This window comes from Nicotiana sylvestris, chromosome 12, assembly GCF_000393655.2.
Source record: "Nicotiana sylvestris chromosome 12, ASM39365v2, whole genome shotgun sequence".
Taxonomy (NCBI): domain Eukaryota; kingdom Viridiplantae; phylum Streptophyta; class Magnoliopsida; order Solanales; family Solanaceae; genus Nicotiana; species Nicotiana sylvestris.
In genome coordinates this window covers 127396497-127468585 of record NC_091068.1, presented here as the reverse complement: position 1 = coordinate 127468585, position 72089 = coordinate 127396497, and the positions used below count along the sequence as shown (strand labels likewise).

General features: G+C 36.9%; 3 protein-coding genes across 4 annotated transcripts in view; 2 read left to right on the top strand and 1 right to left on the bottom strand.

The window, feature by feature from the left end:
• Positions 1–2036, top strand: part of LOC104221932 (uncharacterized) — a 12697-nt gene extending 10661 nt beyond the window's left edge. The window contains exon 5 of the mRNA XM_009773091.2: positions 1704–2036. Coding sequence (XP_009771393.1) covers positions 1704–1874 — 171 coding nt within the window. The 3' untranslated portion in view covers positions 1875–2036. The remainder of the gene's footprint in view (positions 1–1703) is intronic.
• A 35218-nt stretch (positions 2037–37254) lies between these two features.
• LOC104242510 (S-adenosylmethionine synthase 2) lies at positions 37255–39777 on the top strand. The gene is made up of 2 exons (XM_009797578.2): positions 37255–37430; positions 38294–39777. Exon 2 carries the CDS (start codon positions 38300–38302, stop codon positions 39470–39472), a length of 1173 nt encoding a protein of 390 aa, XP_009795880.1. The 5' UTR covers positions 37255–37430; positions 38294–38299; the 3' UTR covers positions 39473–39777.
• Positions 39778–41991: 2214 nt separating this feature from the next.
• On the bottom strand, positions 41992–58409 carry LOC104242509 (uncharacterized). 2 transcript variants are annotated; one of them, XM_009797576.2, is made up of 17 exons: positions 58138–58409; positions 57672–57798; positions 55739–55784; positions 55229–55395; positions 54989–55106; positions 54803–54885; positions 53313–53372; positions 52851–53087; positions 47401–47497; positions 46798–46848; positions 46549–46629; positions 45727–45798; positions 44838–44900; positions 43671–43823; positions 42807–42864; positions 42636–42688; positions 41992–42549 (listed from the first exon to the last, which is right to left on the bottom strand). In XM_009797576.2, the coding sequence occupies exons 2-17, from the start codon at positions 57770–57772 to the stop codon at positions 42472–42474; spliced, it is 1518 nt and encodes a 505-aa protein (XP_009795878.1). In that variant the 5' UTR covers positions 57773–57798; positions 58138–58409; the 3' UTR covers positions 41992–42471. The 2 variants fall into 2 exon arrangements, with proteins under 2 accessions (XP_009795878.1, XP_070020966.1); XM_070164865.1 differs by having other exon boundaries at positions 52851–53030.
• Positions 58410–72089: the final 13680 nt, after the last annotated feature.

Sequence of the window (72089 nt, the reverse complement as noted above, 5' to 3'; positions counted from 1 at the left end):
TAAATGAGGTTATTCGCGACAAGGTGGGTGTGACCCCTATTGAGGACAAGATGCGGGAAGCGCGGCTTAAGTGGTTTGGTCATGTGAGGAAGAGGAGCACAGACTCCCCGGTGAGGAGGTGTGAGAGATTGACATTGGAGGGCCTACAGAGAGGTAGAGGTAAGCCAAAGAAAAGGTGGGAGAGGTGGTTAGGCAAGACATGGCTCAGCTTAAGCTGATCGAGGACATGACCCTTGATAGGAAGGTATGGAGGTCGAGGATTAGGGTAGTAGAGTAGGTAGTCTAAAGGGTTCATAACAGTAGTATTGCACGCAATCTTGCTTTTTGTTGGTAGTAGGTTTTTATGACTTATCGTTGTTTTCTTTCATTGTTGATCACATTACTGTCTTGTTATTTTTATTCTACTTTTATATGACTTTTTGGTACTGTCCCTTTTGTCTATATTTTTACTAATGTGGTGCTTATACTTTCCTGAGCCGAGGATCTACTGGAAATAACCTCTCTATCCTCACAAGGTAGGGGTAAGGTCTACGTACACACTACCCTCCCCAGACCCCACGGTGTGGGATAATACTATGTTGTTGTTGTAATAGAACTTAGTCGTCATTCTTTTCTTATCTGGTTGACTTGTGAATACATTTTCTAGTGGAGAACTCTTTCTAATAGGAAAGAAAAATGAAAAGGAGTGCAGTGTTCTAATTATACTTGTAAATTGCAGCTGTAGTGTTATTCCTTACTTAATGAGGTCACTTGCTTTGTTTACTTAAATAATAGCCAAGAATGTTTTAGTGAGTTGGATTTTGTTGGGTGGCATAATTCCGAGAAACTAATAAGAGTATATCCAGATATAGAAAATTCAATTGGGGATCATATCTAAAGTTTCTTCTGGTATAACTCCTGAGGAAGTCCACATAAGATATCAAACAGCCCTCCCCCTCCCCCCGACACACACACCCCTACAACAAAGAAAAAAGAAGCTACTGTTGAAGCTAGTGAGATCGACCTAGGCTAAGGGGTGTTAATTGACATCCCTTCGCCGGAAAATTATACTGTGTAGCTAGGTCAAAAATTGATTTTTATGTATATATACTATATGTTGAATCCCATAGCTTCTTCATATATTTACTTCTTTATATTTTGACAACCCTTAGTGAAATTTCTGGTTCCGCCATTGGCTATGACCTATTATGAAAGCATTAATATTGGTCAACTTATCAAGCCAGGTAATTCATGAACATAAACAAGGAATCCTGGGACTTATTTAAGACATTTTCTTAAACTAATCACAAGACTCACCATCACCCTGCATTAAACAAACATTAAGGTACCAAAAATAAGCGTAGTTACTGTGTCATCGCTTCTTAGCTATATGTTTGAAACAAAGAAGTCCTAGGAAGGTGTTCTTGCAATTTCTTGATATTTCTTGTTCTTTTGGTAGTTGGATTATGCCGCTTTGATTACCCATTTAAGTTGTCTGTTGACATCTAGTCACTTTCGCGCTGGTTGCCTCTTTGGTTGTTCAATATGGAATTTCATATCGAGTCTTTGTGCTAGTACTCAAACTTTCATAAAACTGCTCTTTGCTGATTTGTCAAAACATGTTCTTTTAACCGCTAAATGTTCAATTAGGCGTCACTGTTCTCTTTATTAGGGAATTCATCACTTATTATTACGGCTTGAGAAATTACCTTTTCATGCTACAGATTGTCTCTGCGGAGAAAGCCAGGAAGGGTGATTTGCAGGAAAAGCTAACCATGACTGTCGCAGTGCCGCTACTTTGGGGGGTTCCTCCTGCATCTGAAACAATCCGCCTTGCAGTTCGAAATGGTGGAGGCATTGTAGATAAAGTTTACTGGCGATGGGACTTCCTGTAGATAAATATGTGAGCTCCCTGGCCTTTGTGTATTTGTAAATATAATTCTTCTTTGTACAAAATTGGAGAATGTAGCTTAACCTGTAAACACTGGATGTTAAAAATAGTCCATCCATTATTCCGAATTGTAAATTACCTGTCTATAAAAATTTAAGTTGAATTACTTTGGAAATCTGTCATGTTCATAAATTTGAAGCTAAAGATCCTTCAGGTTGTAGGGCAACTGTTAAGTTCCAGCTTTCTATATATTTAAGTTGAACTAATACTACCTGTTCACAAATCACATATTTCCGTCACCTCCTGCTAAATAGAAAATTAAAAAGTTTTGTCCAGTACATTGTAATGATTCTTTTTGTATAGACAAAATGTGGCAATTATATAACTGTACAAATAGGTGCTACTTGATAAACGGTATTAAGAAAAACTCAACAATAAATATTCTTTTTGTCTTTTCGAGTGATAACTAGTTAGGTGTGTTACACCTTTTGCAAATTAGAGAAGACATTCTTAATCCTTAGAGAACCATTTCCCCAGAGATTTAAGGCACATGATGTTCTTTTAAATAAACTGATGACATAAACCCATTACATGTATCTGTTATAGTATTATAATATGCAGAAGCTGACAAAAATGGGTTAAGAGGTCAATGCATTCTTCTTTACTAAATGAGTAACTAAATTATACAGCATAGGCAAAGATCAAAATGTTTTGGATGTTTTTGGACTGCTTCCCTATGAGGATTCCCTTTACACTTGCTTCTAATCTGACATGAATTTCCACTTTTTTTACAAAGATCTGAGTTTCCACCTTCTATAATTATGTCTTTTCTACCTCCCATTTGATTACTTTTATGGCAGATGAATCATATAATGGAATCAGAATTATTCACAAAAGTCTAACAAAATTTTCTTTTTTGGGTTTTGGTAGTATTAATTAGTGTTACAATTGAAAATTAACCGGCTTTGTAATTTTTTTTTTTGTCATTATCTAAGCACCCGTCTTAATCAGCGGCGTCCATCTAGTTTGCACTAACAACTCGTGGCATGACTCACTCCTTTTTTTTCTTTATAAAGAAAAAGATATGCGGTCATCCATGCTTTGCATGAAATATGCATTTTGGATTTGGAGCATCTCAATCATTGAACAATTAAATGGTTTAAACAAGAGACGATCGTGATGTTACTATCAACATTCACTAGAAAATGTTATGACAAGCACGTAACAAGATGTATATAATAATCACACAGTATAGACAATAAAAAAAGATTAGCACAAAATTTATGAGGTTCAATTACAATACCCAGAACTCTCAATTCCTGTTTCTTTGTATTTTTTTACATCTCAAATTCCAAGCCATCTACTATCAATATAATTACACAAACCTCATAAAATATTCACTTGGCGCGCAAGCTTTTTTGACTGATCTGTAATTGAGCTTATTAAAAGATATACAAAATTCAAACCCCACATTAACAGAAAATATCAAGACAATGACTTCGCTCGAATTGAAGTTATATGCATTAACAGTGGTAATTTATATTTTGACAATCACATGACCTATAAAATAATTACATGTAAATCTCTATTATAACAACAAACCCAGTATATACATTCCCATAAGTGGATTTGGGGAGGGTAGTGCATACACAAACCTTAAATCTTTATAATAAGTGTTACGAAATAATTGGTAACTTACTTATTATAATAGATTAAACTATAGTAATGGTGTAAAAAATTGATGTATAGAACTCAAATTCAAATGGTTGCAGCTGTACTAATACATCAATTACCAAAAAGAATGCACAAACTAAAGTTTTTAACTACAAATTCATATCTGTCCGGTTTTCATCATGAAAGAAGTTGTTATAGATGCTAGTAGTGCTAATTAGCTGACTAATATGTCTCCTCCAAACTACACTCTAATTGATTTTCCTCATCATAACTACCCTTTCCACTTGGCTTTCCTTCAGCATAACTATTAGTAGTACTACCATTTGTAGTTATTCTATTTCTCATCTACCCCATTATATATATAAGTAACTGATAATAGGCTATAATTACGTATTTTAGTCGATTATTACACTCTAATTTACTGTACTTTAGTTGAGTTTGCGCTTTAATCGCTAGTGTTTTGCACTAATTGTGTGTTTTATGCCTTGTAGGTGTGATTCCGAGCTATATAGATGTTATGTAATGAATTTAAGTGGTTTGGAGCTTTGAAGTCTGAGTAATAGCTCAAGGAATTAAGCCGGGATCGCGTTCAGGGATCAACGGATGATAAAACAACAAAACGAAAACTCGAAGATGCATATTGCGTACTGTCTAGTAAAATAGACATACTTTTTACTCAGAACTCTATTTGAGCTCCACAATATATGGTTGGAAAGCTAACTCAAAGGGCTACAACTTTCATGTTTTACGATTTTCCAAATTCCAAACGGAACAGGGTCAAAAATCGCGACCGCGGCAGAACCGCGGCAGAGGGCAGTCGCGGACAATTGAAGAATCTGAGAGGGTGTTTGGCCGCGGTTCCGGCGCGACCGCGGTGGAACCGCGGCAGGATGCGTAAATTTTAGGGACCAAAGTGTAAAACACGGGATTTTAAGCCCTAAACCGTATATTAAACCAAGGAAGCCGGCCAAGAAAAGGAAAGAACATATTTTTGACATAGGTTTGACCTAAGGAGGCAGAGACACAATATGAGCAAGGCTTGGGAATTCTTCTACAAGTTTTTTCTTTCCTCTTCCTATTTTTCATTGTTGGTTATGACTTTTAGTAATGTAGTTTTACATACTATTATGAATAGCTAATTTGTTATCTAGAGTTTTGATAGAACCTTTTGTAGGATAAATTCTTGTTATGTTTTTATATAATTGAGCCATAGTTTTTCTCTATTTGTTCAACTACGTTTATATTCTGGTTGATTGAAGAGCTCTCAATTAGCTGTGCCTATTTAGTATGCATAACTCGGGAGAGAGTGCATATTTAGGTAATTGTTGAACAACACCACTCCCAGAGTATATGAGGGATCAATAACCGAGGGTTTAAAGGCGGGATTAGGGATAACGAAGCCTTGGGTGCGATCTGAAGTGAGCTGTATCAAAAGCCAGCTAGCGTAGCTCGGGAGAGTGCGTCTAGTAAATTGTCGTGATTACTCGGGAGAGATTTACGGTAATAAGAGTGCTCATGATCGGTAGAGAATACTTAGGCGAAATTATAGAAGACATAGCGGGAAGGATTCCGACAATTGGGGAAATCATAACTCTAGACCTCCTTAATCTTGTCTCTAACTCTTAGTATCTTTAGTTGTTAATTTATTATTTTAATTTGTTAATCAATTAGTTAAACACAAGAATCTAAATATCTATAAGTTAGGAACTGTTCAAGTTTGTCTTCTTGGTGATAGTGAACAGCTGTAGCTAAGCCTTAGTTCTCTGTGGGATTCGACTCCGGACTTGTAAACCAGATTATATTTGCAACGACCGCATTGTCCTTTTTATATGCATAGTTGGGCGTGATCAAATTTTGGCGCCGTTGTCGTGGAACTAACGGTGTAGCTGTAGGTGTACATATTGCTAGGTTTCAAGTTTGAACTTTTATTTTTATTTTTTTTTGTATTTGATTTTTTTTTGTTTTACTTGTTGATTTAAAAAAAAACATGGCATCATGGAAATATGAAAGTTTTGATGTTGGTAATTCTACTTTTAATCCTCCTTATGCATATTGTGATGAAAACCACCCTTGGCAAAATTATCAAAGTATTCCCGAGAGCGAGTTATGTGCACCAACTCAATCTTATGTGTGGAATATGTGTGATATGTGTGGTGGTCAAGATGGTCACTTTCATGGTTGTGCTTATATTTCTTATCTTCCCTCAACCCCTTATTATGATGATTCTATGTTTTCTTGTGAGGATAATAGGAACAAAGAACCTCGGGAAGCTGACCTAAAGAAGATCGAAGATATGTTAAAGTGTCTTATAGAACAACAAAGTAAAATACTGCTGCAGATAGAAAGGCAAGATGAAACTATTTACAACTTAGAGGCTCAAAGTGAGTCAATTAGTTGAAGCTTTTAATGCTCAATATGTCAATATTATGGATAGTAGCCAGGAGCAGTTTGCATTAGAGACGGAAATTGAGGTGCCAATGGAGGGGTCCAAAGTAGAACCCCAACACTCTAACCATCTAGAATTTGAGGATGCCGATGTTGAAGAAATAATACTAGAGTCAACCAGGGACGTTGAAGATACAAATTTAGTTGACTCTAGTGTTTTGGGTGTTGAGGAGGTCGAAAATCTTGAAGTTCATGTATTAGAACATGTTGGACCTCATTCCAAACACTTCTCTACATTATGTTCGGACGGTGAAATGGGAATGGATCTTTACGAGCATAAAAAGGAGTCCAAGGAAGAGTAGATGGGCCTTATATTTTGAAATTCTCAAGGCCGTCTAGGCAAGGTGACACTCCTCGGTCGAGAGCCAAAAAGTGCATAAGACTCTATCTAATTTTTGGCTCGCAAGAATGTGTACCGCCCCAAGAGCATAATTATAAGCTTGAAGCAAAACTTGGGGTGCGATTCATAAGTTCGAAGTGGAGGCAGAAAGTGATTCACGTCGTACCGCGACGTTAAATCAAACGTTTGTTGGGAGGCAACCCAGCTTTACTGCTTTCTTTTATTTTTTGTATTAATTTTTTTTTAATTGTATTATTTTTGTAGTGTCAATTTTTTATTTTCTAGGAGCATGGAAAGCAAAGGTATTGGAAGGATGCAACAACAAACCAAATGGTTGGAACTAAGTGTGAGATACCCGCACAAAGGACCAAGCTTGGGAGAAGTCTGAGTACCCCATGAGCTGTTAATGCTTCGGCCTTTGGCCTACCAGGGAGTTTCTTTTACCCTCTTATTAGTATGGTGTGCATTGGGGACAATGCACAATTTTAAGTGTGGGGTGAGGAGATTGTCTGGGTGACTTTCTATGCTATTTTAGTTGTGTTAGTTTAATTGAATAATTTTTTTTTTAAATAGAAAAGATTGGACTTTTCCCGACGATGGATCTATTAGACAATTTTCTTGAGGGATTTAAGTCTAAAGAAAAAGTACAAAAAGATTTTCTTTTGTTAGGTAGTGTAATAATTCCCCCTTGGTTTTTCTTTAAACCACGGTTCTTTTCCAAGGGTTTTATTTGAACCGGGTGTAGTTAGTTTTTTTTTGGGAGTAGGAGCCATTGTGTTGTATTTTGAAGTGAAGCAATATCTCTTGACTTTGTTATGCCTTGAGAATAGTGAGTACTTTGGTTGTGATGCTTAGGCTCAGTTTTTGACTCTTGTAGAAGTACCTTAAATTGTATGATCTTAACTTTGCTTAACTGCTTTGACTAGAGTGTCTTGATGATCCAATCTTGAGTGAGTCATGTGCCATGTGTGTGTAAGGATTTGTTATATTCTGTGCATTGCATTTGATGCCTAGAACTTGCCCCGTGTGTTTGCAAAGCGAAATAATAGTTTTATTCAGTCTAGGAAGTGATATAGGCATATCTTTGTTGAGCCAGATATGTATATTTTACCCACCTAATTGTTATGTATCGTAGTTAACCCCTTTGAGCCTATAATCTTATTTCTTTGGCAACCACATTACAAGCCTTACCCATTTGTTTGAATTAACCATCTATTGAACCATTGTAACCTCTCATGAGCACTTGAATTGTTTATGAACTTTGTAAAAGTTAAAGTGTGGGGTGATTGGTTTGACTTTTGAGTGGAACTAATGAAATAAGGAGAAAGGGTGCAATGATTTGAAAAGCAAGAGTCTCTTGAATTGAAAAAGAAAAAAAAAGTTGTATTGCTGTGAAAAAAAATATATTCTTTGATAGTGGTGACTCTTGATATAATTGTGCTTAAATAATTTGGGAGTTGATGTATATTGATGTGAAGGTGGAGTTTGGCTTGACATAAGTATGGGGTTTGAATGTTAAAGTATATGTATTAAAGTGCTTAGGAAGGTGTAGTCACTCTTATATCTAAATGTATACTACCCGTCCCGTAGCCTACATTACAACCAAATAAAGTCCTAATTGATCCTAGATTGAATGAGCTCCATTAGTAGAGTAGTACACTACGGGCAAGCTTATGGTGCATCTTTTGTGGCATATGAATGTTATTTCTGAGAGTGAGTGAATTCTTTCTATCTTGAGTTCCTAAGTGTTCTTAAATTTTATTGTGTGGAACTACTCTCTTTTGTTGTGTGAGGGCACTTGATTCATGAAGGAAAGGTAATGTCAGTGACCTCTATGTTAGAGTAAGTAGGTGAATTGTGAATAATGCGTGGTACTTATGAGTCAAATCTTGAGGTGAAGATGTTACGCTTTTGTGCTTAGTCTATTTTAAATACTCTTGGTGTGATGAGTTAGGAGAATTGTTTAAAAAGGTCGTGTCTATAAAAAAAAGTGTAGTTTGATTGCTCGAGGACGAGCAATGGTTTAAGTGTGGGGTGTTGATGATAGGCTATAATTATGTATTTTAGTCGATTATTACACTCTAATTTACTGCACTTTAGTTGAGTTTGCGCTTTAATCGCTAGTATTTTGCACTAACTGTGTGTTTTATGCCTTGTAGGTGTGATTCCGAGCTATATAGATGTTATGTAATGAATTTAAGTGGTTTGGAGCTTTGAAGTCTGAGTAATAGCTCAAGTAATTAAGCCGGGATCGCGTTCGGGGATCAACGGATGATAAAACAACAAAACGAAAACTCGAAGAGGCATATTGCGTACTGTCTAGTAAAATAGACATAACTTTTTACTCAGAACTCCATTTTAGTTCCACAATATATGGATGGAAAGATAACTCAAAGGGATACAACTTTCATGTTTTACGGTTTTCCAAATTCCAAATGGAACAGGGTCAAAAACCGCGAACGCGGCAGAACCGCGGCAGAGGGCAGTCGCGGACAACTGAAGAATCTGAGAGGGTGTTTGGCCGCGGTTCCGACGCGACCGCGGTGGAACCGCGGCAGGATGCGTAAATTTTAGGGACCAAAGTGCAAAACACGGGATTTTAAGCCCTAAACCGTATATTAAACCACGGAAGCCGGCCAAGAAAAGGAAAGGACATATTTTTGACATAGGTTTGACCTAAGGAGGCAGAGACACAATAGGAGCAAGGCTTGAGAATTCTTCTACAAGTTTTTTCTTTCTTCTTCCTATTTTTCATTGTTGGTTATGACTTTTAGTATTGTAGTTTTACATACTATTATGAATAGCTAATTTGTTATCTAGAGTTTTGATAGAACCTTTTGTAGGATAAATTCTTGTTATGTTTTTATATAATTGAGCCGTAGTATAATCTCTATTTGTTCAACTACGTTCTTATTGTAGTTAATTGAAGAGCTCTCAATTAGCTGTGCCTATTTAGTATGCATAACTCGGGAGAGAGTGCATATTTAGGTAATTGTTGAACAACACCACTCCCAGAGTATATGAGGGATCAATAACCGAGGGTTTAAAGGCGGGATTAGGGATAACGAAGCCTTGGGTGCGATCTGAAGTGAGCTGTATCAAAAGCCAGCTAGCGTAGCTCGGGAGAGTGCGTCTAGTAAATTGTCGTGATTACTCGGGAGAGATTTACGGTAATAAGAGTGCTCATGATCGGTAGAGAATACTTAGGCGAAATTATAGAAGACATAGCGGGAAGGATTCCGACAATTGGGGAAATCATAACTCTAGACCTCCTTAATCTTGTCTCTAACTCTTAGTATCTTTAGTTGTTAATTTATTATTTTAATTTGTTAATCAATTAGTTAAACACAAGAATCTAAATATCTATAAGTTAGGAACTGTTCAAGCTTGTCTTCTTGGTGATAGTGAACAGCTGTAGCTAAGCCTTAGTTCTCTGTGGGATTCCACTCCGGACTTGTAAACCGGATTATATTTACAACGACCGCATTGTCCTTTTTATAAGGCATAGTTGGGCGTGATCAGTAACCAAGTTTTCACCTCCACTTGAGCAACTAGAAGTAGTCAAGAAATTGCTTGATTGGGTAGAAATAATATTGGTTTCATAGCCTGGGATATTAGTAGTTGTTGTTGCTAATGAAAGAGCTCGTAATGGAGAAGAATGTAGTGCTTGAAGAGGTGAAATTGATGAATGATATGTGGTTTGGTGAATTGGTCTAATTTGCTGAGGTGAAGAGACGAGCGACATAAATTTCTTCTTGAGCTTCGTATTCCGGTAGTTCTTGATATCATTGTCTGTCCAGCCTGGTAGCTGAGCAGCTATTATTGAACAGGCGAATTCAAAATTTAAATTTAATGAGTTCAAAGTTCCGAGTCTTTTGAAATATGAAGATTCTTAAGGGTAAGTTAAAAGACAAAAGGAAAATAATAGACATACCTACTCCCAATTTTAGCATAAAGGCTGCAAATTAATTACTCTATCTTCTTCATCTGAAAACTAGATCTCCATGTTTAATGTTGGGTCTAACATAGTTATCTCAATCTGCAGCTCTTTCCACATCTTCGATCATATATAAAAAACCGAAGAATCAAAATATTGAAGATAAAGAGCAATCCAGTTTCCACCAGTACGTACCATATATATATACTCTCTTAGTTTTGCATCTTCTTCAGGTGACCATGCATGGTCCTCTTAATTTTCACATTTTCTTTGTCACAACAAGGAGCTCTCCCCATCTTGATTTCTACTTTCCTTTTTACTTAATCTGTCCTCTCTCTCTCTCTCTCTCTCTCTCTCTCTCTCTCTCTCTCTCTCTAGCTTAGATGACTGGTTTTGAATAAGCAAACAGTAGTATTATATATTGATCAGAAAGATACACAAGTCAAAGGACAGACCTTAAACTTCAATTATCTAACACTACTCTTGAGTGATTAGTTGAAGTTTCAATCATAAAATTGTATTTGTAACTCAAACATTGATCCTCTTACTTATATATATACACTTCATTTTAACCTATTCTATCATGTTACCTGCTTAATATTTAGGAAACTAATTCAGGAGTGAATTTGCTAGTAAAAATTGACATTCAGCTTGATATAATGGAGTATGAGGAGAGTATAAATTTTGAAGAAATTAGCAATGTCTAGACTTATGGTTGTAATTGGTATAAATATATTGTTCAAATTGTAATTAGCTTATTTCAATTTTCTTTTGTGTGTTAATTATGATATTGGGTCTAATTTCTTTACGGATTTTTATTCTAATCTTCCTAAGGTAAACTTCATATAAATTATAGTCAATATGAACAACTTAATAAAATTACGCTAATTATTTTTTATTAAAAAAGAAAACAGAAAAACTACGCAACTGCCCAATTACATGCATTCTAAAGAAAAAAAAACTAAGGCTATATTTGTGGGGGAGGGGGGATGGGGGCTAGAGGGATTAAATTGGTGGAATACACAACAAAAGAACAAATTCACCTTTGACTAATATAGTATTTCGTATGCATTATTGCAAATAATATTGTACTATGTATTTTAATACCCATAGTTCCAACCCCTTAATTAAGTTTTAGCCCCCCTCCCCACCCCCCACCCCCCAAAAAAACAAGTTAGCATCATGTTTCTATTTATGTTTTAAAATTTTTAGGAAGCTGTCCCTTTTTAATTATGTTTTTTTTTTTTAAAATTTTAGGAAGTTATCCATTTTCAATGAAACCATTTTGAGCACCAGCAAGAGTGAGATAAATATGATTCCTCTATCTTTAATCAGAAGTATTCAGTTCGTGTCCTAGAGGAAAAATCTTGATAGGGAATATTTTGCCCTTTAAGAGGTCTTACAAGGCGCGAATCTAAATTAGTCAGAACTTTAATAGGAGTATCGGGCAAGCGGATATCGGGTGGAAGATAAATGTAAGAAAACATTTTGAGCAAGTGACTGTTTTTCATTTGTGGGTGTTGGAGGGGGGCCGGGGTTGTCTTTCTTCTTGGCCTTGGAATCTTCGATATTAAAAAATAATGGCGGAAAAAAAAGGGAATAAGGAGCTAGAAAGTTGCTCAACAAACAACACATGGCGTGTCGAGGCACGTTAAGATTAAAAGAACTACACATATTTACTACTATTGTTTACTATCAACTTTGACTTTGGTATTTGCTACCCAACTTATTTAAGTTGTCAAGCAGTCGATTTCGGTGTTCTCAAATGTACTTACTTAGCTTGCTCTTACGTTTGTATTCTTGAAAATTAAATTACTCAAAATTATTGGTTTCCAAAAGTTGTTGGGCAAATTTGGTAGAAGGTAGATGGCATTTGAAATAATCAAGAAGACCACTTTTATATTTAGATGGCATTTGAAATAGTCAAGAAGACCACTTATAGATATGGAAATATTACGAAGAGTTGGCCGGATTTTTCGTTTTTTTTTGCCGATATACATAATATACATTAATTATACATAGTTACACACACAAATAATATATATATATATATATATATATATATATATATATATATATATATATATATATATATTTCGACTAACTTTAGCTTAAATACTGAATGAGCGGCCATTTAGATTAATTCTCCTAAAATATAACAAGCCAATAATGCTTGCAAATGGGAGGGAAGTGCACGGTTAGCCACTAATAACACATGCATTTACTTTTAAGCCATTGTTTAAAATGTCTTTAGTCTTTAGCCACTGCTTTAATAAACTTTACCTGCCCGAATGAAAACACCCTTCTGCTCATAAAGTTCAGGAACAAGTGTCCTTAACTTTTGAACTTGTAACTCTAAGTTCAGGACTACATATCCTTAACTTTTGAACTTGGAACTCGAATTTCAGGACCACCTGTCCTTAACTTTTGAGCTTGTTAGTCTAAGTTCAGGACCAAGTGTACTTAATTTTTGAACTTGTAACTGTAAGTTCAGGACCAATTGTCCTTAACTTTTGAGTTTGTTGTCTAAGTTCAGGACCTATTGTCCTTAATTTTTGGGCTTCTTAGTCTAAGTTCAGGATCTATTATCCTTAACTTTTGAGCTTGTTATTCTAAGTTCAGGACTTCAGGACCTATTGTCCTTAACTTTTGAACGTGTAACTGTAAATTCAGGACCTATTATCCTTTACTTTTGAGCTTGTTAGTCTAAGTTCAATACCAAGTGTCCTTAACTTTTGAAATTCCGATAACCTCCCTACTTCGACGACCCTCCTCCATTTTTTCAGACAACTTGTAGCTCCCGCTCTCTCTTCCTCACACTCACCTTTTTAAGCTACATACCTATTTTTCCTCAATCTTTATCCTAACAAGAAAAGTACTAAAGATCAAACATAACAGTAGCAATGTTTTCTTCTTGAGAAAGTAAAATAGTAGCAACGTTTTTTCGGAGGAATCTCATTTGGAGGCTAAATTTGTCTTACGCGAATCACAGCCATGACAATGAAGACGATAGCAAGCCCAAAAGTAAAGAAAATCCCGCCGATCATAAAAACTTAGAAAGGGTAACACTGTCTTTTCATATTAATTTTAATAGACTAGTGATTACTATTGCTAAGCATTAAAAATTCTGGATAAAAAGTAAATACCACTTTAAAAAGTGGCTACTCCACGCAATTTTTACTGCAGGGGGAAGTGCACGGTTAGCTACTAATAACACATATATTTACTTTTAAGCCACTGTTTAAAATATCTTTAGTCATTAGTCACTGCTTTAATAAACTTTAACTGCCCGGACGAAAAGACCTTTCTGCTCATGTCCTTAACTTTTGAACTTAACATCAGGACTACATGTCCTTAACTTTTGAACTTGGAACTCTAAGTTCAGGACTTCAGGACTACATGTCCTTAACTTTTGAACTTAACTTCAGGACTTCAGGACTACATGTCCTTAACTTCAGACTACATGTCCTTAACTTTTGAACTTAACTTCAGGACTTCAGGACTACATGTCCTTAACTTTTGAACTTAACTTCAGACTACATGTCCTTAACTTTTGAACTTAACTTCAGGACTACATGTCCTTAACTTTGAACTTAACTTCAGGACTTCACGACTACATGTCCTTAACTTTTGAACTTGTAACTGTAAGTTCAGGACCAAGTGTCCTTAACTTTTGAGCTTCTTAGTCTAAGTTCAGGATCTATTGTCCTTAACTTTTGGGCTTCTTAGCCTAAGTTCATGACCTATTGTCCTTAACTTTTGAGCTTGTTAGTCTAAGTTCAGGACCTCGGGACCGATTGTCCTTAACTTTTGAACTTGTAACTGTAGGTTCAGGACCTATTGTCCTTAACTTTTGGGCTTCTTAGCCTAAGTTCAGGACCTATTGTCCTTAACTTTTGAGCTTGCTAGTCTAAGTTCAGGATTTCAGGACCTATTGTTCTTAACTTTTGAACTTGTAACTGTAAGTTCAGGACCTATTGTCCTTAACTTTTGAGCTTGTTAGTCTAAGTTCAGGACCAAGTGTCCTTAACTTTTGAACTTGTAATTCTAAGTTCAGGACCAAATGTCCTTAACTTTTGAACTTGGAACTCGAAGTTCAGGACCAAGTGTCCTTAACTTTTGAACTTGTAACTGTAAGTTCAGGATCCATAACGTAGCAGAAAACCAAACGTTATTTGTATCTTTTCAAAAAAAATAAAAATAATAATAATTGCAATTTACATATAAGATTGATGTCAAATTACACAACAGAAAGCTAATAACTACAACCCACTGAGCCAATGGTATAAGTTTCTCTATTGGCCACTCATTTACTTGTTCCATTACAACCCACTGACCTCTCATTATGGTAATCACATTCTCATCTTTATGTGATTCGTCCTCTCCCGTGGTCACAGAATCCTCTTCTGGAGAAGCATCGCCGGTATAAACACTGTATTTCCGTTTGGGAAGGAAAAAAGATAGAAGAAAGGGTAACACCGTCTTTTCATATTAATTTTAATAGATTAGTGACTACTTTTGCTCAGCATTAAAAATGTTGGATAAAAAGTAAATACCACTTTAAAAAGTGGCTACCCCACGCAATTTTAACTCCATTTGACATCTCCTTTGTATCAACGACTTCTTTTGATTGCCCGAGTACATGAACAGTCCAAGACCAAACCAAATAGAGATTTAAGGAATTATTGGATCTACTGATATTAGCCCATGATACCGTACGATCAAATAGGCTGGACCGAATTAAGTGAATGCGCCAGGAGAAATTGGCACAGAAGACAACATACAATAGGAATTGGCAATTTTTTTGTCTCAGATTATATTGTAAAAATTGTACGGGGCGCCCTATTTGGTCGTCCCCATTTAACCTATACCCATATTCTTAAAATTATTTAGCCTATACCCTAATTTTGACAACTTTAGACGCTTCCTCTTCTTACTCCTGACCTATGCGCTCCTTTCTTCCTCCTCTTCTTCATATTTTCTCTTTGTCTAACCTTTTACTCTTCTTGCTTCTTTTCGATGACTGTATTGTCGTCAAATTATAGATACTCTAATTATTCACGAGACGTCCGTATGCAAAATCTTAGATTTAGGACCTAAATATTGCTCTGGTAGAATTTATCGCCTGCAGAGATATTTGTACCGTTACTAATCTATGTCATAGATTAGACCTTCAGCAGAAACACTAATTGTGCTGAGGTAATTTGTAGTTATCAAAATCGCCATAGCTCGTTGTATGAAACTCAATGATGTAAGCTTATATATAGTCTTTGTGTTATCTTGACTTCACTGATGTGGAAATTTGCACTACAAATTATTTTAAGCTTGCACTATCTGAAGTTCAAATATAATAAGTTGATTTTGTCCTGAAATTTGCACTACAAATTAAAGAATTTCACACTAATTTGTCTGAAGTTTGTAGTATCATGATTAGGATGACTAGATATGATGCTTAAAACTTGAAACCATTCATAAAAAATTAGACCAATCGTCAATGCTCTGTAAACTTCCATAAACAATTCTGCTCCATATATTATTAGTAGTTCTAGCTCATTTTCAATCTTTTAATAGCTCATCTCTTCCCCTGCTTAAGGTTCAAAAGTTCAACAGGTACTTACTCGATATTTCTAATTAGGGACTAATTTGTTTGAAGTTTTGCTTTGATAAAGCTACACTTCGGGCAAAAAATTCTGAAGTTCAAACTTCAGACATACACAATTGAATTGAAGTTTGCCCTTGCACTATGAACTGAAGTTTGCATGATTGCCTTTGCAAGTTAGGCCAAACTTAAGGCAAAAAATATCTGAAGTGGATACGCTTACAATTATTTTGTAAAGCGGATATAAGTTAAAAGATTGCCCAAAAACTAAATATAGATGCAAATCACCCGATTATATTTGGCAAAGGCAACCCAAAAAAATTGGCATTATATAGCCATATTCAAAAAATCCTACTTCCCTATTTATTCTCTCCCTGTAACCCTTCTTTACCTCTCTTTGTGATTTCCCTATCCCTTTCTCCTCCCAATTCCACCACAAAATTGCCGAAAATTGCCACTTGATAGCCTTCACTGCCTCTCATACTCACCTATCTTTTTTGTCTCTCTTCACTCTTATCGTTCTTGGTCAGTCAAGGCCACAAAAAGATGAATTCATCCCCCATATGAAATATTTTTGTTTCTGATTGTTAGACTACGATCCTTGGGAATAATTATGAAATATTCAGTCATAATAACAATTCGAAAATTAGTTGAGACTATTCCAAATCATGAACTTATTATTTCAAGTCAAAAGATTTTCTTTTTATGTTCCTCGAGGCCATGTCTGGACTGGATTTATATGTTTCTGCCAAGGGAAGGAAGGCAAGGGCGCTATATCACTATGTATCTCATTGTTAGAGGGCTGCTACTTTTTGAAGACCGCAAAGGAGAAATTGGCATACAAAGAAGGAAAATAAATTTTAGCATATATGTTTGTGTATATGTACAAGAAATTATGTGTTACACAATGATATATACAAATCAAACAATGATTTTTTGATCTACATTTTGATACACAAAAAATAAAAATAAAATTTTGATATATAGTTTGATATGCACAAAGAAGGATATACATTTTGGTTTACACATTATTTTTGATGTGTTATACATGGTGATATACAAAATAATATAATTCTTTTTGTGTTATACATATAGATATATCAAAGAAGGAAAATAAAATTGTAATATATGTTATGATATACACAAAGAAGGAAAATAAAATTTTGATATACACATTATTATTGTGATATATATTTATTGGCTATTTGGTGTCAATATCTATAACTAGGGCTTTTGTTGCCTATTATATGGGTACGTTGTCACACTGTGTCAAAACCCTGCCAGCTTTTGAAGAGAAGCCCAATTTGACACGCCTTTGGGAGGCATTCTTCTTTCATATATACTCACTTTTGAGGCCATCATTGAAGTTATATCCGCATCATACAAAAATTTGCAAAGTGTATCCACTCGGAGCTGAAGTGGTTCAATCTCTTCAATTCAACTTCAGAAATTAAATTTGAAGTTCTTCTATCTTTTCAAATGTAACTTCAGAAATTCGAATTTTAAGTAGTTCAATCTATTGAATGCAACTTCAGACTTCGAATCTTAAGTTCTAAAACGTAAACTGTTTTTGAATTTTAACAATCCAATACACGATTCATTGCTCAAATCTACTTTAAATGAGCTTAAATTTGAAACATAACTTTCAAATAGCATATATAAGAACAAATCTCAATCATCAAATTGTCAAAACAACAAGAAATTTAACAAACTCATTTTTGCAACTAAAAAGAAGAAGCAACTCTAAGCACAAAGAAGAAGCAAAAAAAAAAAAAACAGTAAAGAAGAAGATAAAAGTGTATGCATATGAAATTATCTAAAATTTGGATATCATTTAAATTTTTTCTAAAAGTGGGTACAAATTTAATGGATGCGACACATGAAAATTTTACACAAACAATCATTCTTAGGGCTGTATTTAGGGATTAGCCAATACTTATTTTGTCCTGAAAATTTAAACTAAATATCTTAATTTAGTACAATTCAGGATATTTGTGTCCCAAACAAATTAACTAAAAAATTAAAATTTAGAAAAAATTAGTAATTCCTAAATAACAGCCCTTTAGAGTGGTTACATAGTGTCATTTCTACTATGCCTTTGTATGGAGACACGTTGTACTAACATGCCTTCAAATGAAAGTATATGTACTAAATAGTTCTGTCATTATTCAGTCCTTTTATAATAATTCTGCCGATGTAATTTCAGTATAATTTGTTCACCAACCTAAATGACCTCTTAGTGCTTTAGTATAGAGGCAAATGTATACTGTAGGGAGGATCAGCGGCAGTCAAAAAATATCGGTAAAAGTTCCATACATTCTTGCAAATATCTTAAAAAATAGTCAGATACTAACAAAGGTCCTCATACCAATCTTTATGAGCACTGATAAATTATACTAAATGTAACGGTACCTCCACAATTGCTGAATCATGGGCCTGCCTCAGCCTTAGTGGATAGTAAAAGAAAAACATCCTGCATGAGATCATTAATTTGGACTTGCAATAGATTAAAGCTTATTTATACAATCAACAAGGGAAAAAAATTATCTCTTCATTGATCATATGCCTAACTTTACTAAGGCAAAACACATAAATTTCTCGTAAACTTATCAGTATAACTCAATTGAATATTGAAACTTTATGGGCGTTTATGTACCTTTCCTGAATGCATTTGGAATGAATTAATTTCTCCCTAATAGCTGATGTGGGAAAAAATAGAAAGAATTTATAAGTGCGTAAACAACAACAAAAAAAAATATGGTGGGCCCCTTTTTTCTCCTTCTTCCTCACCCATCATTCCTTTCTCCTTATTCCTCACCCCCTCATCCCTTTCTTCTTCAACCCCCGCCCTAACCCAACTTCTTCTTCTTTTTCTTCTTCTTCTTTTTCTCATCGTAGTTATAGTTTTTGTATACCTTTTTTGCCACTCTTTTTAATTCCTGTCACGATCCAGTTTTCCCTCCGTGAACTATTGTGACGGAACCTAGTCTCTACGACTAGGTAAGCCTAATATTTTTGCGGAATAAAAGACAAAAATATGAAAGCTATCAACTAATAAGTAAATTTAAACAAGAAAGTGAGATGTCGCTCGGCATATACATTAACACTTCAAGATGGATACAATAACTCTCCCAAAATCCGGAACATCATAAGTCACAAGCTATAGAATTAAATAATGCTCCTAGGTCTGCGGACGCGGCAGATATACCTTGAAGTCTCTCGATGCAGCAACCACACAGCTAGATCCGAGACTGATAGCTAGTACCTGGATCTGCACACGAAAAACATGTGCAGGAAAGAGTATGAGTACACCACAGCGGTACCCAGTAAGTAACAAGTCTAACCTCAATCTAGTAGTGACGAGATCAGGTCAGGGCCCTACTAATTTAAATATAATAAAATTTAACAGAAAGAAATATCGCAATAAAGAAGTAGATACTGAAATTTTAACCAGAAAATAAGCACAGAAGAAAAAAAGCTAAAAATACAACAATAGCAACAAGAGATCTCCCGGGATACCGTCCCATAGTCCCAAACGTAAATATGCAGGAGGATCTCCCGGAATACCGTTCCATAGTCCCAAAGTAAATATGCAGTGCTGGGGGGGGGGATCTTCCAGAATACCATTCCGTAGTCCCAAAGTAAATATACAGTACAGGGGGATCTCCCAGAATAATGTTTCGTAGTCCCAAGGTAAATATGCAACACAATCAATACAAACAACAATTATATCAAGGAAGTTTGCAGTTTAAAACTAAGGTTACATTAAGGAAACAGAGAATTTCACTTGAACGTACTGCAGAGAGTTCAAATAGACAGTTTAAACATGTAAGCATGATTTTCTAACCTAAACAAGGTAATAATATATGCTAAGGTTGTTTAAACAAAGAAAAACAGGTTAAGACTTAGTAAAAAATAGAGTTTTACAACAAATAGCCCGTGTACGCACTCATCACCTCACGTACACGATGCTCATATATCAATCAGTACCAAAATCCTAAGGGGAGTTCCCCCCTCCCCCACAAGGTTAGACAAGCCACTTATCTCGAACCAAGCTCAAATCAATCCGAAATCACGCTCTTGCCATGAGTATCCAACTTCGAGTGGCCCAAATCTAATCAAATCAATTACAACGTAAATATAACTACGAAAGACTAATTTAACTAATGAAATCGAAGCTAAGGCAAGAAAATAGAAAAATGCCCAAAATTTCTCCCCGGGCCCACGTATCGGAATCGGGTAAAAGTCACAATTATGAATACCCATTCACTCACGAGTTCACTCATATAAAAATCATCCAAAACCGACGCCTAATTCTCACTCAACCCTCATATTTTCGATTGGGGAACTTTTGCCCCATTTTCCAAACTTCCCCCTCAATTCCTTAATTAGATGAAGAATTTAACAATAGATTAATGTAATATGACCAAAATCGAGTTAGAATTGCCCAATAGTTCTCCATTAAAATGCCTCGAAAAATCGCTTCCACCGAGCTCCAAATTGAATTTTTGTGTTATGGAATTTCAAACCCTCGAAATCCTCTTTTCTGCCCAGCGATTTCCGCTTCTGCGATCCTAGGACCGCTTCTGCGATCCTAGGACCGCTTCTACGGTCCCGCTTCTGCGACCAGAGCTCCACACCTGCAGAAATTCATTAACTCCCCAGACACCGCACATGCACTCAACCCTCTGCAGATGGGGCTCCGATTCTGCGGCTCTTGCTTCGCATTGGCGACCACTGGCCCTCATACCTCAAACCACACCTGCGACCCCCTTCCTTGCTCCTGCGGGGCCGCACCTACGGGCTTCCCACCGCAGGTGCGAAAATACCAGAACCAGCCAACTTCAGATTTTGCTCAAGTCCAAAATTTCATCCGTTAAGCACCCGAAACTCACCCGAGGCCCCCCGGGACCTCAACCAAACATATCAACCAATCCTAAAACAGCATACAGACTTAGTCGAGCCCTCAAATCATATCAAACAATGCTAAAACCATGAATCACCCTCCAATCCAAACTTAATGAACTTGAAGTTTCAAAATTCTATAACCGATGCTGAAACCGACCAAACCACGTCCAATTGACCCCAAATTTTGCACACAAGTCATATTCAACACTGCGGACCTATTCCAACTTTCGGAATAGGATCCTGACTCCGATACCAAAAATTCTACTATCAGCCCGAAACTTCAAAAATTCCACTATCAGCCCGAAACTTCAAAAATTCAACTTTCGCCGTTTCAAGCCTAAATGAGTTACAGGCTTCAAAAACATAATCTGAACACGCCCCTAAGCCTAAAATCACTCAACGGAGCTAACAAAATCGACAGAATTCCATTCCGGAGCCATCTTCACATTGTTCTGACTACAGTGCAAATTCTAAGGCTTAAGCTCTTATTTAGGAACTAAGTGTCCTTAAACACTCCGAAACTCAAAACGAATCATTCCGGCACATCACAATAGCGGAAATAAACATGGGGAAAGCAGTTAATAGGGGATTGGGGCTCTAATTCTCAAAACGACCACCGGGTCATTACATCATCCCCCTCTTAAAACATTCGTTCTTCCTCGAATGAGCATAGAGACATACTTGAAGTGGTGAAAAGATGAGGGCAACAGCTGCGCATATCCTGCTCGGTCTCCCAAGTCGCCTCCTTGACCGGCTGGCCACGCCACTGACCCTTTAGTGATGTAATGTTCTTTGACCTCAGTTTTCAAACCTGCCTATCCAAAATAGCCACCGACTCCTCAACATAAGATAGATCCTTGTCCAACTGGACTGAGCTGAAATCCAACACGTGAGACAGATCGCCGTGATATCTCCGGAGCATTGAAACATGAAATACCGGATGAACTCCTGCTAGGCTGGGAGGTAAGGCAAGCTTATAAGCAACCTCCCCAACACGCCACAATATTTCAAAGGGACCAATAAACCTTGGGCTCAACTTTCCCCTCTTTTCGAATATCATAACGCCTTTCATAGGCGAAACCCGATGCAAAACCCGCTCTCCAACCATAAATAAAACATCGCGAACCTTTCGGTCCGCATAACTCTTCTGTGTAGACTAGGCGGTGCGAAGTCTATCTTGAATCACCTTAACCTTTTCCAAAGCGTCTTGAACCAAGCCTGTGCCCAATAATCTAGCCTCGCCCGACTCGAACCAAACCACTAGGGACCGACACCGCCTACCATACAAAGCCTCATACGGAGCCATCTAAATGCTGGACTGATAACTGTTATTGTAGGCAAACTCCGCAAGTGGCAAGAGCTGATCCCAAGAACCTCTAAACTCCATCACACACGCACGAAGCATATCCTTAAGAATCTAAATAGTGCACTCGGACTGTCCGTCCGTCTGAGGATGAAATGATGTGCTCAACTCCACGTGAGTACCCAACTCCTGCTGTACGGCTCTCTAGAACCGTGATGTAAATTGCGTGCCCCGGTCAAAGATGATAGATACCGGCACACCATGAAGTCTGACAATCTCCCGGATATAAGCTCAAGCCAGCTGCTCGAAAGAATAGGTAGTTATCACAGGAATGAATTGAGTTGACTTGGTCAGTCTATCTACAATCACCCAAACCACATCGAACTTTTGCTGAGTCCGTGGGAGACCAACAACAAAATCCATAGTGATCCGCTCCCACTTCCACTCTGGAGTCTCTAACTTCTGAAGCAATCCACCCGGCCGCTGGTTCTCATACTTCACTTGCTGGCAATTTAGGCACCGAGCAACATACTCCACTATATCCTTATTCATTCTACGCCACCATAGTGCAGTCTCAAGTCCTGATACATCTTCGTAGCACCCGGATGAATAGAGTACCGCGACCTATGAGCCTCCCGAAGGATCAACTCACATAAACCATCTACATTAGGAACACATAGCCTACCCTACATCCTCAATGCGCCATCATCCCTAATAGTGACCTCCTCGGCATCATCGTGCTGGACCGTGTCCCTAAGGACAAACAGATGGGGGTCATCACACTGACGCTTCCTAATACGATCATAAAGAAGACCAAGAGACCACACAAGCCAATACTCGACTAGGCTCAGAAATATCCAATCTCACAAACTGGCTGGCTAAGGCCTGAACATCCATCTCCATAGGCCTCTCTAATGCTGGTAGATAAGCTAGACTCCCTAAACTCTCTGCCCGGCTACTCAAGTCATCAGCCACTATATTGGCCTTCCCCGGGTGGTACAAAATAATGATGTCATAATCCTTAAACAGCTCCAACCACCTCATTTAATGCAAATTAAGATCTTTTTGCTTAAATAGATGTTGCAAACTCCGGTGATCAGTGTAGATCTCACAAGGGACACTGTACAAATAGTGCCTCTAAATCTTCAAGGCATGAACAATAACAGCTAGCTCAAGGTCGTGGACAGGGTAGTTCTTTTCATGCACCTTCAACTGTCTCGACGCGTAGGCAATCACCCTACGGTCCTGCATCAACACCGCACTGAGGCCAACTCGCGAGACATCACAATAGACTGTATAAGACCCCCGAACTTGAAGGCAATACCAATATTGGGGATGTAGTCAAAGCTGTCTTGAGCTTCTCAAAGCTCTCTTCACACTATTCCGTCCACATGAACGGAGTCATAGGTGCTGCAATAGATGAGAACCCCACAATAAATCGATGGTAAAAACCCGCCAAACCAAGAAAACTACGGATCTCTGTGGCTGAGGATGGTCTGGGCCAACTCTGCACTACTTCAACTTTCTTCGGATGGATCCACCTTGATCCCTTCACTCGATACTACATGTCCCAATAATGCCACAGAATCTAACCAAAACTCACATTTGGAGAACTTTGCATATACTTTCTTCTCTATCAAAATCTGAATTACAGTCCTTAGGTGCTGCTGATGATCTTCCCAACTCCGAGAGTACACCAGGATGTCATCAATAAAAACAATAACAAACGAGTCAAGATAAGGCCGAAATACACTGTGCATCAAATGCATAAATGTTGTTGGGGCATTGGTCAGCCCAAATAACATAACCAGGAACTCGTAATGACCATACCGAGTCCTGAAAGCAGTCTTCGGGATATCTGACTCCCGAATCTTCAACTGATGATAACCTGAACGCAGGTCAATCTTTGAAAACACTCGAGCACCCTGTAACTAATCAAATAGGTCATCAATACGAGGCATAGGATACCGGTTCTTCACTGTAACTTTGTTCAACTGACGATAATCAATGCACGTACGCATAGAACCATCCTTTTTCTTCACAAATAAGACAGGAGCACCCCAAGATGATACACTAGGCCGAATGAAACCCTTATCAAGAAATTCCTATAACTATTCCTTCAACTCAAAGGGGATATACAGTAAGAAGGAATAGAGATGAGCTGAGTGCCTGGCAACAGATTAATGCCAAAATCAATATCTCTATCGGGTGGCATGCCCAAAAGATCAGCTGGAAACACATTAGGGAAATCCCTCACTACTGGGACTGAATCAATTGTAGGGGTATCAATACTGACATCTCTCACATAGGCTAGATACACGTCATACCCCTTATCAACCATTCGCTGAGCTTTAAGAAATGAAATAACCTTGTTGGGAGTGTAATATAAGGTACCCCTCTACTTTAATCACGGTAAACCTGGCATAGCCAGCGTCACAGTTTTGGCGTAATAATCAAGAATAACATAATGGGACGACAACCAGTCCATGCCCAAGATAACATCAAAATCTACCATGCTGAGCAACAATTAATCGGCTCAGGTCTCAAAACCACTAAGGATGATCAAACACGACCGATACACGCGATCCAAAATAAGAAAATCTACCACAGGAGTAGACATATATAGGGGAACTCAAGGAATCCTGAGATACACCCAAATGCGGGGCAAAGTAAGAAGACACATAAGAATAAGTGGAGCCTGGATCGAATAGAACTGATGCATCTCTATGACAGACCGAAATAATACCTGTAATGGCAGAATCTGAAGTAATAGCCTCGGTACGAGCAGGAAAGGCATAGTATCTGGCCTGACCTCCCCCTCTATGGCGACCCCTATCACCCCGACCTCCACCTCCGGCTGGCTGAGTAGGTGGGGTGGCAGCTGGTGCTGTAATCATAGCTTGAGATCTGGTAGAGCACGTTGTGGTTGAGAAGTCTATGGAGGTGCGCCCCTCCTAAATCTGGTATGATCTCTCACCATATGGCGAGTGTCGCCACACTCAAAACAAGATCTAAGTGGGCGTGGCGGTTGTGACTGACTCGGGCCAGGTTTGCTGGACTGACCGCTGATGGCACCTCGTATTGGAGGCACACTAGATACTGGAGGTGCATAATAAGGCTCCTAAGGTCTAGGCAGAGTCGGAATACCACTGACTGCTGGAAGAGCTGAATGAACGGGGCGACTCATATAACCCCTACCATGACGAACTGCAGCTGGGGCAGGGGCACCAGAATAATGGCCTAACTCTCGAGACCTCTTGTCCTCTCTCTCCTCCCTATCCCACGCAATCATGCCCTCTACTCTCCTAGCAGTACTCACCACCTGCTGATACGAGATGTCCATCTCAAGCTCACGGGACATGCTAGTCCTGATGCTGGAAATGAGTCCCTCAATAAACTGGCGAACCCTCTCTCGAACTATAGAAACCAAAGTCGGTAAATGTCTAGCCAGGTCACTGAAGCGGACTACATACTCTGAAACAGTCATAGTACCCTGGCGCAACTGCTCAAACTCAGTGCGTCATGCATCCCTGAGGCTTTGAGAGACATACTCTCTCAAAAATATGTCAGAGAACTGAGTCCATGAAAGGGAAGCTGCCTCAGCTGGACTGTCCAACTCAAAAGTCCGCCACCACTGATAGGCAGCCCCTCAAAGCTAAAAGGTAGTGAAAGGAACCCCACTCGACTCTGGTATGCCCATAGTGCAGAGAATACGGTGGCACTCCTCCAGAAATCCCTGAGCATCCTCTGAGGCTAGACCACTGAATGTAGGAGGCTTATACTTCTTGTACCTCTCAAGCCTTCGTTGCTCCTCCTCTAAAGTTGTTGCCCTACCATCGGGCTGGACTGGGGATGCAGGCCATACCAGTATGAACTCTAGGATTTGATCAACCTGAACCTGCTGCTCTGGAGTGCAGGCGGCGGAAGTCTGTGCTCCTCCCCCCGCCTGAGATATGGCTGTAGCAAGGGGAATCAACCCTGCCTAAGCTAAGGTGTTGTACATGCTCATGAACTGTGCAAGGGTCTCCTGGAGAGCTGGAGTAGTAGTAGTAGGCGTATCAGTGCCTGTGCTCTGGATGGAACTACCGGTGGCTCCTCTGCAACAGCTCGTGCGGGTGCTCTGGCTGCACCGCGTGCACGTCCTTGGCCTCTACCCCGGCCCCGACCTCGGGTAGCTCTAGCAGGGGGAGTGGGTGCCTGGTCATCTCTGGTAGCATGTGTCCTCACCATCTGTGAGAGAATAGAAGACAGAAGCTTAGAATTTCTAAGTCAATAATCTCGCACGACAAGGATTCAAATGAAGTGGAATTTTCCTAACAGTTCCATAGCCTCCTAAAGATAAGTACAGACATCTCCGTACCGATCCGCGAGACTCTAATAAACTGGCTTGTGACTCATGACTCCTATGAACCTAGAGCTCTGATACCAACTTTTCACGATCTAGTTTTCCCTCCGTGATCTGTCGTGACGGCACTTAGTATCTACGACTAAGTAAGCCTAACATTTTTACGGAATAAAAGACGAAAACATGAAATCTATCAACTAATAAGTAAATTTAAACAAGGAAGTGAGATGCCGCTCGGCATATACATTAACACTTCAAGACGGATACAATAACTCTCCCAAAATCCGGAATGTCATAAGTCACAAGCTACATAATTAAATAATGCTCCTAAACTCCGGAAACTGTCAACGAAGAAAATACAAGAAAGTCTTTAACTTAAGGAAGAGTAAAGAGGGACTCCTACATTTGCGGATGCAGCAGATATATCTTGAAGTCTGTCGATGCAGCAACCACACAGCTAGACCTGAGATCGTTAGCTAGTACCTGGATCTGCACACGGAAAATATGTGTAGGAAAGGGCATGAGTACACCACATCGGTACCCAGTAAGTACCAAGCCTAACCTCGGTCGAGTAGTAACGAGATCAGGTCAGGGCCCTACTGGTTTAAATATAATAAAATTTAACTGAAAGAAATATCGCAGTAAAGAAGTAGATACTGAAATTTTAACCAGGAAATAAGCACAGAAGAACAACAGCTCAAAACACAACAATAGCAACAGGGTATCTTCCGGGATATCGTCCCGTAGTCCCAAACGTAAATATGCAGGGGGATCTCCGGAATACCGTTCCGTAGTCCCAAAGTAAATATGCAGTGCTTGAGGGATCTCCCGGAATACTGTTCTGTAGTCCCAAAGTAAATATGCAGTACAAGGGGATCTCCCGGAATAACGTTCCGTAGTCCCAAAGTAAATATGCAGCACAATCAATACAAACAACAGTTATATCAAGGAAATTTGCAGTTTAAAACTAAGGTTAAATTAAGGAAACAAGGAATTTCACTTGAACGTGCTGCACAGAGTTCAAATAGACAGTTTAAACACGTAAGCATGCTTTCTAACCTAAACAAGGTAATAACATATGCTAAGGTAGTTCAAACAAAGAAAAACAGGTTAGCACTTAGTGAAAAATAGAGTTTTACAATAAATAGCCCGTGTACGCATACGTCACCTCACGTACACGGCGCTCATATATCAATCAGTACCAAAATCCTAAGGTGAGTTCCCTCACACAAGGTTAGGCAAGCCACTTACCTCGAACCAAGCTCAAATCAATCCGAAATTACGCTCTTGCCACGAGTATCCAACTCCGAGTAGCCTAAATCTAATCAACTCAATTACATAACGTAAATATAACTACAAACAACTAATTTAACTAATGAAATTGAAGCTAAGGCAAGAAAATAGAAAAACTCCCAAAAATCCTTCCCGGGCCCACGTCTCGAAATCGGGTAAAAGTCACAAATTATGAATACTCATTCACTCACTAGTTCACTCATACAAAAATTATCCAAAACCGACGCCTAATTCTCACTCAAACCTCAGATTTTTGATTGGGGAACTTTTCCCCCATTTTTCAAATTTTCCCCTCAATTCCTTAATTAGATGAAGAATTCAACAATAGATTAATATTGTATGATCAAAATCGAGTTAGAATTAGTTACCCAATAGTTCTCTTTCAAAATCCCTCGAAAAATCGCCTTCCACCGAGCTCCAAATTGAATTTTTGTGTTATGAAATTTCAAACCATCGAAATCCTCTTTTCGACTGCTTCTGCGGTCCCAGAGCTCCGCACCTGCGGAAATTCATTAACTCCCTAGATGTCGCTCCTACGCTCAACCCTCCGTAGATGCGGCTCCGCTTCTGCAGCTCTTGCGTTGCATCTGCGACCACTGGCCCTCATGCCTCAAACCGCACCTGCAACCACCTTCCTCGCTCCTGCGGGGCCGCACCTGCGGACTTCCCACCACAGGTGCGAAAATACCAGAACCAGCCAACTTCAAATTTTGCTCAAGTCCAAATATTCATCCGTTAAGCACCCGAAACTCACCCGAGGCCCCCGGGGCCTCAACCAAACATACCAATCAATCCTAAAACATCATATAGACTTAGTCAAGCCCTCAAATCATATCAAGCAACGCTAAAACCACGAATCACCCTCCAATCCAAACTTAATGAACTTGAAGTTTCAAAATTCTACAACCGATGCTGAAACCGACCAAACCACGTCCGATTGACCCCAAATTTTACACACAAGTCATATTCAGCACTACGGACCTATTCCAACTTCCGGAATCGGATTCCGACTCCGATACCAAAAATTCCACTATCGGTCCGAAACTTCAAAAATTCAACTTTCGTCGTTTCAAGCCTAAATGAGCTACAGACCTCAAAAACATAATCCGAACACTCCCTAAGCCCAAAATCACTCAACGGAGCTAGCGGAATCGACAGAATTCCATTCCGGAGCCGTCTTCACACTGTTCCGATTACGGTCCAAATTCTAAGGCTTAAACTCTCATTTAGGGACTAAGTGTCCCAAAATGCTCCGAAACTCCTCAAAACGAATCATCCCGGCACATCACAACAGCAGGAATAAATACGGGGGGAGCTGTTAGTAGGGGATCGGGACTCTAATTCTCAAAACAACCGGCCGGATGGTTACATCCTCTTTAACTCCATAGCAAACACTCTTAAATCTATTTTTTTTAATGTCTCTTTATCTAATACTCAAAATTTTATTATCATGGTCTCTTTATCTAATACCCAAATTCCAAAGACAATTAATTTTAATTTTTTTCAAGCATTCGAGATTTGATTTCCAAAAGAATACAACTATCATCCAAATTCGTGAGCATAATTGGCCGAACAAATTATGGGACAATATTAATAGAATTGAGATGAAAAATTCTTTCGACAAGCTCTTTTTTTTTTTCTCAATCAATCTTCAACCTCTTTTATTCATCTTTTACCCTAGCTTTCTTTCTTTCCTTTGGCATTACTTTATCAAAAAATATTATCATTATTCCATCAAGATGAAACTCAATGATTTTGAAATGAATTGTGAAATGCTACAATGAGCAAAAAAGCGAGGATTTGGGGAAGGAACTTTCTATAAAAATACAGAAAAAGCGAGGATTTGGGTTATAGTATTCAACCGAGTTATCCGAACATATTTAAGGGGGAACTCATGTATTTTTCCCTTTATTAAACTAGATATTTTGAAGCATTTGCCCTAAAAAACTTTTTTTAATGAGGAATACTCTTCGGCTCTACTCTTATTAGGGTTGGGTTTTTCGATCACCGTTACCTCAATGTGCTAAACTTATTTGAAAAATAAAAAGAGAGAATGACAGAAATAGGATATTTCAGTTTCATTATTAATTTTTTGACTCTGCTAAGAAAAGTTTTGGGAAAATAGCCTTTGCCAGAATTTTGAGAAGCACTCCTATTAATCGCCCCAATTTTTGATATGGTAAGGATTCGCCACAAAAGCATGGCAATCGACCAAAACATTTTATATGGTGATCTAGGATTTTCAAAAATATGACAATCGGGAAAATATTTCAGATGGTAATCACCAGGATTTCCATAAAATATGGCAATTGTCAAAAGCGACTTCAAAATTCTGACAGTGAGACTATTTTACCTAAAGAAATTAACGGGATCAAAAATTACATGGTGCTTCTAAAAAGGTCCCTCCGATTTAGTTTTTTGAAATAAAAATTCATGAAACTATTTTTGAAGGCAAAATTTAGCCTATTGAGCTAACAGTTAAAGAATGATCTCAAAATTAGTTATCAGATGATTATTGGGGGCATTTGCATCTATACCTGCTTTTTGTATCACATTTTAATTTGTGTCTGCTTTGCAAAAAAAATTGCAAGCGTACTCGCTTTTTCGCATAACTTCAACACACGGGGCTGAAGTAGCAAAGGCAATCGCGCAAAACTTCAGCATTCTAGTAGCCAGGCCTGAAGTTAAGCTCTAGAGCTGAAGTTTTTGTGTTGTAACTGGGAAACTTCAGCTCTAGAGCTGAAGTTTTTATTTTATAACCGGAAAACTTCAGCTCTTGTCGAACAATTGCAGCGACCTGTAAACACAACGAACGAAAATTTGTTCAAGTATATCGTCAAGCACATGGGCTGCATCAAAATTCTCCTCTAATTCAACTTAGCTTCTGTTTAGATGCAATTCAGTCAGTGTGACCAGTATCGGTGGTAATGTGTCGAATTTTTGGTGTGTAAACCTAGGCGTAAAATTTTCATAAGGTATTTGAACAAAGAATCGCATGCATATATAGAATTCACCAAGAAAAGATGAAGAATGATAATAAATCCAGATTCATCTAATTTGTAATCTCTTCAAATTTGCCGGTAGCACAAAGATGAAGAAAAGACAAAAACTTCAGTTCTAGAGCTGAAGTTTCCCGGTTGCAAAAGAAAAACTTCAGCTCTAGAGCTGAAATTTTCATTTTATAACTAGCGAATTTCATCTCTAGAGCTGAAGTTTTTGTCTTTGTAACTGGGAAACTTCAGCTATAAAGCTGAAGTTATTTAGTTCATTGTATGTTTACTACCCCAAATGACACTCTTTTCACATAATTTTTAACTGAATTCTTTTACTGCAATTGTTATGGCCCAGTTCTCAGTTCCTTTTCTTTTCAATGGAACAATGACATAATATACAAACCTGAAGTTCATCATCCAGGAGTAAAACCTAGATAGAAAACAAGCTTCTGGTGCAATATCTCGCCATCACAAACGGTAGCAGTCACACAATGTCACATGGAAATCATTTAAGCATGAGATTTTGTAAGCAAAGTCAACATATTGCACCTTTTAGCAACAAAAAAAATATATTGCACCAGCAGATCATCTTTTCTCTAAGGTATTAGACTAGTAGACTAGATAGAAAAGCGCAGCAGCAGCAGCAACAGCAGCAGCAGCAGCAGAAGAAGAAGAAGAAGAAGAAGAAGAAGAAGAAGAAGAAGAAGAAGAAAATGAAGGAGGAGAAGGAAGAGCAGAAAGGGGGTTGGAATTATTTAAAAAGTGGGTCCAAGTTAAAAGTTTTAAAAAAAATGGGTATAGGTTAAATGGGAGCGACCAAATAGGACGCCCCGTGCAATTTTTACATGATTATTGTGTATTCCGACCAGTTTCTTTTGAGGCCCAATTCATGTGTGCATTCTCTCCAATTTCTCCCCTTTCTATTGAGGCCTTACTAAGGGAACCAGTTATGTCTGCCCTAAGCAAATTAGTATTAAAATTGGCCAATTCACAAAATGTTATCAATAGTAGTCAAATGCTACCAATATTAGCCAATTAGCTAATTGTAACTAAATAAGATCAAATTTTTGCTTTTTTTTCTTTTTCTGATTGGATGTTGTTGGAATAGATTGTGTACATCTTAAGGAGTTTGAATCTCAGTTTTGGGATGATTTGGTGGAGTTTTGAGGTGGTTTGAATTGAAAATTCGAAGTAGAAAATGAACATGAATAAAGATAATATGTGTATCATTTGTGCATCACATATGTATCATATATGTATCATATGTATATCCATATATACATGTCGCAGAAGAACTTTTTAAACTCGATTCTAACTACGAATTTTGATACCAAACCAGTCAAACCTCCAATCTTGCTCAAATTTGTATATTACCTCATCTATATGTTTTCAACGAATTCCAACCATACCCATCGAAAAAATATCGTTTTTTGCCTTCTTCTTCTTCTTTTTTTTTTTTTTTATAAATATTTTATATCTTTGGTAATGAATTTTGATTCCAAACTAGTTTAACTCGCCTTCAAACTTCGTCAGATTTTGTATATTGCATCATCTGTGTATTTTCAACGAATTGCAGTAATACCTACTAAAAAAATTCTTTTTTTTTTCCTATATTTTTTTTAATATTGTATATTATTGGTAATATTTTTTGGTTATTTTTGATAGCATTGCTAAAATAGCTAGTTGTTGGTAAATAATATTTTTTTTTGGGTATAATTCCGTAAGATTCCCTAATTCTTGTGTGCGTTAGTCCAATCTCTTTTTCTTACTCTTTATGAAGTGAAGAAGAAAACCTTTCCGAATAAATAAGAGACATTACTTTTTGAGATACTACACTAGTTTTCCGGCATTCTTGAGGAAGTTTCTATCGACCCTTTGGTGATGGATGTTGCTTACCATGGCCTCTTATGGAAAGATCCACTGTATATGAAGAAAACCAGTAAGGATTCAGAGAAAACGTGGCAAAAACTGATAAAGAAACAAATTAAAAAGACACATCCAAGTAATTAATTGTATATTATAAAAATGTATAGCTTGGCCCTATAGGATACAATATTAGAGCCAACCAATAAAACATTTAAGATTACTCTTTCCATGATCTGCCTTAAAATCACTGTCTCTCTCCACGCTGCATGTTACCCTTGACGTGCGACGCATTCGGTCGTCACAGGCGGAGGCAATATTTCAATTTTATATGTTTTGTTAAAACGACGAATTAAAGTACTAATAGCTGGGGTTATAAATTTAATAGTTGTACATATTCCCTAATATTTAATACAAATATACTAAAGGACAGTTTGGTGCATAAAATATTATGTTTGGCTATAATTATATATTTTTAGTGCCTTACTTACCTTACATTTTGGGGCTTTAATGCTAAACTATACTATATTTGTGCTTAATTGAGTTTATTTTATGTGTAGATACGTTGAAGACGAAATTGGGAACAAAGTAGAGATTTTATGTATATTTTGTACACTACAAGCCACAATCATTTATTAATTGGAAGCATTATAATGATATTATGGAGCAATGATTGAAGAGATAAATACAAAAGAAGACAAAAAGAAACAAGGCAAAGGATTTTTAAAGCAAAACAAAGAAACGAGAATGAGAAAAGAAATGAAGTTAGGCAGCAAATCAAAAATGTAAGCAAAGCAACCTTCAAGGCGACGCGAGCTACTTTGCTCGCTATAGAGCACGCGAGGCGAGGGAAATTGCTCGCGTTTGAGCGTGCGCCGCATGGATTAAAGCGAGCCCAAGCTCGCGGCAGAGCTGGCGTCGCAAAGGCTGCAGCGAGGTGGAGCGCGCTATAGAGGTGGCGGCGTGAGGCTTGTAGCGAGGGTGGTCCTGATTTTAAAAGCCTATTTCGTCTCTTTTTTGGTTTTGGATTTGGTTTTTTTGTCTAGGTCTTTTTCCTACACATATAAATAGTCATTAAATACTATTTTGAGAGGGAATTTTGACTAAGGAGACAAGAACACACTAGGAGCAAGACGGAGAATTCTTCTACGAGTTTTTCACTTCCGTCTCTCTATTTCCATTATTGGTTATGAATTCTAGTATTGTAGTTTTGCATACTATTATCAATATCTAATTTGTTATCTAGAGTTTTGATGGAATCTTTTAGAGGTTGAATTCTTGTGATGTTTTTATATAATTGAGCCATTTGATTTCTCTACTTGTTCAACTTCGTGTTTGTTATTGTTGATTGAATGTCCAGCAATTGACTGTGCCTATTTAGTATGTATAGCTTGGAAAATGGTACATATTTAGGTAATTGTTGAACAACATCACTCCTAACATATGTGAGGTACAAAGGGTTTAAAGGTAGGATTAGTAATAACAAAGCATTGGTGCAATCTTAGTGAGCGGTGCACTAATGCCAGCTAGCGTAGTTCGGAAGAATATGTCTAGTAAATTGCGGTAGTTGCTCGGAAAAGAATTACGATACCCGAAGTACTCACGATCGGTAGAGAATACTTAGACAAAATTATAAAGACGCAACAGGAAGGATTTCGACAATTGGGGAAATTATAACTCTAGACCTCCTTAATCTTGTCTCCAATCCTTATCCTTGTTAATTGATAGTTTTACTGCTTTCTAGTATTTGTTAGTTAATTAGATAAAAATAAACATTATAATCTTTATAAGTAGGAAATTATTTGGACTTGTATTTCTTAGCGATATTGAACAACTGTAGCTAAGCCTTAATTCTCGGTGGGATTCGACTCCGGACTCTTAGACCGGATTATATTTGCAGCGACCGCTTATCCTTTTTAGAACTCGAGTTGGGCGTGATCAAAACATTACGCATTCACGCAGGGTCGGGGGAAAAGTCACACCCTAAGGGGTGTGATGTAGGCAACCTACCCTGATGCTTCTGATGCAAGAATCAGTGGCCGATTCCACGACTCGAATCATGACCTATAGGCAGGGGCGGACCCAAGTGGTGAGAAGTGGGTTCAACTGAACCCGCTTCGTAAAAAAATAATACCGTGTATATGTATAAATTATGGCTAAAGCAAGGTAAATTTTATATAGAAATTATTTTTGAACCCGCTTATACAGCTTATACCACTTATGTTAGTTATGGACTTCTCCGACTGAACCCGCTTGCACAAAATCCTGGGTCCGCCACTGCCTATAGGTCACACTGAAATAACTATATTATTTGAGAAAAAATTATTAGATTCGACCAAACCTGCATATGCGCTTCTAGCTCCGCCCCTGCATTCAGTGTATGCCTTTTTTGTTTTTTTCTTTGTTTCCTTAAAGATCTTTCTTTCTTTCTTAATACTATGTTTATTTTCTTGTCACGTTTATATTCTCTTAATCACAAATTTCGCGAATTTTAATTGCTCCCAGTTTAGGTACTTGAACACTACATATCTTGTCTCCTCTCTCTTCCAATACTTTGTTCGCATTGAAAGATAACTTCAAAAATTGAGAAACAATTTCTTAACGAGCGTTGAACTTGCAATTTTAGCATCTATTTGATTTTTTTTCATGTAATTAAATATCGGTGTGAATCAATAGAATTCTTCTGACCAGAGCAAATCAATTGAATCGATTTAACGAAAATAATTTGACTTAGAAAAAACCACCTACCTCATATCCTCCTCTATAATATTATACATTTATCTAAATCACAAATCATCAAGTTAAAATAAATAGTCAACTACGTACCACATAGTTGGTGGAAAAAAAAAAACACCCACCACATAGTTTGCCAAAAAAGTGAAGTGACATCTAACAACCATTTCAAGGTGGGTTGAAAAGGTTAAAGTTATCTATCAATCAACGACTTTTTAACAAATATGTACAATTCTTGATGCACAATGTACAAGGTGTCAAAAGGAAAAGACAAAAACAAACCCATACTCTCACCAACTTCAACCAATTTTTTTCTTTAAAAAAAATCCTAAGAAGTAGAAGCAGCCAATGCACTGCGCACACCCAAAAATCAAAAACCAAATGTACTTTCATGATTGGTCACACAGTATAAAGAGGATCATCCTAAGGTAGGAAAGTTGGTGAGACAGACCGATGAAGAGTTTTGACAGCCTTCCCTCATTCCTCAACTATAATTTAACTAGAGAATTTGGCCGCGGTTGCGCAGTTATTTAATATCATTAAATTTAAATTTAAAATTAATTAATTATCAATTCAATCAAAATTGGAGAGATAATATTTATTTATTTGTATGCATAGAAGAAATAATTTTATATATTGATGAAGTTACTAATTAGAAATTGAGCTTAAAGGATTGCAGTTTTCATTATCAAAAATTTCTATAGAACGAAAAGAAATAAGGAGGTCTGTACATTTGTGTGGGGGTGAGGTGTGCGCATGTAGGTTTGATACATAATTCTCAGTTTAAATATAACTCAGATAGATGAATTTATATCTGCACTTGAGTTTTCCTTTTCCTCTAAATGGTAAAACTTCTAATAAACATGAAATGGAAAGTGGAAAAAACTAAAATAGAGAAAACCATTTAATTAATTTTTCCCCACATTATATTTTTTTTTTATAAATTTTTTCTTTTATTGATCTTCCTTTTCTTCTCTTTCCAATTCCCTAATCTCTCTAGTCTCTAGTATTTCTACTTTTCTTTTTCTCTATATTCCTATCTTATACTTCTTCTATTATTATTCTTTTCTTTCTTTCCTTTGCCTTTCTTTTTTTACGGTTACTCTTTGAATTTGCCTCATTAAATTTAGTATGCAAAAAACTTAAAAAAGCGAAGAAATTTTATCAAATTTGATTAATTTTCAGAGTTATTATGCATAATACACCTTAAACAAAAAGAAGTAAAAAATATAAAAATTATTGTTATTGTTGTTGTTGTCTAATTGGCGGAATAAGAGAAAACTGACAAAAAATGATGATAAAACAATTGTCATTTTAATTTTGGAGAAGTTCCACGGTATTTCTCTATAAATCAGATACAAAACGTATTCTTCACACGACAATCTCTTAGTAAAGCCCAATAAAGTATATGTAACTTCTGGACCATATTTTTTATCTACAAATAAAAATTTAAAAAATATGAGAAAATGCTTGTAACACCACAGGCACCATTGCAATGCCCCATGATCTAAACACACAAATTAATTCTATATGAGGAAATGTATATTTATTTGCGGCTCCCAGAAATAATAGTCGAAATATATATGTGTGTGTGCGCGCGCGCGCTCGCGTTATATACATATAATATACATTTTTTATACACCTTTGGTCAGTTTCGGGCCTTTCGGTCGACCGCTCAATTTTGTATTTTGTCCATTTTTATATTCCATATTTAGTAAATTACAATCGTGTAGGGGAGCTTTGGCGTAACTGACAAAATTATTGTCATGAGAGCAGGAGGTCACGGGTTCGAGCCGTAAAAATAACCTCTTGCAAAAATGTAGTCTAAGACTGCATACAATATACCTTGTGGTACGATCCGGGCTGCCCTTTTACAATCGTGAATCAGCTCCGAGGTCCCACTTGAGTTGGTAAGCCATGGGTTGGTTGGTAAAAACTCTTATTGGAAAGTGAGAAGAAATAGAGCGAGTCATTGGTGGCACGCCTCTTTTTTCTCCTACAATTCAGCTTCTATATATACTTCCCCTTAAACTTCACTACTCTGCCCATACACACAAATACGCATCTCTCTTTTCTCTCATTTCTTCTTCAATCTTTCCACAGATCTAAGAGTTTTTTCATTTTAAGGTCAGTATTTTTCAAATTTATTACGCTGAATTTACTATTTCATTCTTTATTTTTTGTTTCATTAGATTTAGATCTGGTATATATTCTGCATGCATCTATGACTTGTCATAGATTTCAGTTAAATCATCATTTCTTCTGTTGATGTTTTTGTTTGATTTATTGCAAAACGATGTTTTGTTTTCTTATTTTTGATGTTATATATATGTTACGTTATTTTCTGCTATCGCTCGACGTAGTACTTTTTTTTTTTCCGACGTAGTACTTAGATCCTGTTTATAAAGCAAAGAACTTTTGTTAATTTTCATGATATTGGACTTTTAGCTGCTAAAATTAACTGTAATTTGTCATATTACGTCACTCAGATCTCATTGCTAACTGCTAAACTGGTTCGTACAGTACATTGAGTTAGATCCTGTCACAAATATGACTTTTTGGCCAATGGATTTGGTTATTACGGTTCAAATGATTGAAAATAAAGAATTATTAATGAAATACTTTATATCATGTGCTTAAATTGAAATCACTCATTTTTTTCTTGGATGTGGGAACCTAGATCAAATAAAGAACCGGTCTTTGAAAAAAATTAAAGTAGTGAAAACGGCCCAAAAGACATGTTGTTGATCTGAACTTTATTATTCATCATTTTATTCCACATAGTGTTAGTTCTCTATATATTACCGGAGAGGATTCATATAGTCGAACCCAACTTGTTTGGGATTGAGGTATAGTGGTTGTTTAGATATGTCCCCTTAAGTTGATGGAATTCTCTGTTTTCACATGTTTATTAGCAGCTGGACTCATTTTCTTGTGAATATAGAACATTTTGGGATAGAAATGATGACATATTTTCTTGATCTTATCAGCTAGACATGGAGACTTTCTTGTTCACCTCAGAATCAGTTAACGAAGGGCATCCCGACAAGCTTTGCGACCAGGTCTCAGATGCCATTCTTGACGCTTGCCTAGAACAAGATCCAGAGAGCAAGGTTGCATGTGAAACCTGCACAAAGACAAACATGGTCATGGTCTTTGGAGAGATAACAACCAAGGCCAAGGTGGACTATGAAAAGATAGTACGCGACACTTGCAGAGGCATCGGGTTCACCTCAGCTGATGTTGGCCTTGATGCTGACCACTGCAAAGTCCTTGTCAACATTGAGCAGCAGAGCCCTGACATTGCCCAAGGAGTCCATGGTCATCTTACCAAGAAACCAGAAGAAATCGGAGCTGGTGACCAAGGTCACATGTTTGGCTATGCCACAGATGAAACTCCTGAACTAATGCCCCTTACTCATGTTTTGGCTACTCAGCTTGGTGCCAAGCTTACTGAAGTGAGGAAGAACAAGACTTGCCCATGGCTCAGACCGGATGGCAAGACACAAGTTACAGTTGAGTACAAGAATGACAATGGCGCCATGGTTCCTATTAGAGTTCACACCGTTCTCATCTCAACTCAACATGATGAAGGTGTCACAAATGAGCAGATTGCCCAGGACTTGAAAGAGCATGTGATAAAGCCCGTGATCCCAGCGAAGTACCTTGATGAGAACACCATCTTCCACCTCAACCCATCAGGTCGCTTTGTGATTGGTGGTCCACATGGAGATGCTGGACTCACTGGCAGGAAAATTATCATTGACACCTATGGAGGTTGGGGTGCTCATGGTGGAGGTGCCTTCTCAGGGAAAGATCCTACCAAGGTGGACAGAAGTGGTGCTTATATTGTGAGACAAGCAGCAAAGAGTGTGGTAGCAGCAGGACTTGCTCGCCGCTGCATTGTCCAGGTTTCTTATGCAATTGGTGTTGCAGAACCACTCTCCGTGTTTGTTGACACTTACAAAACCGGAACCATTCCAGACAAGGATATTCTGGCTCTGATCAAGGAGAACTTTGACTTCAGGCCTGGAATGATGGCAATTAACCTTGACTTACTCAGAGGAGGTAACTTCAGGTACCAGAAGACTGCTGCTTATGGTCACTTTGGCCGTGATGACCCTGATTTCACCTGGGAGACTGTCAAGGCCCTCAAGCCTAAAGCTTGAGAGAGTACCAACTTTCTTGTGCCTATTATTCTTGTTGCGGACCAATAAACAAGCTACATTGAGTATATTGATACCCTATTCTTACGGTTAAGGCCCTATTGAGTGGAGGGAGACCAAGGAAGTGTCTACATACTTTCGAGGATTCTAAGAGCTCCGATAGTTGATCCTGTTGATTTCTTTTCTTGTTTTTGCCGTACTTAATTTCAAAATGACCTCCGAAATTTATTTCTGATGTACCCGGACACAAACAACTTCTTTTGTCATTGTGTTCATTTATCTAATGAGAAATGCCGTATGTTGAACTATTGGTTCTGCCTTCTTTCTTTAAACGGGATATAATTTTTCTTTTTTTAAGTAGTATGTTAGCTTTACAAGATGTTCTAGCTTTACCCTTGATGCACAAACATCAAGGGTTGGTTATAATATGCAACAATGCTAAAAGCTGGTATTATTTTATTATTATCTTATTCTTCAATTCTATTACTCCCTCCGTTTTATATTAAATAGTTTTACTAAGCATGGAATTTAAGAAAAAAGAATAAGACTTTAGGAACTTGTGGTCTTAAAAGTTTAAGGGATAAAAAGTGTGTGAGACCATGACATTTGTGTGGTTATAAAAGCTTCTCGTTAAGGGTAATTGGGTAAAATGAAAGAGTTTAAAGTTGAATTATTTCCAAATTTAGAAATGTGTCATTTATTTTGGAACAGACTAAAAAGGAAAGTACCTCATTTAATATGAAATGGAGGGATTACTACTGTTGTTCTTACTATTTCTGCTGTCAATATTTTGTTTTCTTTAGTATTTTTATCATGGCATCTTTACTCCTGTTTTTTTCGAACATGTTTTTTTAAACATTCCTCTTGAGCAGAGGATCTATCTAAACTAGCCTCTCTAAGTTAAGGGTAAGGTTAGCGTACACTCTACTCTTTCTAGATCCCACTTGTGGGATCACACTGGGTATAAGGTCTTCTGAAACAGTCTCTTTAAATAGGGGTAAGGTTTGTGTACACTCTACTCTTCCCAGACTCTACTTGTGCAGTCACACTGGCTATGTTATTTTTATTGTTGCTAAAAGCTGGTAGATTACTTTTGAAAGTAACGAGGAAGTGAACTACCAATTCCAGCCATGTGATACTAGAAAAGTATGATCATACAGTAACTACTTCCCAATAACACTGAATTGTTTAACTGCAAGGGCTTGGAATACCTTCTAAGAGTACAACAGAAATCACGTAATTACATTAAACATCTCATGACAGACCCTCTCACTGAATTCAATAACTTAAAATCACGAGTCTCGTTAATTTATTTTTTACACAGCTGGAACAAATATATGATAATGAAGTAATAAACTCTTAAAGTTGCAATACCATAAATAAAACCAGTAAAATCAAAATGGTAAGATGATGTTATGAATCATCATCCTCGTTATTGTCTTATTAATTGCAAGTTCTAGATTGTAAACATTCTATCCTCTTTGGGTTCTTCACTTAAGAAGGCAAAAAACACTCATAAAAGGTCTACTAATTATTTGTATGTTAAAGTTGTACTATATAAAATAACATATTTCGAAGATACAAGATCTATTAGGCTCAATTTGATATTTTTCGGTTTTTATCTTAGAAGAAAAAGCAATCTTAATTATTTGGTGAAAGATCTCCCGTAAGACTCTGACAGCATTTATAGGTATCGTTTGTTCTCCAGTTATATGCATATGAAGAGTAATTTCGTAGCTGAATCTGTTTGGATGTCCTTTATGCTGTAACTGCCATGATTGTGATAAATGCAGGGCCAAACAATAAATTTGGATGTCAAAACTTGAATCTGCGTTAACTTAAGTTGGTAAATCTCTGCATTTCCGGAGCTCACACTTTGTTTTTTTAACAGGTTAAAGGCTATTTTCACAGTACATGAGGCCAAATTTGTAAAACTTTTTCAGTCTTTCTGGTTTCATCTTGTGCATTCTCTGGAATATGGTATGTGGATGTCAATGAAAGCAGACGTTACATAAGTGTTTTATGCCATTTGGGATTTTGATGGAGAGACATGACCAGTGAAGATTCATATAACCGAACTCAATTTATTTGGAACTAGAGCGTAGTTGTTGTTTATGTCAACTTTATACTATGCCATCTGAGTGTATGCTTTGGTAGAGGATAAATCCACTTCAAAAGTTCGAATTACACCACCAAAAGTTACAATCAATTTTTTTTTGGGTGTCAGTTATAGAAGACCAGAAAAGAGAACTAAGAAATAAATGATCGAATATAGACTGCTAGATTCATTCTTGTAATTGGCATCTGCGCCCACATTAGGACAATTGAAAGTAGAAATGTTGCAGCGAAATGGGCTTGCTTGAAGTGATATTTTTTATTTATTGCTAACAATAGGGATAAATTTAAACGGAAAGTAAATGTAAACTATTTTCAATAGTATGGAGGTAAATTTGGCCTTTTTCCCTTTTATGAATGAGTAAAGACCCTCAAGTCTTTCTTTCACAAGCAGGTAGCAATCTATGTCCAGAGACAACTCAAAATTTACCATCTTTTCATTTCAACCAAGATGCTGATAGGGCTATAAATCTCCACTCGATAAAACGTATATGTTGCCGTTAACAATACCAACAAAAAATCAAAATATAAGAACTATTGTGTCTGAATACAGCTGCAATTAAGATCTCAAAGGTTTCAATAAAAGCCTAAGGGGAAAATCTACTTATTCAACAAAAGAGAAGCCTGTATCTGCCGACCCTAATTCACTTCCTTAGATTCTTATCTAAGTTACTACTACTTACCAGAAAACAGATGTGCTTCTAACTGTGTTCTTGATATGGTGATTACTCCAACAGAGACAATAGAGTCACATTGTACTGAATATTGAAATGTCGCTCCTGCTTACTTTGCCATGTCCATCATTCTCCTCAATTGTACATGGAATTTAGAACCCTTTCCCTTTGGCGGTTGCATGTATCGCCTTCAGGAGTGTGGAGGTTCCATGGTCACTCAATTTGAGAGAATGCACCAGAGTGAAAATTCTGGCACAATGATTGAGAAGCTGCTTCTATTCTTGTCGGATCCTACAGTAACACACAAAATAATATTGAACTTGATACAGAAATATAATGCTTCAAAACCAAGTGACATCTCCAGTAAAAATTCTTACCTTCCCTTCAAATCTAACTATAAGAGGTCCTTTTCTTGATCCCCGATAACCTCCTACAAATCACAGGAAATAAGAATGATGTAATATGTTAAAGAAAAGGAAGGAAAAAAAGTGGGAATAAGTGATGGGCTATACAAGTCATTAATCTTGTAAATGATATGAAGAAATTACCAATGTTCATATCAGGATATTGAAGGCGAAGCTTCGACAGAGGTTGAGCAATTTCCACCTGCAACTCATGGAGGAAGTTGTAATTGATAATTTGCACAGACAATATGTTAGATACTAAAACAACTTAACAGGAGAGAATTTGATAAGATACATCATAAAAGCTCACTTAAAAGGAGGAAAACCAAAACTATGGAATCAATAAGATTGCACCTCAGAGTTCTAAAAGGTAACCTATGCGTTTTCCAAATCGAGGGAGTAAAATACTACACAGAATATTGTTGACTATGTGGCATAAGGATCAGAAGCTCGCTGTGATGATGACTATCTGGGTATAATCACTCTGATCTGATGCCCTTTTGGCTGCAAGAATACCTTCCAATGCTTCATTCACTTGATTTGTGAGTCATAATTGCTCTAATAAGGATTGTACTAGATTTCTCACTCCATTACAATTAAGCATATCTAGAACTAGGACACACGTGACAAGTGATGAAGATCCTTTTTGTCGGTAAGGACTTGAAACTTTTTCAGAAGAACATTAAAGAGCATAACTTGGTAAAACAAGGAGAAGAGTTCCTACAAAATGGTTCACCAGCAACTGGATAAGCTGTTATGCCGTCAAGTATAACTTTTACCTAATGAAAGAAACATAAAGCTCAACTAAGAGATGCATGTGAAGAATATGATATATCAATCAACTACTCGTCAATCTCAAACTCTTAGGTTTGACTTAAGGATACATATGATAAGGAAGAAACCTTGATTTCGGCAGTTATAGAGGACTGGAAAGATCACACATCAACGAGAAAAGGAATCAAATAAGGAAGCCAAAGACAATCTAAGAGAGGGTTCCATGGAACTCACATCGGAAAGAGTTGTTGCCAAGCTTTTTGAAACAAATGGTGCCATCAATACCAGGTCACCATTAGATTTTGCTGATTCAATCAGACAATCCCATTGCAAGTCCAACTCAGCAACATTTGTTGCAGTGAGGATGATCACGTTACCACATTTGATCTACAAAAGAGAACACACATGCCCAAAATAAAAGGTCAACCTTCAACTTCATAGGTATCTTAAACTCACACGTCAAGAGAAACTACATGAATATAATACTAAGACAGAGCTCCTTGTAATCAAAAGAATGAATATAAGAGAGAAAGGATATGATAGAGAAGGAAATGAGTCAAAAATAAAGCTGAGTTCACTATAAGTGATCTGTTACTTCTGAGTAATTATGTACACAGGCAACTTAGGAAAAATAGAATAACTTAATAGCACTATGTAAGAACGTTCAAAATGACTTTCACAGAGTACAGATCCATTCTTTCCACTTACTAAAATCATCAGAGCTCGACGCCACTGACTCTTTCTCCATTTCTTTTTATATAAAGTTATCTATTTTGAACTTCCCCTCTTGTGGGAATATACCGAGTTTGTTGTTGTTGTTGTTTGTTATCTATTTTGAACTTGAAAGGCCAACGAAACAGTAGCTATGCCAAGGATAATTTTTGGTAAAACAGAAATACTGCAAGAGTCATTAGAGGTATCAAGAATAAAAACTTAAATCAACCAAAGAGCAAAAGAAAGTATAAGAAGGGGAAAAATTTGCAAAGGGTGAAAATGAAGAAAATTTTCATCACGACAAACAAGATGCTAGAGTCCATTGCTTTGCTAATACGACTTCAGGCGATGCCCAATTCACAGTACTCAGTAGAGGATTGTTCCATTAATAGATACCTAACATATATGTTGATAAAAAAAAAGTATAGACAGAAAGAAAAGACCATTACAGCATACATACAAAAACCAACATCTAAAATAAATTTGCGTTTCCTTTATGGATACTTGGACCATGGTTTCAAACTGGACGTGAAGGTTTTTAATACACTATGACAAAAACTCAGGAAACATGGATTGCTTGAGAATAAAATCCAATAATGTTACACAGTCTACACATAAGGAGGGAATCAGATTAGAGAACAAAATAATCATAATAACCATAAAATCTTGGATAATGCCTCCACATACCAAAGGCACAGGCAGCTGTTCATGATGCAATAATTCTGTAATACCCTCAGGCAACTGTGCCATCTGCAATAGGACAGGAAATGATAATTTAATTCCAACAGGCAGAGAAGCTCTAATTGTTGGAATGTTAGAAATCATAAATATAATGACATTTGAAAAATATAAATAACATCTTCTCCCTGATACTTATATATTATTTTAGTGTCTGATTCATTGCACTATTTTCTACCTTTCCCAGTCAGATTATTTTGTACATCAGCTACACTATGGTGAATGATTCTGAATTAGAGATTATACAAAAAGATCTCTCGACAAGTGTTCTAGAACAACCTTGGCCAAATAATCAAGCCATATGTTTATCTTGTGCAGTATATATTATCGACTCAGTCCATGTGATTTCATTCCCCCAGCAGAAAAACAAGAAATGAATTTGCAAAGACTGATTCACCCTGTAGCACTAAGAGAACTAGTTTTCCTGTATTCTCCTTCTTCAGTTGGTATTAGACATTAAATGATACTTTTAAGTTGCTAGGTGCCTCCAATGTTTAACATTTTGTCTATAAAGACAATACGGAATAGGTTCAACATTTCAATAATCAACAAATGAAGATGCAGAAATGCAATTTCTGAAGTTCCAGGAAGAACAAGAACAGTTCTGGTATAGTGAACCCAAGGAGCTCTGTGTTTCCTTTTCAATCATCACTGAACCCACAATAAGGAGCTTTTCTGCCAAAATTTATATCAACAGGTAAAAACTCAAAATCGAATTTCCTTGGTCGCCACACTCTTTAATTACCATAGGTACTACAGAAACTATTCCACTCTTACATATATAAGTGTAATGAAAACTTCAGGCCCAGTGGAATTTAGGAATGAATATTGGTTTAACCTCGTTCTTGTCACCGGTGCATTTCTCAGCAATCAGGTGCCTTAGATGTTCTTCAAATTCTTCATCAGGAGCCTGCAAAATGAACTTATGAGAAGATTAGAGACACTGATACATTATTACAAACCGGAGTATCAAAATAACAGTTTTAAAAGAATGTCCTGCCAGCACCATGACTTGGAAAAGACTGTTGTATCTTTCAGATACGTTGGACATGACCCAGGGAGAGCACATTTCAAAAGAAGTTTGTGGATTTGTGGATATTTAATACATATTTCTATGTATTTTTTATATTTATAAACCAGAAAAGAAAATCCTATACAAAAAGGTAGTCAGATATCATACATTATTAAACATAATTATGGAATCAGACATCTAGGTAACTTTATCTTGGTAATGAGTTACAAGATTTCTACCATCCATCTCTTCGTCGTGCTTTTCTTTTCTTCCTCAATTTAATGATGGTAACTTGACCTTCCGTCCCAAAAGAATAGAAATAAAAGTAACAAATTGCAGCTTCAAATATGCCCTTTATTATATGCACAAATAGACACTAAAGCCCAAAGGTAAAAGAAAAACTTAAAACAAAACCGATGGTGCATCTGATGCACATTCCACTAAGCGCGCGACATGTGCCATGTCAGACAAAGACATGGAAAAATTTAAGTATAGCAGAGAAAATTTTATTTCTATTTCCGGTAATATCTTACTAGCAATAAAAATTTGTGAAGCTTGCTGAAAGGGATGATTAATTTGAAAGCTATTTTCACGCTAAGTCATGCAACACGAAATAGCAGAAGGATCCAGTAAATCGATATTACATACCAAGCGAACACCAAAAGCTTTTGCAACTCCTGCGACCGTGACATCCGAATGCAATGGACCCACCCCACCATATATAAATACCTGTAGAGAGATCAATTTCGGAATAGATATGTCAACACAGGGGGACAGAACTCTACCCTCTCTCGCGCGCTCACACATACAACAGACTGGTGCATATACATCAAACAAGCCCTCTAGAAGCAATGAAACAACTAAATAAATACATCCATGCGGAAGAAAAACATTTACCATGTCATTTGTGGACTTCCGCCTCTCAACTTCCTCGGCCACAGAATCTACCTAAATATGAAAAGAATGTTATCAGAACAAACTAGCATAAAGTTCCTCTTATAAATGCAAGGTCCATCAAAGATGTATCAAGGTGGAAGTTGCGCAGAAACTGACTTCAACTTAGTGGGACTTATAAAGATGAAGAAACATGATGCTGCTCCAGGAAAGTAACACGACAGACCTTTCTACCTAAAAGTTGGCTCGGCATGGTCGAGAGAATATTTCAATTGCTAGGAGATCATGAAGCTTGTTACAAAGATTCAAAGCTTTTCTTTATCAATTTGGGAGTCACTCTATAAAGTTTATAACTATTCTGCTTTGTAGTTGTTAGTTGATTTAAATGTGCATCAACTTTCAAGAATTTATTGCCTTTATTGTTTGGCTGCAAGCTGGAGTGCTGCAAAAGTTGAAGAACAGAATGCAGGGCAAAAGGAGAAAAAAAAAGGAAGAAAACAATCCAAAAAGAAAAAATGGAAAATTAATGTCAAGCTCATGCTTACCACATAAGTTGAAAAAGAAGCAAAAATTACACAAGTTGTTAAGTCATAACATATTACTCACGTCATTTCGAGTCACAGCAAGCAGCAATACCGCCCAACCAATGGAATGGAGCTTTCTACACAAAAAAGACCTCAACTTGTCCTCTACAGTGCCAAACCTGAGCTATCGAACCAAGATAAACATATCTGATAAGCAAGCAACTACAAATAGGCAAATAGCAGAATACCACAATAAGGGTCATAGCACATGTAAATATTTATTTGGTACCAATTTCTCTGCCAAAGATATACTATGTGCAAACTGAAAGATGTTGTTTTTGCTTTACATATCTACTTTGACAAATGGAATCAAAAGAATTGAGGAAGCCTCTCCATGTTCAGCTGGTCTCCTAATATACCTCAAAATTTGTTTAAATAACATGTCAACTAGACTCTATCACATGCCTGCCCTCACAGTGTAACTATCATCATAAACTACCAAAAATATTCCACACAAATAAAGGATGGGAAACATCCCAAATGAGTTTTGTGAAAATGAAAGGACACTGCTGTTTATACATCAAAATAACCTCCTTGATGCCTATTCAATTCTCGATTAAATGTGGTACCAGTCATCAAGTTAAATGTGGAAGGGCCGGGCTAGGAAGAAGGTGAATAGTAATTCCGTCACTATTCACCGGGCCATAACTCCGGCATCCGGCAAGGTAATATCACAAGATTGGTCTTAAAAGAACCCCCTTCTCTTAGAGAACAATCCCCAACTGGTTTCATCCTTAAATTCATAACCTATTTTTCTAGATCTTAATTTCTATTTTGCGATTTACTGTAGCAAGCAGAATTTTCCAGATTTTGTTGTTATTTTCAGTTCTTCACGTCAATGATATGGTGACGTTTTGAGCAGCCATGGATGCTGTCGTCTCTCCCCAGCCTTTGGCTGTGGGAGAGCCACCAATAAAACCCACATATGCTCAGCAAATCGCAACAAAAATAGACCCCATACATCGCACAACTCCAAAACTCAAACCAGTCCAGTTCATCCATGGAGAGCCAACTGTAATGTTTTCCTTAGAAGAACGACAACAGTTTGCTGTGGAGGAAGGCTTGCATCAATCAGTAGTGATGAAAGTATCTCCAGGAGCACCAGAACTCAATGAGCAACGAGATTTACTGCCCAAACACTTAGGTGTTAAAGGTCGATGTATCATCGGTTTACTCGCACCAAGACAATTACTGCTAAGGTTTGATCGTTATGATGATTATGTAAGTGCTTTAGCTCGCTCTGTTAATTATCTGCTGTATAAGGGTGTTCAGCTTCAATATCGTGTATTTCCATAGACGATTGGTTATAACCCAAAGGAGGAAACAACAAAAGCAGTGGTTTGGATATCGTTGCCGAATCTGTCACCAGATTTGTTTGCGATGCCTTCATTGTTGTCTATAGCATCTGCTGTAGGAAAACCAATTGCCATTGATAAGGCAACACAAACTAAGTCCAGACCTAGCACTGCTAGGGTGAAGGTGATCTTAGACTTGCTTGACAAACATTCTAATCGCGTAAGGTTGCAAAGTGTGGATACAATTTCTGGAAAAGTACTGGAGGTTTTTCAAGAAATCGTTTACGATAATTTACCACTGTATTGTAATTGTTGTAAGCATCAAGGCCATGATGAAACTACGTGTCGAAGACTTCAGAAAAAAAATCGTGATGAGGATGCTCAGATTGATGAAGAGCAGCCTCGTCAAGAACAAATTGGTGGTGCGAAATACAAGGGAGATTTGCGTCAGGTTTTGAATGAGAGGAGGGCCTTAAATGATGGTGATCGAACTGCTGGAGATCACATTAACCATACAGATGCTACAAAGGTGTCAAGAGCTCCTCAAAGGGCTCATGAACACGCTGAAAATTTGATCAAGACAGCACATGTAACAGCTGTATCTACAAGGCATATGGGGCGTAATCCTGTTTCTAGTGCAATTGTCCCAGTTGCTGAAGCCCTTGCTAGAGTTGCTCAGGACTTGAAGGCTGCAAAAAATACTGTGGTTGATCAAGCTTTACCTGGAACTTCTAAAGGTTCAGCGTTTGTACCTGGGATGATGAATGACAGTGCTTTAGCTGCAGCTGTTCGAACAATGTTTGCCAAGAATAATGCAGCAGTAACATTGATAGGACAAGTTGACAAAGCTGAAAGACGATCAGCTACTGTAGGTTCACAATTGGAGGCTAATGTTGCATTGAATGCAACTGGTAATCGTCCTACTGCTGGGGTTATTAAAACTACTACTGCACATGTTGATCTAACTGAAAAAACAGCTCAGTTAATAGATACTGCAGTGCAAGATGAGGAGTAGGAACTTGAAGATGTTGATGTTGTGAGAAGTGCAGATGCTACAGGTTTTAAGGCAGGTGCTGGGCTCTTTAATGAAGGGGTTATGACTTCTATTGCTGGGGTTATTGACAATTCAAATACAACACATGCTTCAGCTCCTATCGTGCCACTAGATGAGGTGTTAAAATTGGACAAGGGGCTGCCTAAACAATCCAAACATGTTCACGCCTCCACTATCTCTACAAGAATGCACCTAGTTACTGCTGGTGCAATGCAGGCCGATGTTGATCGAGGAAAAAATGTTTTGGCACATGGTCATCAAATTTCTGCGGGGCAAGATAAAATAGGTGTAGGGGCAGTAGGTACTACAAAGAGTAACAACTGGAAAGTGGTGAACAAATCACCTAGCAAGAAGCAAACTCCAACGCTTCAAAATCAGATTGTACCATCAAAGACTATTGGAGTTTCGAACTCTTTCGATGCTTTGGTGAATGAGGGTGAGCATGTTAATGAGGAACAACAGATGGGGTACGAGATACGACCAGATGCTGGAAAAACTAATTTTACAGGTAGTGAAAAGGAGCAGAAAAATGAAGCGAACAGTGTTCGCCTTGAGATCGCATCTGGTGGTAATCACAATGGTGAGACAAATCAAATTCATGCTGCAGATACGCCAACGCTACATATTTCCAATTCGGAGCTTGATAAAATGGTAAATGATGCCGTGGCAGCTATGATGATGAACACAACCCCAAAAATTTGCCAACTACAATATCCAGGTAGTAGCAAACAACAACTTGCCAAGAACACAGGTGGTCGACTAATTGTGTCGAAGGACATTGTTCCAGTTGATGCGCAAAAGGCCGAGGCAATCCAATTGTCTACAGCAACCACGAGGTCCAGTACTCCAAAGATGCATACTTCTAGTCCGGAAGTAGCCAAAATCATTAAAGAGACTCAGATGGATATGATGATGAATGCAAAGCCTCTGATCAGGCAACCATTGGTCGCTTTGAACACATCGGTGCAGGAGGTGCCTACTCAATCGCTAGCATCATTTGGTGAGCATGGTGGTGAATCTAGGCAGATGATGATTTCTACAGGAAATAACAATGAGGTTATCAGTGCAAATGTGAGGGCGATGGCAATTAAATCCAAGCTCTGGGATGACCAGCGTGAGTATGATGATGAAGAAGATTGTGGTGTTGATTTTGCTGGATACTCATCTGAAGAGGCAGATCATGAGGTTGATCAGGAGAGTGTAGATGAAGAACTTGATTCAATAACACTGCCTAAACCAGATGGTATACCAAACGCGAGCCACAAAAGCATGTTGAATCTCAATGCTCCAGCTTTCATTCCCAGGTACTCTCCACTTGCTGCTCTAAAAGTCAAGGATGCAGTAGCTGGAAACATAGTTCAAAATGCAGCCACACCTAGTAACCAGATTGATCCAGCTGGTCGAAAGTATGGGCAGCAGCAGCTGAATGCAAACACCTCAGGAGCTATAGTCACACTTCCAACTGGTGGACAGCAGCAGCAGGATACAACGCCACCAGCTATCACTTTGCAGGATGGAAAGTTGCTCGATGCATTGCAGCAGCAGAATGAAAACAATGCAGGAGCAGCAGTAACTTCTTCAACTGCTGGACAACAACAGTTATCTATAAGGGCACTTGTTATCACGATGGAGGACAGAAAGCTACTTGATGCAATGGTAAGTTCTAAGCCCCTAAATTCTCTAAATACAAATCAAGTTGGTAGCACTGGGCGTGGGGATTGGACCAGCAACCAGGTGAAAGGCACAAAACAAAGTCAAAACAAGGCAACTATGGTTAACAAACAAGATGGAAATGGTTTGATGGCACAAGAATTTTTACAAGACATGCCATATCCAGTATCTGTGGGTAGAGATATGTATGAGGAAGGAGAAGAAGATGCAGTTTTGAAAGAATGCCGCGCACATGCAGCAAGAAAAGGTGATTTATCACCTATGCATAGCGGAAAAAATAGGAAATCACATACAAGGAAAAATAGCTGGGACGACAAGGTTAGTGATTTTTTAAATATTAGGCGACCTCCAATGAGAGTTGCCAAACAAAAGCAGGTTGCCCCAACTACATCAACGAGGTCCAACCGTTCAAAAAAGAAATGATGATTTTTGAATACACTTTGAACACGGTTGAGGTAAACAACAAAGAATTACAAATTGAAGATTTTACAAGTTTGCAAAAGAAGGACATGAACCAAATTGGTACTTCATTCTATTATACCACTTTATTAGTATTCTCATTTGTAATATCATCACAGAGTATGTTATAAATTCTGTGATGATCATTGAATATTTGGTACTCTCCAGTTCTTATTTTTTACATGCGTGCTAGTAGGTGAGGCCTTTTCTCTGCCTCAATAGGATTAGTAGGGTAAGGTTTAGCCTGGTTTGAGTTTCCTTGGTACTATGCCTTTGGAAAAATATCCACACGGCTATGAGATTATATGCCCTCGTGAGACTTTGCCGGCAGCTACACCATGAATCCTCTACATGAGGCTGCCATCATAAGGCAATGTGAGGCGCAGAGGAGTGATTATATAGCCAAGGCATATGGGTAACAATACCGGTGCTATTGTCCCCCTTATTTGTACTGTTCCTAATTGTTGTATTTTTCTTTTCTTTCATTAATAAAAAATTAGTCCTAGGCGCTTGCCTAGCGGATTGCCAAAAAAAAAAAAAAAAATTCGATTGGAAGTTTAACCTAGAGAGGATTAATTGGTTTAAAATAGAGGATAACTCATTCTCAAAGATACATTATGAACACTAGATTACAGATAACTAGATGCATGTAGAAGTGATCCAATGCAGGACATCCCAAATGATTCAGTTGTATCTTAGAAAAGCACAAGTATAATTCGAGTTGAATATCCAACAAGAAGAGAATCAAAAAGTAGAATATATGCTCCCAACAGATTGACTTGAACTTCTAAAGAAGAAATACCGCCGAACAAAATTCAAGAAGAGTTGTATAAGGAACTTATCAGAAAATAGATAAAAGAGAACAGATGTACATGGGATAAGAGATTGGCTCAAAATGCACCATAACTCAGATATATTGACAAGAAGCCTCAGAAGAACATGACATCATATACAAGGAACATCAGATTTAAAGGTGTAGAAACAATAACTTACAAAATTTCATCCCCCACAGCTATGACTGAAGCAGTAAGCACACTATCGGAATTCAAATCCTTGAATTTCAGTCCATTGCTAATGGAAGATAATTGCTTCTTTGCCCTTCCAGCTCTTTCCAGCCTTCCATCAGGAAGTAAATAAGCTGGTTTAAACTTTTCTTCACTGTTGTTGCTGTCACTGATGCACAATAGTGCATTAGGAACAGTGTCATGAATGCTCCCTATTGAAGTATACCTATGAAATCAGTGACATAGAATGCTCAAATAAATGCAGATGCACCTCTATAAGTAAGATGGACTAGAAAAGAAAAAGTTATACTACCACTTCACATGAGCAAATATGCCATAGTTTTAGTATAAATCTCAAAAACAATGATAAAGGAAAGTGTTTCATCCTTTTCATGCAGCAGAATGAAGAACCAATATAAATTTTTTTGAAGCAACATAACAAAAAAGTTACCCCTGATCATAAAGGCTGCAGTACCGAACCTTGCATGCCAAAAGGAAGGCCCATACATCTCTGCCATATCAAACTTAAGAGGTTAGTCATTTTGTTTGTCAAAAATAAGAAAACAAGCACAGGAATAGACGACTGCTTTTCAAAAGAAAAATAGCTAGATGAACATCTTCCATGGAAAAGTCAAATAAAACTCTGCCAAAGGTAAAACAGGAGATGCTGCTAACTGAAATGGGTGAGCTATAAAAGAAAATGCCTACCCGTAGAACTACATGCAAAGAAATGAAATATCGCCTAAGAACTTGTTCTTTGTCTATGTCATAAGTCGGATTATATTGGCTCAGGTTTTTCCATTTATTGACTATTGGAAAGAAAAGGGTCTAAATAGAACGAAATGGATAGTGAAGATTCATATAGCTGACCACAACAAGCTTGGATTAAGGTGTTGTTTGTTATTGTTGTTGAGTCGTTCCATTAAAATTGTCCGTGTCCCTTCTTGGTGCTAGCAAAGAAGTGAAAACATAATTCTAAGTCCTACTTAAAACTCTAAGTAAAACTGTAAAGGGCCAAGACCTTATTTTATCAGTAAAAGACACTACAATCATAAAGCGTGATTAATACTCACCTAAATACAATAGCCAAAAAGACCATTGTCACTCGCCATGAGCAATAACAGATGCAATATTGATAATACATTCAAGCATATATGGCAGTGCACACATGAAATAATCTTTAACATAGTAAATCGTTTCTATTTTTGACTTGCAGACTTTAACCTTTTTGATTCCCTGGACCTCATATTAAACTTTATATTCAAACTAAATAAATGCCAATTTCAAAAGCTAATCCAAGTAGTTTGAAATCCATCCTCATCCTCCCAGCTATGATTCAGAGGACCTTCTATGTTGATGCATTTCATCAAAATAGCAGTTCTTTTATCCATAAATTTCTGATAAATACTAATTTTCGCATTTAGCACATAATCTTAATATAACTCAAGCACTTTAGCATGTTTTGCAATTCCTTTTCCTTTAGCAAGCTCCTCTTTCTTTCTCGTGATAACTGAGAAATCCCCTGTGAATTAGCTGGACCAAGCCCAATTGGCCCACACGTCCAAAACTCGCGGAAATATGGTCCTGCCCCGCTACACTGCTTCCAGTTAAATATCGCCTCCTTCTTAATGGCAGGGTTTGAACTTGTGATGTCTGCTCTGTCTACGCATCTCGTGATGCGTCCTTACCACTGAAATCAAGCCTAGGGAGCTATTATCCTTTAGCGAGTTCTTGTTGGATTAATTGGTTTAAAATCCAAGATGCAGATGCAACCTTCGTTTTAATTCCTCGAACAAGTAAGTCTTAATCTTGAAACTGAATATCAAAGCATTCAAAAGCCACTGCTCCAGCACTCTCCAACTTTAGAGGCAACTATACATACTTCCCAGTAATACGATAAGAAGAATTGATATACGGAGGGTTTATTAGGCAACTCCCAACCTGTATGACCAATCCAAAATTGGATTCACCCTCATGAAAGCTGGCCACCCAGGTGAACTAGGCGAGAATTGCTCCTGGCCTACCTGATAGGCATGTAACCATATGCATCAGTCAGCCATAGACCACATTTATCAAGATTTTGACAATCACCGAGTAGTTGAAAAAGTTTAATAGGTACTTCATTACCGCAGTAGGATCACCAATTCGGACACCAAGAAAAATAGCTCTAATTGGATTAGCCTTAAGCAGAGCCTCCAAACCTGATTTGAAGTCAAGGCGAATAATATCCATTTGCAAATTGTAACTGCTCAGAAAAGAAGGATCAGTTTAAATGATAATTAACATAGTGGTGTCATTATAGAGAATCAATCCTTATATGTTGTTCATATAGGAGGCACGAAAGACAAGTTATCATTTCTCACGTACGTGGCTGCAGCTTCATAGGTGAATGAATTGATTTCAGGGAAAGCAGACGCGCTCTCAAAATATATTGTCCGGATTGGAAATGTGTTTTCACCATCAACAACATCTTGTGAACAACTTTCTTCAGCTCTATGCAAAAAATAGCCTGCTCTCAGTAGGTGAAGCAAAACCTGAATTGCAAAATCAAACATCACATATTTTGTTAAACACAATACCAATAACTACTTGCCTCAAGCACAAACTAATTGGAATCAGTTATATGAATTCTCTATGCCCATTCCACTCCATTTGGACGCTTTGCATTTCACTATTCAATTATTTGTATTCGGAAATAATCTGCGATTATCTAGAACCAGAGATTCTCTAAATCTCTCACATATCCATACATTTTCGTACAGCATCTAACCAAACTTAAAAGACTTCTTTTGAACACCTAACCTAATATGCATATTCGGTTAAACAAGAAGGAAAAAGACTGAGAGTTTAGAGATGAGAAGCATGTAAGAAACTTACAGTAGAATCTTTCCCTCCATTGAAGCTCAATGCAACCTCTTGTATACTATTTAAGGGGTCGGGGTTACAAACAGAAGGGAAAAGGATGAGAAACACTAAACCGACTACATCATATAAGAAAGTGCTAGTGATAACTACCAAATCAACTACTGTTCTTAGCATGATATTCCTTCTGTCCCATTTTTTTTCCATGTTTTTTAATTAGTTTGTTCGAAAAAGAATGACGGCTTTCTATAGAGGAAAATTTTACCATTTCCAAAAGTTCAGATTAACAAATAATAATACAGCTACATATTATTGTATTCAATATTCTGAAGTATTATTTAGCATTTTACTGCCGTGGTAAATATAATAACTCATTGAAACTTTATTCTCTTAATCTCATGCAAAGTCAACCTGGTTGAACAAATTGAAACTAAAGGAGTCTAACATGTTAAAGACTTGAGGAACAAGATAGAAGTAGAATATTCACCTATTTATTGTTTGGACATCATGACATAGGGTTCTTAACTAAATAATGTGCTTTAAAATCATATGCACCACATACTTCACACTAAGGCATATACTGCTCTATCCGCAGAACATAAACTCACTGACTCTTCAGAAGTTCACTTGAGCACAATGCTACACTGAACCAATCAAGTCGTAAACAGACAACACTTCATCAAATACCATTAAATTAATGACAGAAATTAAAAAAAACATTTGAAACTTTGTCCCTAATGACAGTCAGTTGACTTTAATTTACTACTAACACAAACACTCATATTTTCGAGTTTCCAGGTGTAAACATTATTATCTTTCTTTTATGCTTAGACCATGTTTCTTTGTCTCATAAAACCTTACGAGTGAAGTTCAAATTTCCAACTACAACTTACTTAACAAGAACTATAGCATCACCGAAAAGCATGACAGTAAGCAACCAAGGCAGTATTGACCTATTTCGTACTGGTGACAGATTATAATTCTCAAACTTCTATCCTTCATTATAACATGCTGATAATTTTCCTTCTGCTCAGCAATCATTTATCAGATCATTTTGACTATAAAACTAATCTCCCAGTAAATACCTATATCCAACTAAATCTCTTTATACCCATCACTTGAACTAGATTGCTATCAAGTATGCATGCAACTCTGCTCGGATAGCAAATATTTAAAATGCTGCTCTTGAGAACAGCAACATTTCCTCCTATTAGTCAATCAGTAGCTAGGAGGAGGAACCAATCTTACTAAAAGCATTCCTAGAGAGCCCTCTGGTTTGTCTGCTTCAAGCTTTCGGCCGATGCAATTGTCCCAATTTACATGTTGAAATTGTAACTTAACAACGGGCCATTTTTAGGACCTTTAGTATAGAGAAAAATTTTTCATAATGAAATCATTTTCTAGTATTTGGAAAGTAGAAATTATTTTCCAAGAAAAATGTATTCCAACAAATATACCATAGTCTTACTTCATACTTACTTCTTTCAACCTACACCTGGATTTCATCTCTAACACTCAAAACATATGACCAAAACACAATCATCATATCCTACCCTCCGCCATGTACAATTATCACATGTCACCTAATTTTTACCCAACCGAACACTAGAAAATAACCTAGAAAACATTTCCTAATCTAAAATACAACCAACTTATGCGGTGTGATTCCACAAGTGGGGTCTGGGGAGGGTGGAGTATACACATACCTTACCCCTGTCTTGTGTAAGGCCTAGTCTAAAATATGAAAACATCTTCCACACAGCAAACGCACATATTGTTCTATATTCAAGTTTATTTACAAGTTAAGTATCATTATACTAATGCAACTATGGAAAATGTTGAATCAATTCAGTGAGACAAGTTGCTGACAAGATTGCATTTTGCAAATTCACATAGCATGAACAAGACCCCAAAGAGATACGAGGAAAAAAAGAAAAGAGAAGCTTACGAATACAGAGCGAACGCTCTTTTAATAACGGATATGGCATTACTATACTTTGTCTTCAATCTACTGTCCGCACATTCTCTAATTGCTTTATCAATCTCCATCTACTCTTCACAAAAACTGAACCTTTCTGCACAGAAGCAAAAAACATCCATATATCAATTTCTCTGAATTTTTACGACTAAACACGTATATCGATAAATTAAAAGAAAAAAACTTCTTACACAGCTATAGAGAAGAAAATGGATCCCTACAGAATTAAATATACAACTAATACTTCCTCTGCCCCAACGTATTGGAGCTAAATCAACTAAGATTAGTTCAAATTTTTCAGTAAATTCTATGTACTTGAAAACGACAGAAAAATTATGTACCAATATGGTAAAACATAAATATTTTAATTGTTACCAACAAATGAACTACTCCAAAGGAAACTGAAAAGATGAAATTTTTAAAAGTGAAAATTTACCTGGAGCTCAATCAGAAAGGTGAATGGCTATAAAAAAGCAAACAGAAGAAAATTTGCTTGGTAGAAACGAGGAAGATTTTGGTATGCACGGAATGGCTAAACAAAATAATACTATATTAAGCTTTTCGAAATGTGATTTTGCACTAGTGCAAGAAACTTCTTTTGAGTGTCAGTCAAAGTTAAACAGTAGCCGGCAAGAAAGGTGCGGATAACTGAATAAGATTCTACCCATCTGGAACTCGGGGTGGCATATGGGCCGGCCTCCGGTCCCGTGCCGAACAGGTCTGCCGGTCCCGGACTAAACGGTCTTTTTATAGGAACCGATTTGGGATCGGACCCACGAACTCATGGTCCCGAGCTATTGGGCCTGGCCCGCGGGCTAAGTGGTTCAAGTGGGCCCAACGGCTCAATATTGATTTTTTTTAAAAAAATAAATAGAAATTAGAGACAAAAAGATGTTAAAAAAATATTTAAGACAATGCCTTATAAATTTATTATAGAATTGTTACCTAAATTTTTTAATTCAAATTTAAAGACAAAAATATTGTAAAGAGATATTCAAAGCAATGCCTTGTAATTTTATTATAGTATTAAAAAAATGGCAATATCTTTTTTAGTCTTCCCCCTCCTATGGAATGAGCACAACAAGGTGCCAATACCACCATTGAGAAGAAAAAGAAATATGTAGCAAAATACAAGTTACATAATATATACTAATTTTTGTTCATACAAGTTTTATGGTATCTCTTACAAACTTCATAAATCCTTCAAGGTACGGAGGAATTTTCGTTGGTGGTGGCGGAAAAGTAGCTTGGCCATCGTCACTTCCATTGTCGGGCGAAGCAGCATCCTCCGCAAGTTCAGCTAGCATTTCTTCGTAAGTTTCGTCTTCCTCTAGTTCTGATTCAGCAAGTCCAAAATTTCTTCTTTCCGAATGGATCCAATCTCTGAAAAGTACTGATTTTTCCAAGCAATCCCTCATAAACGCTCTATAATCACCAATTTGAAGTCTTTCTTGACTGAAAGCACTCTCTGATGTCATTGTTGACGCTTGAATAGTTAAAATGTCTCGGGCTATCTTTGAAAGAACTGGAAAGTATTTTTCTTTGTCCTTCCACCATTGCAAAAGATTAAAGGAGCCGTAGGGATTCACTTCCTTAATTTGCTGCGACAAATAAACTTCAAGCTCATTTAGTTGTGAAAAAATCATTACTATTAGAACCTTGAGAACCCTTAAACCCCACCCAAGCACTAAGTGTTCTTACTCCCGCAGTTCTTTTAGATGATTGAAAATCAGAAGAAGAAGAAGAAGAAGAAGAAGAAGAAGAAGAAGAAGAAGAAGAAGAAGAAGAAGAAGAAGAAGAAGGAGTTGGAACATTTGGTCTAATATGATTTACTGTAACTTGATAAGCATTATAAATAGTTTGAACATTTATTCTAATTGAGGCTATTACTTCCGGTGGTTGAGGCAACTCATCATCTTCAAGTGCTAAACCATTATAAACAGTTTCATACCAAAATTGAGGACCTCCTAATTTCATACAAGGATTTAACAAAACAGCAACGCCATAAATAGGGAAAATAGGGAAAAAATATTTTTTCAACTTTTTTCTCATAGAATCAATAGCAAGTTGATAAATTTCCCCGTCCTCTGAAAAATGAGCAAATAAATTTGCAAGTTCTGCTATATAAACTAAACAGTTAGAAATAGTAGAATAATATTTCCCAGAAAATTTATTTGTGGCAATATAAATTTTTAAAAAAAAATCAACAAGCATTTTAACATTAGCTTAATCCCCATTCGTAAGGTAATCGTCAACATTACTTACATGTGCATTAAACATTGAGTTTATGGGGTTTCTATATTCATATGCAATAACCAAACTTTTATATATGTAATTCCATCTAGTTGGACAAGGTTTAAGAACCTTTCTTTCTCTTAGGCCACATTCCTCACATCTTTTAAAATATTCTCTAAGTCTACTTCTACGGTTCGAATGAAAAATCTAGTTAAGAGCCGTTTTAACCTTTTCAATTTGAATATTTAAAATTCTCATACCATCACCTACAATTAAATGGTAAATATGAAAAATACATCTAGTATGAAAATTGTTACTAAATGCAGGATTTAGCATAATGGTAAGAAAGTCTATAGCATTTATGTTATTAGTAGCATTATTCATTGAAACCGATATTATTTTATTATTAATGCAGAAATATATGCAAATATCCGTAGCTCTGCTAGCAATAAACTACCCTGTGTGATGTGAAGCAATTATGCGCTTTTGCATTATCCAATCCTCATCAATCAAATGACTGATAACAGTAAGGTAATCACAGTCGTTGCCACTTCTACCAATATCAGTTGTAATAGCAACACGATAATTTATATGAGTAAATAAATAGCACAAATATTGTTCATAATTGTTCACCGGCTGCAATATTATGGCAAAATTGACGCTTAGTAAATTGTAATAAACTATTATCGCTATCAAGAATAACAGGTGTAGGACGGATATGAGGTTTGGTTCGGGGAGCCGAGGGCAGGAGAGGAGGAACAACATGACTACTAGATTCGCCACTCTTGGATTTTCCCTTATTCTTATTTTACCAAAAATTATTTTTTTAAGGAAGCCATCTTAATTAATCAAGTAATAGTAAATAAATGAAACAAGCAAAACTATAACATTAAGACCTAAGAGTTGGAACGAGTTTACCGAATTGACGAACAACTTGTTGAAAGTTGATTATCGTTGAAGGCTTTAAGTCACCAACTTCACAATTTTTTCACAAATTTTAACAACCTCAATATTTTTTTGCTATTTTTTGAAATAAAGTAAGCAATATTAGCAAGTATAGAAGAAAATTAGAGAGAGATTGTGATAGATTGATATTGGTTTTGTAAGAAAAATGAAAGAATGAGGGGGTATTTATAGTTAAAAATAGGAAAAAAATGTAATTATAAAAAGTTTGGGGTTAAAATAAAGTTGGGGAGGAGGTTAAATGGCTATTTTCTAAATAGCCAATGACTTTTTTTAAAGCCCAACGACTATTTTTTTAAATAGCCAAATGGCTACTTTTTTTAAAAGAAATTACCGTTGGGCCCGCCAATGGACCTATCCGGTCCCGATCCCTTTGCGGGCCAAACGATCCCGGTCTAACGGTTCAAAGGCAAGAACCAGTCCACGAGACCGGCCCAAGCCCACCTCTAGCAGTCCTACCGGTCCCGGGCCACTTAGCCCACTTGGCCCGTGGTCTCGGGCCGGATCGACCTACTTTTCACCCTTATCTGGAACATTATCACCACTTACCTAGATCGATATGGCTGGTTTTCTAGCGAGATTTCTACCTTGAATTAAGGCTTCGAAGCCCCTCTCCTCTCTCTGTAACTAGAGAGATAGGCAAACTTGAGTTTAGAGCCACCTCGATTCAGGATTTTAGAACATCAACCGAATCGGAAATCGAACTCTAAAGTAACTTCGGAATAGGTTCGAGAGCTTCGTTTGAAAACCTTTCCTATCTAGTGTCAGCAAATTGATCGACTAAAAGTCCACAATTCAATTCATAGGATTCCTTTTTTTTTCCAATTCAATTCATAGGATAATATATATACTTTTAGAATATTACTTTTAGGGTGTGTTTAGTAAGAAGGAAAATATTTTCCTTCAAGCGTTCGATTTGTTATCAACAAATACTTTTTAAAGTGGCAGAATAGCCTAATAGACATTTCTACTTGTCCCGTTTTGTCATCCCGGTCCCGATACTCTACGAAGTTTCATCCAGACACTCATAGTTTTTAAAACACATTACTTTAAACCCCTCTGACCGTTGACCAAGCATACGTGGCAACTTTATGACTGAGTTGGACAAAATACGTAAACTTCACGCGTATAACGAGAGTAAACATAAAAAAAATTAGAATAAAAATGATTAATATAAGAAGAAAAAATAAAAATAAAAAGTAAAAGTAAAAGACAAAAAATAATATAATAAAAACAAAATATATTTGTTATTCCTTCTTTCCCCCAACCCCCTCCCCTACTTCTTTTTTCTCTTTCTACCCTTTCCCTTCCCCATTCTTTCCCCACCCCTCCTCCATTTTTCTTTCCTCTTCTCCCCTCATTCCTTTCCCGTTATTCCCCTGCTCCATTTTTCTTTTCTCTTCTCCCCTTATTCCTTTCCCGTTATTCCCCTCCCCATTTTCACAAACCTTCAGTTAATATTTGAGAAAAAAGTAGTAATTTTTTTTGAAGAGCAATTACCATTAATGCTTCTGAAATGAATTAGATCTATGTCTACTGGCGGCATTGAATCTAGTTTGGGTAACAATTGTTTTAGGACTAATAGATTCTCAGGCGGTGGAGTGAATATTTAGTGGTGAAATTTTATTTGATGAGAGAAGTTGGAGATCTAATTTTTTGAGAAGTTTATGGTGAGGTGTTGGAGATCCAGTTTAGTTGTCCACCGTGGTGCTGCCGCCGCTAAAAATGGTAAAAGATGGTAATATGCAGGCTGGAGGATTAGATTCCCCTCTTTCCACGATTCAAATTTTGGAAAATGGTCTAATATCTTCATCTATTAATGGCAGAAAAGTTGTCTGCATTTCCTTATTCCTCTTGGTTATCTGAGGTCTTGATTTTTCCCCCTCTTTTTGTGCTCAAGCAGCTTATCTACCTAGATTTCTTAGCTTCAGTTACTTGGTTTAAACCAATTTAAGGGATCCATTACAAGCTTATGGCTCTCTAACAAAGTTGATTTTTGGTAAAGGCGTCGTGTTTCATATGATGGAGGGACAAGTTTGACTATCAAAGAGACGAATGTAAGACGAAAGATGTCATGTTTGATGTTTTCAATAGTTGGTCAAGGGTGGGGGAGGAGTATAGCAAAAAAAGAAAAAATAAATAAATTTTTAAAATTAAAGTTAAAAAAAGAATGATGTGTCATTAAAAATCTGATGTGGACTATGATATGTCATCCATATCGTGTGTTTGAAGAACACGCGAGGCTAGAGGGGTTTAAAGTAATGTATTTTAAAAATTACGAGTATTTGGATGAAACTTCGTAGAGTATCAGGACCGGAATGATAAAACGGGACAAGTAGAAGTATTTATTAGGCTATTCTGCCTTTTAAAATATATAATCTATGCAAATACTATGGGAAATGAAATAGGTAAGCACAGGGAGAAAGGGGGAGGAGGGGGCAGAAGAAGGGAGCTGAGGGAGGAGTTGTTTAACCCAAAAAATAATTTTCAAGGTCAAAGCAATAATTTTATATGACGGGCCACAAGCAACCGATTCAATCCGAAAGATATAAAATTTCGTTAATACAACGTGATAGAGAAGTGAGAAATAAATTTAATGACAGATAATATAATAAAAATAAAGCATAGAAGAAAGAATTCTTATTGAATGATTCTTGATATGATAATGAGCCGAAGAGAGCCTGAAGGGTCGAACTATGGCTAACTTGAGAGCAATATGCTATAAATTATAATGTATAAAATTGTAGAGAAGAAAATTAGATTGCCCTGATGGTGGTAAAAGTACCTCTATTTAAAGGGCTAAATCTAAGTAACTAGTCTCCTTGAATTATGGGTCCATTATGAGCATTTACTCAATCCATCCATTACTTTTGGAAGACTTGTAACAACTGTGTAAATGTTGGAATTCCGTAATTGATGAGTTAATTCCGTAATTGATGAGTTAATTCCATAACTGATGAGTTAATTTCGTAACTGATGAGTCAATCACGTGCCTGTTGAGTCAATCCCGTACCTGTTGATTGCCTTGTTCTGACCGTTACAATCATTTATTGCATTTATTAATAATTGATTTGTAACTGATGGTGTAATGATGGTAAATCTCATATAATCCGGGATTAATTGATTCCTTCCTCATTTGTAATTATGAGATATTCTCCTGCACCTGATCCGGGCTATTTCATGATGATTAGTTCCGAGGCTAACAAGCACGGTACGAGTATGTTCGGTCCCGGGGGTGTTTCACATATCATCTTTACATGTCATTCTTCACTTTTCTTCAAACTTTGTTGATATGTGTCGCCATTTCATAGACCCACATGGCGAGTCTAATTTTTACTAATACAGATAGTCCCCCTACTTTTCGGTTACTTACTATGATGTGACCAAAAAGTGGAAGATTTTATCCTTTTCATCCTTGCCTCTGCCTCATTAAAAACCTTGCTAGAAAAACCCAATAGGGACAAAAACCAGACAAAGGAAAAAAGAGTGTAGAACTTAGATATTCAGATGATAACTCCATCGCTTATGTTCCTTTCGTCAATAATCGGTTGTTTTATCCCTATCTTGTTTCGGGGTTTGAAGACAAATCTTTGCCTTATGTTTGCAAAGTTTGATATATAAATTTCGGCTTTATTTTCTGCCTATTTTAATGTTTGGGTTTTTGTTTCACCCTTTAACTTTGCATAAAAATGCTTCAATGTTCCGTGACTTTTTTGATTAAGCACGAATTATAAAAGAGGGCCCTTTTATGAACGACACTTAATGAAGAAGACGCCTCAACTTCATAATGGTGTAAACATACAAAAGAAGAAATAGGAACACACATGTTTCTTTGAACAACTTTGATGAAAGTTTTGTATCATTCTATCTTTCGACTTATATAATAGTTTACATGTATTTAAGTATCATCTATAACTCTTTCGTAACTGTTTTCTTTACAAATTTCTCGCATCATATATTTTGTTTGTTTGGCCCATGTGGTATTTTAGCTTTTGGAGTCTTGAATATTCTCAAATATAATTCTCTTTCAACAAGGCAGTAGAGGATGAGACGTACCTAGAGTTATCGAGAGCATGCTTGTCTTTGAGTAAAGTCTCATTCTACAGGTAATAAATGAATATTATGCCAATTCCAAATTAAATTAGTCAGGCTTACCTCATTTTCGTTCTAATCGATGATAGATCAAGGATTGCCTAAATAAGGGATGGCTCGATCCCGAGACTGTTTGATCCGGAAATGATAATTCTCAATAATAGCTCGGGGTTGCTTTCAGAGTTAGTGATACCGACAGTAGATCCGAGACTAGCACATCCGGCTCGATTTTCTTGGGCTGCATAGTTTTCTTGGATTTGATCAATCGTTAAATCAATATTTTTGCTCTGAGTCCCCAATCTAATTTAAGCCTTGTAGCATATGCTTCATACTCGGCTTTGTTGTTAGTAATAAAATAACTTTTATGAATTATCTAACTACTTTCCCTGATAGACATTAAGCATTGTCCCTAACTCGGAAAGTTTAGTACTTGTGGACCTAATTGTGTAGAAGGCCCAGATCCCGAGAATTATCCCAGAAATAACATGTTCGGGTAATATGTTGAGCTAAGATTAATTATGAAATCTGCTAAATTTGTTATTTTATAGTCATACGTGGCTGATAAACAATATCATATTCACTTAGTTCGACTACTCATTTAGCTAGCCTTCCTGACAGTTCATGTTTATGCAAAATATTGCGTAATGAAAATATAGTGACTATAGGAATTGAATGACATTGAAAATAAAGCCTTAGATTTAGGGCAACTACAATTAATGCCAACTTATCAAAATGTAGATATGTAGTTTCCGTATCTAAGAGCATTTTATAATAGACAGGAGAATGTATACCTTTATCTTCTTGAATTAAAATTGCATTTACCGAGACATCCGAGATAATTTGGTATACCGGCAATAATTTTTCTCCTCGGAATTTTGAAAGTAATGATATGTTGTTGTTAGATAGCAAGTTCGAATGATTCGACTTTTCGGACTAAACCGATCTTTCAAAGTTCTATAACTTTATCTTTTATTATTTGACTCTAGTTTCTTCTTTTGCTTGACCGGATTATACCGCGGGTCAATATTGAGCATATAAACCTTTACCTCCGGTGATACACCTGTTATGTTAGCATGGAGGCAAACAAAGCAATTTTTGTTAACATGTAAAAGTTTAATCAACTTACCTTTATATTCGGTATCGAGTCTCGACCAACGTAAACCTCCTATTTGGGAAGTCAATGATAATTTCTAGTTCTTCGGCATTTGACCGTGTGGCTTCTGATGCGTTCGGTTCAATGATTGCTTCCGAAAATATTTGTATAATTGTCCAAGGTTATTAATGAACCTTCCTTCCTCGTGGTCTATTCCATCCCGCAGCTATCTCTTCTTTTTTAGTTGTTAGGTGTGGTATCTTTGTAAGAAATCTCGTGGCTGTTTTACCCATGTTCCTCCTAATCTTCATTCTTCTCCTATGAAATTTTAAAATTTAGCAAGGTAATTCCTTACATGTTCGGGTAGATCCGGATCTTTTTCAGCCTGTGAAGAAAATCTCGTATCTCTTTTGCTCGGACCTATTTTTAGATTTTTGCGTTTAGATTCGGATCACCTAAGAATCACATCCGCTTGATCTCTGGACCTATTTTTGACTTTCAATTGAATGAACGTGTCTTCCTCTATTCGAAGTTTTGTATTATATCGAACGTAAATTTTACTCCTTAGTTTCGGGAAGGTCTGACGTTATTCTTCTGACTCCTTCAATCGGATCCAGAATTACCTTGGTTTGGTTTTCGAACCTGTTTTTGGACATCTTATTAGTGTCAATTCGACTTACCGTATCTTCTTCTGTTTAAATTCCGGTGCTGCAACGATTATGCATATTATTCTCGCAGGATAGATAGGAATTCTCTGAGGTGTTTTATTCGCTCATTCTGTTACTTGATCCTTTTCTGTAAGGTTAGAACTAAATTTTGCAAATTAAAATTACCTGGCATATCTAAACCTCCTGTTCCGGAACTGTTTCGTACAGGTCCGTATAATCAGTTCTGGTACTGATAGTTGCGGTACCAATATATCGATGTACATTCTCTATTTTTCTCTGCTTGTTGCTTACATATCATTATCATGGCTATTCTTCCCTTTTTATTTTGCATGGTAAAGCCATCTCCAACTTGGTTGTCCTCAACTGTGTTGATTGGTAAATTTCGGCCATGGTGAAGGTTTAAATTGAAAACAAGCGAATATTAACAAAAATTGTTACTATCTTTGGATAAATAACAAATTTGCTTGAGTTCCCGGCAACGGAACCAAACTGTTTTTAACCCAAAAAATAGTTTTCAAGGTCAAAGCAATAATTTTATATGACAGGCCACAAGCAATCGATTCAATCCGAAAGATATAAAATTTCATTAATACAATGTGATAGAGAAGTGAGAAATAAATTCAATGACAGATAATATAATAAAAATAAAGCAGAGAAGAAAGAATTCTTATTGCATGATCCTTGATAGGATAATGAGCCGAATAGAGCTTGAAGGGCCGAACTATGACTAACTTGAGAGCAATATGCTATAAATTATAATGTATAGAAATGTAGAGAAAAAAATTAGATTGCCCTGATGGTGGTAAAAGTACGTCTATTTATAGGGCTAAATCTACGTAACTAATCTCCTTGAATTATGGGTCCATTATGAACATTTACTCAATCCATCCATTACTTTTGGAAGACTTGTAACAGCTGTGTGAATGCTGGAATTTCGTAACTGATGAGTTAATTTCGTAATTGACGAGTTAATTCCGTAACTGATGAGTTAATTCCGTAACTGATGAGTTAATCCCGTGCTTGTTGAGGCAATCCCGTGCCTGTTGAGTCAATCCCATGCCTGTTGATTGCCTTGTTCTGACCGTTACAATCATTTATTGATTTATTAATAATTGATTTGTAACTGATGGTGTAATGATGGTAAATCTCATATAATCCGGGATTAATTGATTCCTTCCTCATTTGTAATTATGAGATATTCTCCTGCACCTGATCCAGGCTATTTCATGATGATTAGTTCCGAGGCTAACAGGCACGGTACGAGTATGTTCGGTCCCGGGGGTGTTTCACATATCATCTTTACATGTCATTCTTCACTTTTCTTCAAACTTTGCTGATATGTGTCGCCATTTAATAGACCCACACAACGAGTCTAATTTTTATTAATAAAGATAGTCCCCCCACTTTCCGGTTACTTACTATGATGTGACCATGAAGTGGAAGATTTTATCCTTTTCATCCTTGCCTCTGCCTCATTAAAAACCTTGCCAGAAAAACTTCAGCTTATTTGGTGCTGAAGTTTTTACAAATGATCTAAATAACTTCAGCATCTTTTGCTGAAGTTTTTGAAAAAGCTTATCCAGGACAAAAAAAGACTTCAGCTTATTTAGTGTTGAAGTTTTTACAAATGAACTAAATAACTTCAGCATCTTCTGCTGAAGTTTTTGAAAAAGTTTTATGACAAAACTAATGAATTCAGGACAAAAAAACATCAGCTATTTTAGTGCTGAAGTTTTTACAAATGAACTAAATAACTTCAGCATCTTCTACTGAAGTTTTTGAAAAAGCTTATCCAGGACAAAAAAACTTCAGCGTATTGCCTTTGCTACTTCAGACCCGTCTACTAGAATGCTGAAGTTTTGCGTGATTGCCTTTGCTACTTCAGTCCCGTATACTGAAGTTACGCGAAAAAGTGGGTACACTTGCAATTCTTTTTGCAAAGCCGGCACAAGTTAAAATGTGACCCAAAAAGCGGATATAGATGCAAATCCCCCCCCCTAAACTTTGAAGAAAAACATATCCAAATTGGGAAATTTATATTGTATAGTCATTATCATAATAATAGTCGGAAATAATTTTAGCCACGGGTTAAAAGTGATATTTTCCCTATGAAATTCCAAAGAAAAAAGTATTTTTAGGGGGTATTATCACTTTTAGCCCTTGCTAGAAATTATTTACATTTGGTAGTTGAAAAATGTATAAAAGTTGTATAATTTTTGTATATAACATATACAATGTACATACTATATATATATACAAAAATATACAAAAAATATATTTTTTTCGGCTATTATTTTGAGAGCGGTTATACAGTGTCATTTTTCCTATTTTTAGTCACTCCCCAATAATAACCAATAAAATAAATAAGTTTTTTATATATGCCTATCATATATATATATATTATACATTTTTTGCCGGCGATTGCAATTAATTTTGGCTTACCGGTCAATTTTGTATTTTGCGCAACTCCAAAAGTAGTACGCTTTGTTAGGGCGTTAACATTGGAATCAAGGACTTATATGGTATAATTATTAGATTAAAGCACATAAGCATTAGTTTTTGTTTTATTTTATTGAGGCGAAGTTGATCGGACTGTGAATTGGAGAAGGAAGAAGAGCGAAAGACTCGATATATGAATCCTGCACTCAAATAATGTAAAATGAAATTGCTAACTCCAATTTCCTAATAATTATTTTTAACATAAACTAATATAAAACATTTTTTTCCAAACAGGACGAGATGTAGCTTTAACTTTTGAGAGATGTTCAAAAATTGGTCATTTGGCAATTCTTAAACCTTTGCTTACCTTGCACGTTTCAACAATTTCCAGTATTCACGCAGCTCTAATTCAATAATTGCATTTTTCAATTCTCATTTTTTTGGACAAGACGAGGAGAATATGGTTTTGACCCTTGTGTTACTCCCCACTTACGAAAACAGCTACTATATTTTTCAAGGATCAAATAACAAAATTTATCAAGCACTAGTGAACTTATCGAGCTTCGCGCGAGTGTAAAATGGAAATAAAATTATAAATTGTAAATTTACTTTAAAGAGAAAAGAGATACAAAAAGAACTTTTTATTGTTGATAACTTACATAAATGTGTAGACATTAATACATATATATTAAAATGTTTGTTTCCACCAAGGAAATGAGAATTCAATCAATGAATGAGTAAAAGACCACTCATAAATAATATACATGTGGAGTTAATTTATATTATTACATTTCATATAATGAATTTAAATGTAATATTTTAAAAAGTATATACATTTGTTACACATACACAAGATATATATTAGCCAATGGTGGATGTGTTTGCATCGCCCAAAAGTTAATTAAAACCACCAGTCAAAACCAAAGCTCAATTTGTCGGAATAATTGATAGCTAAAATGCTTTGAAATTTACACACTCCTAAGCCATTATCAAACTAAATTAGTTATGCTTTGAGATAAGAGTAACAAAGATGATTCACAAAATAAAGGGGAAAGAAACTTTCGCGACCCAAAATCCAACTGGTTGTTATTACACCTAATCCAACCCGTTAGGTAAGCCAGTTAGCAATAAAACCAGTTCAAATGATACTTATTAAAAGAAAAAATGATAATAAAACTGCTTTTTATACAAAGGATTCCTAAAGACTGGTAGTACAAATCATGAGCTTCTAAGATTTAGAGTTTACAATGCTGGTGTGAAAATAAAAAGTACATCTGTTTGAAATATACATGAACAGATTAATAATTTCTAAAGCTACCCAGAACAAAAGGCAGTTGTGACAGGAACGCAGGTACAACTTTCGATCCAGCTCCTACCGTACGCAGCAACATCATCATCCAATATCTGTATGCAAGGTGCAGAAGTGTAGTATGAGTACAACTGACCCCATGTACTCAATAAGTAACAAATCTAACCTTAAGTTAAAAGTAGTGACGAGCTGGAACAAAGGTCGGGTCCAACACCAATAGCCAACAACAGTTCATAACAACATAAAGCAAGTAATAAAATGAGTAACTCAGAGATAAAATGCTCAGCTCGTTCACAGTTTCAGAAAATAGTCTTGCTTTTCAAATATATCAATGAAAACCCAAATCTTTTATCGAAATTGCCAAAAATATGAGTAAGTTTGAAAAACTGTAATTTTCCCCAAAGCTTTCAACAGGTAAATATTTCAGTTTCAAATGGCATGAGGAAAATACATCTCAATGCCTATATGTCAATATGTGTGAGAAGTCATGAATGACATGATACTGTACAACATGAGGAAAATGCATCTCTATACCTGTATATCAAGTGTGCATGACAAATGTAATGTATCTCAAAGATGAACTCATGTACTCACACTCTCAAGGTACTCAATCTCATCATCTCACACTTTCCACTCATCATGCTCAATCACTCAAAAAGTCAAAACCCGGGTCCGCGCCTCAGAACCTGATGAAACTTATAAAATTCAAAACCCATTAAACTACGAGTCCAACCATACTAGTTTCACCCAAATCCGACTCCGAATCGATGTTCAAAACTCAAAAACTCACTTTATGAAACTTTTGGCTAAAACCCCCAATTTTCTCTTTAAAATTCATCAACCAATTGCCAAAAATGAAGATTGATTCATAAAATATAATCAAAACCAAGTATAGAGCACTTACCCAATCCTTATGATGAAGTTTGCCTCCAAACAATCCCTCTAATCCGAGCCCCAAATCTCAAAATATGATAAAAGAACCAAAACCTCAATTTTTATAGCTTCTGCCTAGCAATTTCGCATTTCCGTACAAACTTACGCTTCTACGAAATTGCATGTGCACCTCAGCTTTCACTTTACGAACAAGCCCAAACTCAGCAACCCCGCTTCTGCAATCACCACTCCACTTCTGCGGTCGCGCTCTTGCGTATATTGGTCTGCATCTGTGGCCACACAGGTGCGCCCAAGCACCTACGATCCTCATGCCCAACACCCTCTTCACGCTTTTGCGATGACACTGTTGCTTTTGCGGCTCCACACCTACGACCATGGCTCCGTAGATGCGGTCACTCTAGATCCTCTGCCAAACCAACCTTAGCCAAAATTTCCAAAATGCTCCGAACCTCGTCCGAAACTCACCCGAGCCCCTCGGGACCCCGTCCGAATATACCAATAAGTTACATAACATGACAAGGACCTACTCGAGGCCTCAGCATAACAACATCAAAACGACGAATCACACCCCAAATCGAACTTAATGAATTTCAACTTTTCAACATCCAAAACTCGTGCCGAAACATAGCAAATCAATCCGGAATGAATTGAAATTTTGCACACAAGTCCTAAATGACATAACTAAGCTATTCTAA

Bases quoted from the DNA above. Each gene is read 5' to 3' on its own strand.
- LOC104242510 (XM_009797578.2), top strand. From the start codon at position 38,300: ATGGAGACTTTCTTGTTCACCTCAGAATCAGTTAACGAAGGGCATCCC.
- LOC104242509 (XM_009797576.2), bottom strand. From the start codon at position 57,772: ATGGAGATTGATAAAGCAATTAGAGAATGTGCGGACAGTAGATTGAAG. The intron at 55,785-57,671 runs GTAAGCTTCTCT...CCCCTTAAATAG, and splicing joins AGAGCGTTCGCTCTGTATTC to TATACAAGAGGTTGCATTGA. The intron at 45,799-46,548 runs GTATGTAATATC...TTCATTTTGCAG, and splicing joins AAGCTTTTGGTGTTCGCTTG to GCTCCTGATGAAGAATTTGA.